This window comes from Sprattus sprattus (genome assembly GCF_963457725.1).
Source record: "Sprattus sprattus genome assembly, chromosome: 8".
Taxonomy (NCBI): Eukaryota; Metazoa; Chordata; class Actinopteri; order Clupeiformes; family Clupeidae; genus Sprattus; species Sprattus sprattus.
This window is the reverse complement of record NC_137927.1, coordinates 22,256,627-22,311,020: the sequence shown is the minus strand read 5'-3', so window position 1 is coordinate 22,311,020 and position 54,394 is coordinate 22,256,627. Positions and strand designations below refer to the sequence as shown.

Sequence of the window (54,394 nt, the reverse complement as noted above, 5' to 3'; positions counted from 1 at the left end):
AGGCAAGAGGGACTGACACAAGAGGTTAAACTGAGTGCATCACAGTAGTATTTGTCACTGACACGGTTGTGTAATACAGGGTCTTTCACGCTTGGCTCGCCTTGATCAGGTGATGGGGAGAGCCTTGCAACACCCTGTCTGAGAACAGTGTGGTAAATTCAGAGCATTTACAAAGGGAGGGTATTCATGATCAGATGAGCAGTGATCTTAATCTAGTTTTTGGTTGTCATGAAGTTTAAAACACATAATAAAAGGTCAACAGCCAAGCACTACTCTTTTCATGGAAAAAGGCAATATGATACAGTTCTATAATATCATACCGTGAAAGTAGAAAGAAGAAACTGTTCCTAGGAAACTGAGTCCTTAGACTCGTGTAAATAAGGAAACCTCACATTTCTGAGTCCATAAAAGACAACTATCTTGTACTGATTTGCACCAGGTGAAAACCAAATAGATGTTTTGAGATAACACACGTACAAATCTTTTTCCTTTCCTGGTTTTCTTTCTTAGTTAAGTTTGGGGTAATCCATACATTTGTATTCTAGTTGGCACTGATATTGAAGGTTTTCTGCATTTTGTGTGAGTGCTTCTTCTTGTACTTTTCCTTCTCCTCCTCAACACAGCATGTTCCTGTGTGGGAGACAGAATGATTGATCAGACAGGAGAGAGGGGCCTGTTCCCATAGAGACCGCAGGCTTCGCTAAGAAGACGGCCCTGGTCTCTGAGCAGGCACACAGCCTGTCCACTGCCTCAGAATTGAGCCTATCTGTAGGCTTGGGCTGCATCATTAGGGCAGAATGGCCTCAATTGTTTGAGATTTAGAGCAAAAACCTGTTCATGCCTTTTATATGTGATTCAATGTAACTATGAATGCCATATATGGAAAGAACGATTAGTTATGTGCATTGCTGTATTTACTGTAAATAGTGTTTTATTTGCCCATTGAGTAGTCTGCAATCCTCCCTGAACTACAGTTTTTTTTTCTCATTTAAGATTGCCTCAAATATCAAGTGAAAAAAAAACATGAAGACAGCATTTATAGTTTTCAGAATTGATCAGCGCTCACATCAAATTTTTCATTATGTGGGTCAAATTGGCTGTCAACATAACACTGAATTGCCACTTTTCCAGTCCAAAACAACAATCAAGAAAGGTCAAAGATGCAGAGAAATCAGTTAGAGAAATGTCATTGCCTTGGAAAATGAGCAGACACTTATCTCTTTGGTGTCTTTTATTTTCTTTTAGCTTCCACAGTGTGGTACCAAGTACTGCTGATCCCAGGCATACAGGATGTACTGTGCCCGTCCAAACACCGCAGAAGAACTGCGGCCTGTTGGTTCCGGGGCAGAAAAAGGTGTCGTATGAGTATGAGGAATTTATCCACCTGCTGCCAAACAAGAGTGGAGAGGCATCGTGGCACCAAGCCTCAGGAGAGGAGCGAAAACAGCTCGGGTGTCAGAAGAGACAACTTAGGAAACTAGGTCAGGCATTTTCAACCATCATCTCTTTGGACAGCAGATTAGTAGAGGAATTGATATATTGTATGGCAAAAATATGCACTGTCATGTCTGTCTAATGCCAATAATGTGTTTTCATTGATTCATCAGCCTAAGTTGATGTATATTAAGTTTCAGACCTTACTGCAGCACATTTTAAGAAAATATTTAGTTAGCTTAGCTTCATTAGTTGTGGCATGAGCTTGACAACACATCTTTTAAGATGTTATTTAAATACGTTAAACAAAGTTAACCTGTCTTCATTAAAACCTGTAACAGAATGAGGACAAATGTGAAAGTGTTGCCTCTGCTCCAGGATGAACCTTCATCAGTTGACTTCCACTTCCTGTGATAACATCATACCCACTCATGCACAACAAACATGCTCAATGCAGGATCCTCAGGGACTCATTTACCTCCATGAGAACTCTCCTCTTCCTAACAAGCTTTCGCCTCTGCTGGGATTCGAGTCTGGTCCCGAGCATAGAGATGTGGAGGAGTGAGAGGGAGTCTGGGGATTAGGCTGCTGCTGAGAGATGCCTGAAGAGCAGGAGGCCCAGAAGAGGCCGGCACCACCCTCTGCTGTGAAAGGGTTTCAGACTCCATGGACACTGGCATCTGAGAGCTGAGAGCTGAGGATGGATATCAGTATCACCTGGAGAAAATGGTGAGGGAAAGAGACTGTGGACGGAGAAGGTCAAAGAACCTTAGACAGCATGGGAGGGAGGATGGGAGGGAGGGAGGGAGGATGGGGGGTGTGCTGATGCAGAGGACTCCACAGAGACCTGGGCAGAACAGCAGTGATGTTGTTTATCCCGTGGAAGCATGTGTCTGTGTGCATGAAGAGAAGTCTGCAGAGACTGCCAATCCTCTCTCTCTCTCTCTCTCTCTCTCTCTCTCTCCCTCTATCTCTCTCTCTATCTCTCTCTCTCTAGACAAACATCCATGTCCCAGAACTGCTGTGTGTGTGTGTGTGTGTGTGTGTGTGTGTGTGTGTGTGTGTGTGTGTGTGTGTGTGTGTGTGTGTGTGTGTGTGTGTGTGTGTGTGTGTCTGGAAGTAGTTAGGCCTGGTGCTGTGGTGCTGTGGGACAGTGGTCTATGCCATGAGCACGCTACTGCTGTTTCAGAGCCTTGAGCCTGATGCTGCTGACGTGGGCAGTGGAGCAGATCCATGTGCCCCCCCCCCCCACACAAGCGCCTCACATAACCTAACTCTCACTACGTAACACATATGAACCTGCAGCAATGTTTTGACTGCTTGCGTGCTTAAGAAGTGGATGGTGAAAAATTCAGATTTATTTATAACCCTCAGCAACACAAATGTCAAGTTTGAATTCAGACAGTTTGCAAGTGCACAGTGTTCTGAGACTGGCGGATTATCCTCTCCTCATATCAAAGGTGAATTGACAGTCACAGGGATAAGCCTGTTTTTGTCTCTTCTCCAAGCCTGCCTGCCTGTCCGAAAGGTTAAGGATTAATGTCACAATACTGGACACTCTTGACAGCATCTCTGTAATATGTCTCTACTTAGATATCCCCTCATCAAGTGATGCCTGCAGTGCAAGTCAAATTTAAAAAATGGACTTGGTCCTCCTGGCTTTAACTGAATCTATTGATTGTAACTGTATTGTAAATGCTTCATTTGCTAACATTCTTATGGACAACATACCCAAACTTAAGTCTGAAACATTTCTGTGCTCCTTGTGTGTTTACAATAAGACAAGACCAACACACAGACAGACATGTACAGACAGACAGAGAGGCAGCTCTACGCACATTGACATCTTCAACTTTTTTTTAATCCTTTGTAATAATGTAGATTCATGAATGTACGTTTGAAAGCAAGTCAGGACTCAGCAGACTGGAGGCCTTTGAGCTCTACTGCCTCTCAGTGAGTGGACATTCTGGAGCCCTTCTCCACCCACCACCACACAAGCCCACCATCTCCATCCCTTCTGAGAGGAGGTTTCCCATGTGGGCCTGGACACAGGGGACTTTTAGCCTGCATACCAGTCTGAGTAAGAGGGGCACTCCACATAGAGTGTCAGAACACTGAAGTTGGAGTGGGAGACTTTCACACTTTACTTTAAAAAATGTAGAGGCACTGTTTTATACATAACTTCATCACTGTGTTAATGTGTTGAAAGTGGATAGATTATTCTCACCAGTGCATTATGTAGTTAATACACTGATAGATGTAGCTACGTATACAAATGTATCTGAGATTTTGATTCATAGTTGCTCAAGCAGGCTGTTTCAGGAGAACCGGTCTGAATAGGTATGGGTCTGAATAGGTATCAGGTCTGAATAGAGACTGCAGTAAAGTGGGGGCTGATAATCCGCTGCTCCGGGCTAAATCAGCAGTAAAATGGCAAGTCAACAGAACGGTTGAATACAGTGTTTCAGACCTCAACAGGCCAAGCTTTGCCTCCAGTGAGAGAATGGTCAGACGCTATTGTCCCGCCACAGGGTTGCAAGAGCCGTCTGTGACACCATGAACCCTCTTGCCCCTGGGGAGAACAGACCACTCTGTGGGCTCAGTTTCAACTGCACTCTGACCGCTCACGCAGTCGCCATGACGCCAGGCAGTGCTCCAACTTTAAAGGACAAAACTGTTAAAGTTCACAGGTTACCGTAGTTTACGAAATAATTAAGAGAGCATGGATTGGCGTGGAAAGGGGAGACAGCAAAAGGGGGTGGGGTGCTTGTAGTTTATTTCCGTCAGTGGCTTCCACGAAGTGAAGAAGGAAAAGGAAGACTAAATGTGGCATGGCCTATTTATATACCAGGAAGGTTGCCTTTGGCTAGGGCACTGGCCCTTGAGCAGAGAAGCACAGGAACGCTGAAGGTGGTGGTGTTGGGGGGGGGGTCATACTTCAGAGAACCAGACAAACAGGCCTTAGTCTAATTAGGAATCCATTGTATCCCTTGGTTCTTTTCCTATGAGAAAGTTCTATGCTCAAGTTTCTTCTGCATATGGTTTCATTGCATGATTTCCTGTTCAAACAATACAGAACAATGGTGTAGCATTTCTCCATTTCAGTAAGTGTAGCCCTGAGCTATATTTTCTTTGTTTTTCTTAAATGTTAAAGTATTTTCAAATGTTTCAAAAATGTTTTCAATTTGTATGCTTTAATGTTTTTCGGTTTTTGGAAAGCCTGTATTTTATTTTCATTTGAATATGTCATTCTTGTAATGTAATTGGTTGTGTGAGAAGGTGACCCTTGAACTGAGGCTGTGGTAACGGAAGCTGGGGGGGACACGAGGAGAACGAGAGAGAGCAGCAAAGATAGCAGCCAGCTAGTTTTGAGCTCTGGATTTTGGAGATTGACACTGTACAATAACGTACACTTTACACACTGGTAACGTCTACACCTAGGCTATAGGGTGAGACGCATGGTGAATAAGTTCCTCGGCCAGACGACACGCCGGTTTTCCACACCGGGTTTTCCACACTGAGTTTTCCACACCGGACGTTCCACACCGGACTTTCCATCGTCCTTCAACCACGTTTTCCCAACGCCTTGAGGGAAAGGTTAAATCATCTGCTAGCACCTTTTTGTTTGCTCCTAAGCGAAGCGGCCGTTCGTTTGTGGTCCCACCGCTCACAAGCTACAGTCAGATCTGCAACGTTTGGGGGGTAATGAAAAGGTTATGCCGGCATAGCATAGGACTGTATATATAGGATTGTGTGCTGTTTTTGTTTGATGTGATTAGAAGTGACTGTTGCTACTAAAGTATATATGTGTGACGTGCGTTTACAATATTTTATCGTGCCATTGGTACTAGTGTATATAGTTGTGTATACCACGTTGGGCTAACGGTAGCCGCATTGTAACCTTAGCTTTTATAGTTCAAAGCTACCTAGCTTTGGAATAGCGTGACCTACGGTTAAGCGGAGTACGTTAAATAAGTAAACATTTCTGATTTTACTTACAAAGAGGATATTGTGTGTTTCATTATTGATTGCTATACCGAAGGATTAGTGTATTTAGGATTTGGAAATAATATGTATATTAATAGGGAAATTACGATTGCTTAATGGTGGTGAAAAGAGTTTATGCAAGGAACACTATAAGATTAAAACAAACACTGTAAGGGTTTATCACTCATATAGTGTACGTAATTGTTTTAGAGAACTTGGGGAGCGCCCACTGTAAAAGGTTAGTTTAATTACAAGGTCATGCCATAGTCAAGGGCATGAGGGGCGCTACATAAAATGGAGGCATCGCTGGGATTTTTTTTATAGTGTTTAGAGCTCTTTTTGTCGACGTTGTCTTGTGAAAATAGTCTTTAGTAGTTTAACTTTAAATAATTTGAGGAGTTGTACTTTTATCATGCAGAGTCAGTCTGATTTTAAAGTTAGGCTGCAATTAGAGCTGCTGCAATGGTGCAGAGGAGAGGGCATTCAGCCTAAGCATGCCATACTAGTCGTTGGTGTGAGTGAAGAGCTTGCAGTTGGCCAAATTGAAGAGGCTCTACATACTGTGCGATGTTGGGGACGTGTGAGAGTAAGGGGTAGGAGATTTAGCAGTTCTACTGATGGCTTGTGGGTTCTTTGTGAATGCAAGGAAGAGCTTGACCCACAGATGGTTCCCCCTGAAGTGAGGCATGAGGAAGCCGTGTGGGATATAGTGATTGCTAATGAAACTCCCATTCTTGAAATTCCCATTTCGGATGATTTTTCAGAAAAGTTGAAAATCTTTTTAGCAACTGAAGGCAAAACAGTAGCTGATTTAAAGGGTTTTTGCACTCCAGTTTCCTCTGGAGGGAATGATTCAGTTATGCAGTCTTTAGCTGATGCTATTAGCAGAGCAAACCGAGGCCAGACTGAAAATCATAGTTATCGCCGTCTCAGAATTTTCTCCGGTATCATTCCAACCCCGGCTGGGGAAGAGTCTATGGACTATTGGTCAGTGACGTGCGGTGAAGTCAGTACGAGGGTAGGCACTGAGTTATGAAAGCCAGATTACCTTATTTATTGTTTAGGCTAATAGGCTACGTGACAACAGTAGGTACAAGTGCGGCACACAGGCACGATCGATCGATATATATAAAAAAAATACAATCACGATAACATATCGTACTCTCAGTCTCGCACACGCACGCACACACCAGTTAATGTCCATCATCAGAATGCAACCATCTTTATCCGCACAGCGGCCAATTATGTATGTCAGTCAGCAGCAATGAGAACACACACTGCTCAATTGAATATGAAAGCAAATGGCTTGCAGTCGGCATTAATTCAACCCCACACTTATCATTTCAAAATTAAGCTCAAAATAGTTTCTAACTCACCTGACTAGCACAGCCACAATGCCAATCTTTTTTGTCATACCAGTCCGTTTGAAAACGAAAATTTTTGGTCCCTTTTTCTGCAGAAGTTCATTTAGTGTTGGAATAGGCCTCCCTCTTGCTAGTTACTCCTTTTTTTCTATTAAAGTCGAGTTTAGAGAAATGTCTAAGTTCCACAATATCGGTAGATACCAGATACCGCTGTTGTCATTTTTACTTTGATTTTCGCGGGGATTACGCTTAGCTGGTGTAATGACGTCAGCTGCGCAAATGTCCAGTAATATCTCAATTTTAATTGGTCCATGTTTGATACGTAACGTAGATGATTACTGGCATAACATATTTACGTGCAAAGGCACAGTAGAGTTGTGCCTTTCGACGTACATATTAAATAATACAGAATCTAAGTGCGCATGCGCGATATGACTTTTTGGTTGCCGTTCAAAATGAATGGACAGTAAAGGCACTGCTTATTCTACCGGTTTTTTGTATTTGTTTATGCGTAACTGATACAATTGTCATCGTAACGTCTATACAATTGGAATAACGTATGTATTGCATATATAAATCACAAGAATACTCGGTACAAATACAAATACAAGTTTATTAAATAAAATGATTTAATAAACATTTTTACGTTTGAATTTTGGCAGGGTAGGCAGTGCCTACCTTGCCTACCCTGACTGCACGTCACTGCTATTGGTTGGAGCAGGCAACAATAATGGTCCAAGAGAGTGAATTGACTGAGCAAGAAAAGAGACGCAGAATTCTTGAGTGTTTGAGAGGACCTGCTTTACAGGTTGTGAAGTCATTGCGTATTAGTGAGCCTAATGCCAGATCTGAGGAGTATTTGAATGCACTGGATAATGGGTTTGGTTCTGCAGAGTCTGGCGAGGACCTCTATTTCTCTTTCCGCCTCATACAGCAGAAGGCTGGTGAGAAGTTGTCTGACTATGTCCGGAGGCTTGAACCTTTTCTGGCTAAAGTGGTTAAGAAAGGTGGGATTTTAGCACGAGACACAAATAGAGTGAGAATTGAACAGTTACTTCGTGGAGCAATTGGCTCTGATTGGATGCTGTTGCAACTGCGGTTGAAGGAGCGAAAGATGTTTCCTCCTAACTTTCTGAATTTACTTACTGAGATCAGAGCGGAAGAAGAGCAGGAGCGGACACGGCAAAGGGTAACTACTCGTGTTCGGAGTGTTGCTGCGCGAGATGAGTCAGGAGAGACTGACATTGTGGTGGGGCTGAAGGCTGACTTCAAAGCTCTTAAAGCTCACGTGTCTGAGATGAATAGGAGGCCGTCTTGGGCCAGAGAGGAAGCTGAAGTTAACACGTCAGCATCCCGGTCATTCCAGTCAGGCAATGACCATTCTGAAGCGGTTGCTTTACGCAAGGAAATCAACAGATTAGAGAATAAATTAAAGGCTAAGGACAATGTAGCTGAACATCAGGTTGCAGCTGCTGCTGTTGCGATGAAGACCACTGATCGTGGCTCTTCTGCACACAAGCAGAGTTTTAGAGGTGATAGTGACTGCTTCTGCTACAGGTGTGGAGAAGACGGCCATATTGCTTCTAAGTGCTCGTCTCCCGAGAATGAGAAAAAAGTGATTAGGAAACTGATAGCTTCACTTAACAAAGCTAAAGACAGACGTGATCCTGACAGTGACTCAAAAGGTGAAACCACTCACTGCTCAACCAAAAAACAAGCTGTGCATGTCAAGACGACTACCTCGTTTCCTGAGGGTCTGATTGGTCCACCGTCTACTGTGCATGTGAAAGTAAATGGTCAGCCCTGTACTGCGATTTTGGATAGTGGGTCACAAGTGACCATAATCTTTGAGAAATGGTACAAGAAACACTTGTCGGATGTAGACATCCAACCTGTGTCTGGCTTGGCCATTTGGGGTCTTAGTGATACAAGCTACCCATACTTAGGATATGTTGTTGTTGACATGCAGTTCCCTAAAGAGCTTGTTGGTAAACCAGAGACGTTGTCAGTGTTGGCTTTGATTTGTCCTGGGCCTAACACGCCAGATCAGGTCCCAGTGATTTTAGGCACCAACGCAAGTTTGTTCCATAGGCTTGCTGCTCTGTGTGGCCATCCAAAGAGTGAAACTCTGGCCCGTGCCTTAAATGTCAACAGTTTTGAGTTGAAAAAAGAGACTGTTCCACATAGCATCAGTGAAGTGGATTTGGATGAGACAGTGGGTTTTGTGAAATGGATGGGCCCTGGACAGTTGACCATCCTGCCACAGGAAAGCCGGTGTGTGCCTTGTCATTTGGATTTTTACCAGCCACAGCTTAAGGGCATAGTTGTTGTGGAACCGAGTGATGCCATGCCATTGCCTCAAGGTGTGATGTTTCAGCCTGTGGTAGCCCCTGTCAAGGCTCTTGATACAAAGTGTTTCTCTCTGCTACTGCAGAATGAGACAAAGAAAGAGGTTAAGATACCTCACGGTACAACGCTAGGTAAAGTGCAGACAGCTGACTTGGCGAGTCCGCGAGTGACTGGTGAGATGTCAGGGGAGATGGACCCGAGTTTGATTGATTTTGGTGATTCCCCTATTCCTATGGAATGGAAAGAGAGACTTACTAGGAAGCTGTGCCGCAGGCGCAATGTGTTTTCACTCCATGAATGGGAAGTTGGCCTAGCCAAAGAGGTGGAGCACCGCATTCGTCTGTCTGACCCCCGACCGTTTCGAGAGAGGTCCAGACGTTTGACGCCTGCTGACATAGAGGATGTACGTAAGCACCTTCAGGACCTGCTAGCTGCAGGAGTGATTAAAGAGTCGCGGAGTCCATACGCATCACCTATAGTGATTGCGAGAAAGAAAAATGGTAGCGTACGTATGTGCATTGACTACCGGACTCTGAATACTAAGACCATTCCTGATCAATACACCACACCACGCATCGATGATGCATTAGACTGCCTAGCTGGGAGCCGTTGGTTCTCAGTTTTAGATCTTCGTAGCGGCTACTATCAAATAGCCATGGCTGAGGAAGATAAGGAGAAAACAGCGTTTATATGTCCTCTAGGTTTCTACCAGTTTGAGAGAATGCCGCAGGGTATAATGGGAGCCCCTGCGACATTTCAACGTTTAATGGAGAAGGCCGTAGGGGACATGCATTTACTACAAGTTCTTGTTTACCTTGATGATTTAATTGTGTTTGGGGCAACTCTGGAGGAGCATGAGGAGAGATTGATGAAAGTGTTAGACCGTCTCGAGGAGGTGGGTCTTAAAGTTTCTGTGGACAAATGCCAGTTCTGCCAGCCTAGAGTAAAATATGTGGGACATATTGTGTCAGCTGATGGGATTGCCACAGACCCCGCTAAGGTGGAGGCAGTGACTAAATGGCCACAGCCTACTGGATTGAAGACATTGAGATCCTTTCTTGGTTTCTGCGGTTATTATCGCAGATTTGTAGCCAACTACTCCTCCATTGTGAAGCCGTTGACAGAACTCACAAAAGGTTATCCTCCAGTGAGGAAGGGAATGAAAATAAGTGTGACAGACCAACAGCAGTACTACAAAGAGTCCGAACCGTTTGGCTCGCGATGGACTGATTCGTGTTCCAAGGCTTTCCGTGAGATCATTGGGTGTCTCACTAATGCGCCTGTGTTAGCCTTTGCAGACCCGAACAAGCCCTATGTGTTGCACATTGATGCTAGCCTTAAAGGGTTAGGGGCTGTTTTGAATCAGGTGCATCCCGAAGGTCTTAGGCCTGTAGCGTTTGCCAGCAGAGGCTTAAGTGCTCCAGAACAGCGCTATCACATCCATCAGCTTGAGTTCTTAGCACTTAAGTGGGCCGTAGTGGATAAGTTCCATGATTACTTATATGGGGTAAGATTCACTGTGATGACAGACAACAATCCCCTCACCTATGTATTGACAACTGGGAAACTCAATGCTACAGGGCATAGATGGCTGGCAGGTCTCGCCACGTATGATTTTGAGATTAAATACCGCCCTGGTAAGGTCAATGTTGATGCTGATCTGCTTTCCAGGAACTGGATTGATGAAGACACTGAGCCCTGGAAAAAGTTGTCACAGGGTGATGTGAGGGCAATTTGTGGTCATGCACGCGTGCTTGAGTCTAATGACAATGATGTGCGTGTGGCAGACATTCTAGGAGTCCCTGCAGAAGGTGTTCCTGAGCTGTATGCTTGTGCAACTCGCCTCACTTTAGGCCATCTAGAACAGTTTACCCGTGAGGACTTTGGGGATCCGTAAGTCCAGGACGACTCCCTACCATCCCCAAGGGGACCCACAGCCTGAGCGTTTTAACAGAACGTTGCTCTCAATGCTGGGGACTTTGAGGGACACTAATAAGAGACAGTGGAGCCGTCATGTCAGTCAACTGGTGCACGCATACAATAGCACTAAGAGCGATGCCACAGGGTTTTCACCCTATTTAATTATGTTTGGCAGAGAGGCTAGATTGCCTATTGATGTGTGTTTCGGAACGGATGAACATGAAGCAGTCAGTCATTCACGCTATGTGGAAGAACTGAAAAAGGACCTACAGAGTGCTTATGAACTTGCTACTAAGTCAGCCACTCAAGTTCATCTGAGAAACAAAAGAAACTATGAGAAAGTGTTGCGAAACCAGGTTTTAGCAAAGGGTGATCGGGTACTTTTGAAGAATTTGGGTTTGAAAGGAAAGCATAAGTTACAGAGTCGCTGGAACTCCCTACCTTATGTGGTGGAAGAAAAGCTCCCTGACTTGCCGGTGTACAAGGTTAAGCCTGAAAGTGGGATGGGGAAGCTCAGAACGATACACAGAGACAACATCTTGCCTATTGGTAGCCTGGTCAGGATAGCTGATGATGAGCAAGATGCTCCATTGCCTGTACACAGACCTGTGACACGATCTCTAAGAGACCCTGTGCCACATAAGAGATGTAGCTTAAGACACACTGACAGTCACTTACTTGATGAAGAGACCAGTGAATCTGAATGTGAGACAAGACCAGTGTTCAGGTGGGAGCCTGAGCATGACGATTCGGGAGCTCATGTTGCTCAGAGAAACCGTGACAATGTTTTGCCAGTAGTGGACACTGCTGATGAGCTTGAGGTTGTTTTTGATCCAGTTGAGAGTGATGGTGAACCTGGTGGTACATCAGAGACTGAAAATGTCAATGATGAGAGTGATTGTGTGGAGAATACTGTTGATGATGCAGAAACACCTGTTGGACAAAGAGGTGCAGAGTCTGCTAGAGATTCACAAGTATCAGTTGATGAGGAAGTTGCACCTCATAGTAATTCACCTCAACGAGAGAAGAGGTCAATTAAGCCTGTTATAAGATTAACGTATGATAGGGTAGGAAGACCTAAAGATCAACCTTTGACTATAATTCATAGGGGTGTTATCATAAAAATATGTTAAGCTTATTATTCATATCTAAGTTAGGTCTCATGAGGTCATGAGGACCGTTTAAGGGGGGGAGAATGTAGCCCTGAGCTATATTTTCTTTGTTTTTCTTAAATGTTAAAGTATTTTCAAATGTTTCAAAAATGTTTTCAATTTGTATGCTTTAATGTTTTTCGGTTTTTGGAAAGCCTGTATTTTATTTTCATTTGAATATGTCATTCTTGTAATGTAATTGGTTGTGTGAGAAGGTGACCCTTGAACTGAGGCTGTGGTAACGGAAGCTGGGGGGGACACGAGGAGAACGAGAGAGAGCAGCAAAGATAGCAGCCAGCTAGTTTTGAGCTCTGGATTTTGGAGATTGACACTGTACAATAACGTACACTTTACACACTGGTAACGTCTACACCTAGGCTATAGGGTGAGACGCATGGTGAATAAGTTCCTCGGCCAGACGACACGCCGGTTTTCCACACCGGGTTTTCCACACTGAGTTTTCCACACCGGACGTTCCACACCGGACTTTCCATCGTCCTTCAACCACGTTTTCCCAACGCCTTGAGGGAAAGGTTAAATCATCTGCTAGCACCTTTTTGTTTGCTCCTAAGCGAAGCGGCCGTTCGTTTGTGGTCCCACCGCTCACAAGCTACAGTCAGATCTGCAACGTTTGGGGGGTAATGAAAAGGTTATGCCGGCATAGCATAGGACTGTATATATAGGATTGTGTGCTGTTTTTGTTTGATGTGATTAGAAGTGACTGTTGCTACTAAAGTATATATGTGTGACGTGCGTTTACAATATTTTATCGTGCCATTGGTACTAGTGTATATAGTTGTGTATACCACGTTGGGCTAACGGTAGCCGCATTGTAACCTTAGCTTTTATAGTTCAAAGCTACCTAGCTTTGGAATAGCGTGACCTACGGTTAAGCGGAGTACGTTAAATAAGTAAACATTTCTGATTTTACTTACAAAGAGGATATTGTGTGTTTCATTATTGATTGCTATACCGAAGGATTAGTGTATTTAGGATTTGGAAATAATATGTATATTAATAGGGAAATTACGATTGCTTAATGGTGGTGAAAAGAGTTTATGCAAGGAACACTATAAGATTAAAACAAACACTGTAAGGGTTTATCACTCATATAGTGTACGTAATTGTTTTAGAGAACTTGGGGAGCGCCCACTGTAAAAGGTTAGTTTAATTACAAGGTCATGCCATAGTCAAGGGCATGAGGGGCGCTACATAAGCAAAAGGAGACATGTTGCTCAAGGATTACTCTAACTGTACTCATGTACACTTCTGGACACGAGCCCCTGCTATTGCAGTGTTCAAGCAGGATTTACAGTATTCACACACACAGCCCTGGTGTGGAAAGAGCAAATCCCTGAGAAAAAAGACACGGAAGTAAATGTAAACCCAACTAATGACTCTAGTAAACTGATTAAGACTGCACTGAAGGTTATTGTCAGTGTGGAGGTCACTTCACATTCTTACGAAACATACTGTAAGTGCAAGATTATTTCAATAAAGGCCTCCTGTGTTCCTCGGAGAAAGGGATTGTCAAGGGCAGGTTGTGTAAAACTCATTCCAGTTCTCGTTTGGTGTTTTCGTTTTTAGTTACGTGACAAAGGAATGCTGTGTGCATTTACTGTCCATCATTTTCCTATTTCTCCAAAGTATGTATGCAAATATTTCCGTGTAGTGTGCTGTAGGCACTTAAGGTAGAGTGGTGGCTGTTACAGCTAGCAGTCATAGCCGCTAAAGCTATTTGGCCTAGTTTGGCCATAGACTAGTCCAGCACCAATGAATGAGCCATAGTCAAACTTCAAAGTAGGTCAAGTCCTCATTCTCCTTATAGAACAACCTGGGTTCAATTTTCTGAAAGTAAACTGGCCCAAAGGTAATGGTCTTTTTGGAAAAAGGTACTTCCTCAGATGGATGCATGTTGTACCATGTGTCATGGTACACAATACATGGTTTTAATACACATACTACTAGCATCCAAATGTTTAGATACGCATACTACTAGCATCCCAATGTTTTGACAAATAACGCTTGATATTATGGTATTGAAGGGTGTTGATTATAGGACATGATTTGCTTTGTGATGGTGCTTTGTTAGCAGGCCTCACCATAGGGATAATGAGCTGGTGCAGTGTCCCCGCTAAAGAGAAAAAAAGAGGAAGACTGGGACATAAACCCACAACTAGGTACAACATTGGGCCTTCTCACATAAACCTCTGGCTTCCACAGCCTGTGTGACGTTATCTGAGTTTGGGGTGTGTGGGGGTTGGTTGAGGCCGGACCACGAAGGTTCCTGTGAGATTTCACAGCCACACATTAGGAGGGCAGAACATTCCCACAATATTTTGACAGAGTTCAGTTGGACTTCAGACTGTAGATAGACACACTGTAGTCTTATATAACAGAAGCCCTTAAAGCCCTTATTTGTCGCGCTAGCTTTAAGCCAATCACAATGTGTGCACCAACATAACCAGTGTTTTGGTTAAAAGACCATTTCTCAAGAAGTTTTTTAGACGTGTCAAATGTCAGACATTCTGACTTTTCATAAACATTACAAAGTCTTTAGACAAAATGAGTATTTTAAATGCTTCATTGATTTCTTCACTAAAAATAGGCAATATAATTTTATCAGTGAATTTTCTGCTTGAGAGATCCTATTCTGACAACAACTCACCTATAGTACTGCAGAGAACAGAAACTAGTACATGATACATGACACACAATTCTTCACTTTGAAATGCCTTAGCTCCCCTTGCCCCATAGTTGTGGTGAAATCCAGTCAGTGGTATGGGGAACTCAGTCACACCAGCCAGGAAATGCTGATATTCCCGTAGCACTGACACAGTGAACACAAAGTGCTACCTTAAGCTTTTTTTCTGACAGACCTGCAATACGGGTCCCTGATGTGTCCATTCATTTCATTCATATGGATCTGCTCTGAAAGCTCTCTGTTAGAATGAACTCATTGGTGAGTGAATGCTGTATGAACAAATGGCACAGAAATTACATAGTCTTTTTTTATTATTTAAGTACTTAATAAGAAAAAAAAATTACACATTAAAGTACACTTATGGTAATGGTCCGAAATCACTGTACCCTTAAGCAAACTATGGAATGAATACAATATATGGACATCTGTAGAACTGAACATCTACCTGTCTTTAGATAAGCATCCCATGATGGGCCGGCCATCCCTGTCCTGTCCAGTCAGTGGACCTTATGACTAGTTGTCCCCATTCTCTCACTGTGTGATACAAATGCAACAGTGCTGTGGGGAAAAATGTCACAGAGAGTTATTAGAAACTTTTTGGAAACCAAAATCATTGTAGTATTCATATTCTGGTCTTTGTGTAACTGCTTACTGGGTTACTCATTCTCCCTGTGTGTTACTTAACTGGGGCCAGCCTGAGTCGGTGGCGTGGGGAGGCAAGCACTGAGCTCCACTGTTTTGCTTGGCTGCAGATTGAGAGTTAGATAATTGAAGGGCAAAGGCGAACGTTCCATCTTTCGGGATTCACAAAGAGGTCCGAAATACTGCAGGTCTTCGGGGGCCTGTGTGTATCAAGCATGTGGACCGCTGGGAGTTGAGGCCATTGTCCTCTGCTGAAATCCTGACAGTGTTGGTGGGGTAACAAGCTTATCAGTCCTGTGTGCCCAGAGAGGGATGGATCATGACACCAGGGAGGAATGCTGCTGTCACCAGCTGACTGGGCAGAGGATAGTTCCTGGACTGGGTCCTTGCCTAGAAAGTCACTGCCTTGCTGTTTTGCATACATGCACACCTAATTTTGTGTTGATAATTAGCTTGTATTTCTTACTTTCTTACACTATGAGTCTATTTTGAAAAAAATAAGTCAGAAATTCAAGGGTTGAACTGTATTATTAAAATGCTGACTTTTCCGGAAAATTCATCTCCTGATCTCAAGATTACTCATTTACACAAGAGGTCAATGGTTTCCAACTGTCCCACTGAGTTTTCTTGAGATTCCCTTACATAGGATTTTTCTTTTCACGCAGCGAATGAGAAAAAACATTGCTTGATATCTTGTTAAGAAAGTAGGTATTTTGAATGTCCCTGTCATAGATTCTCATCGACAGTCATTTTCCCGGTCTCTCTGACCCCTGACTAGACTTGTTTTGGTTGCGTATTATGTGTCTTAAGATTTCTTTGTTTTGATTGCATACACTCAAATCTTATCTTGGAATGTGGAGGGTTTTTACCTGCTTATAGAGTATACTAGCAGATCCCTCTCAAAGAACAGCCTGACCCAAATAGAAAAGTATAGTTGTGAACTAGTACAAAGAATTTGCAGCGCTGTTGATCAAGACAAGGTATTAAATGCTGACAAGTTTCTAGCACCTTCCTGCCCCTCGCATGGTGGAGCCGAGGGTCTTGATCACCTCTGTCTATGAATAATCACAATGCCATCTGACAGTCGCACAGTTGGCATCAGGGGATTAAGTCTCTCCTATATTTATTAGTCTGGTCTCTTATGTAACCTCTGTCAGGAACACAGGGGAAACTAAAGGGCATCCACCTTGTGAAACACAGTTGCACTGCGCTCAAGAGCTGGCGTCATTACTGCCAGGGACTGAGTGACGCAGGGCCTTGGGTAAAGTGGGCAAGAGACCTGTTGGACAATGCCACTGGTACTTTGTGTGTGTGTGTGTTTGTGCCTCTGTGTGATTGTGTGTGTGTGTTTGTGCCTCTGTGTGATTGCTCTCACAATCCATTGTGTGGGCTGCCCCTGTACTCTTCACTTTCACTGCTTAAAGTCCCTTCGTCTGGGTTTTAAACATGTCACTCTTAAACACCACAACCACAGAAAAGTTAAAAAGTGTGGTTTAGAGTTACTGTACATCTATGGCAATCCGTTCCACTTTTTCAGTACATTATGGTTGAGATTTATGTTTTTATGTCGCCGTGTTCCCCAGACATGCTCAGACAGGTTTAAGCTGCCTAAAACCTCGACCCAGCCACTGTCTCTCCTTTCTCATTTGTCTGTAGGGCGGTCACTAAAGGCAGGGCATGGCTCATGGATGTCAGGGAATAAGCCCCCGTGATCTACTGTTACTCTGGTCATCCACCCATAGACACCACCCTCCATGGACCAACATAAGGACCAAGTGACTCAGGATTTGCTATTATGAACAGACTATATACACACAAGGACAGACAATATACAGAGGAACAATTCCCTTGCATGTATAGAGGTCAGTGATCTTGATATAGAGCCAACAGAAGATGAGGTTTGTTGGGTTTGAGTTTGAATGACATGACACGTTATTAAAGGTAGGGTACTTCTGAGGCATTCTTGTCTTAACATCATATCACTTTGGCTTTTTGTATTTCTCTTCTAAACATTCAAGATGAGTAATTCATATATTTCATGACAGTACAAATCATGTCATAGGCACACACACAAGTGAATTGAATGTCTGTGCCATAATACCTGAGGTAGCCATTGTGTTGCCAAATCCAGAGATCAACTCAGGCTAATCTAGCCATTTGAAACTGTGACAGCAAAGTACAAATTTGGAAAATGTGGCTGCTGTATAAAGAGTACAGCTTTTAGTATCACCTGCCAGTAGACAACTGTATTATTCATGTTCCTGAGCACGCTTATACGTTCCTGGTGTTGGTTTCACCCTGGAAGCTCTCTTATACTTTCACTGTTCTCTTGTGTTTGGGATTATTCATGATGCTTTCCCGGAAGAGCCTGGCAAAGGGGTGAATGTACAAAGTGAAATGCTTTAATAAGCCGTACATTCTGGTATTCATATCTTTTACTAAGAGATTACTTCTGCAACATAAGTACGACAGGCCTTCATACAAACTGGAGGTACAATACAGACTATGAATTATCTAAAGTGGTGTCACAGATTTTATAGTCAGTGTAGGCTCACAAAACATTGTTTAAAAAAAAAGAGGGGGGAAATCTGGTTCAGTAGTGTTTATAAAGATATGGCATAGATTGTCTTTTGGCTTTAGGACTCTATACATGTGACATTATATCCCATTGGAAAGAGAAGGCTGGCTTGGTTCAGCATTATATGGTTTAAGGACCTGACTGCTCTGCTCCTCTGAATGAGAGCCTAATCAGTGCAGGCCTTCTTCAAACATCTATTCAGTGACTGATTGGAGGCAAACAAATATTATTTCTAAGAGCGATGTATCTGACTCAGTCCTTAGCAACCAACCAAACAGGGGACGGATACTCCTGTTTATTATCCTGAAAGCTTGCATTTGTAACATTTGACTACTTCAAGGTCTCACGACTTCAAATGACCACGATGTGCTGACCTGTCAGGCATGTCACCTGATCTAGATCTTGAAAAGCTTTTTTTTTTTTTTTTTTAAGGGAAATTTTAAGGCTAAAACAAATGATTTCCAGTAAAGTGCTTCCATCTTGTCTTGGACGTCAGTCAAGCATGAAGGCCCAGGTGCTATGTATTGACAGGTTCTGTGTGTTCTAATGGGCCATAGACATGGAGGGCACTGCCCTGCTTTGAAGTGGTCCTTGCTTGAGGCTGTCAGCTGGAGGAGAGGAGGCTGAAACTGCAGTGGTGGGGGTGATGAAATGCTGCAGAGCTGTTGCACCCCCTAACCCCCCCCCCCCTCCCTCCCCCCCCGTGTTCCTCCAGCACATGTCCACTGCCCTGCCGGAGCAGCCCTTCTCTGCAGCAGCGTTATGTAACACACTGGGGCTGGAGCAGTCAAGCGTGGTCCGCCGACGCTCACGACATCCTGAGCGGAGCGAGGGAGAGACAAACCATGGCATCCTACTCACACACACAGAACACAAAGCAATGTACTCAAATCAACCATCTGAATAATGCAGACGTACCAGCATCGTTCAAACACTGCTCAGCATGAAAGAAGATCAAACACCTCATTTAGACATTTTCACACGCAGACACATGCAGCATCCCTGCCCATCCAGAGGTCACAGCTTTAAACACTGAGCACAAGCTATATTTAACTCGGAGTGAGCCAAGAAACGCGATTCATGACAACCGTCTCTCTCTTACCCCGAGCAGGAGGATCCCCTGAGGTTTCCCACTAAACAGCATCCTCCTCCTGGCCCAACAGGCGGGGACACGTCCTCCCACTGCTTGTGCTGACTCAGACACAATGACACGAGGACGGCGGCATAGCTGTCTGGTTTAGGAACTCTAGGCTCCCGAGTCAGAGGGATTTCAAGGTGGCAACTCTCAAAGATGGCATCAACCTTTGGTCTGCCTTCAGTCTGAGGCAGGGGGGAACGAGTGAAAGCCCAGGGGGTATCCTACTAGCACACTTTCGCTGACTGCATAACACACAGCCCCAGCAAAGGGGCATTGGTCAATATGGCTGATGAAAGGAGCCTTGTTTCTCTCCTCCGGACCGCTTTAATGCAAAGCCTATGCCTACTAAAGCTGCTCTGAGGAGCAGGGAGGGGGCGGGGACGGTCAGATGGAGACTGCTGCAGACTGTGCAGCAAGTGACTTTACGTAACTCGCTTTAATTACATGCTCACCTCTGCCCACTGCTCCAGCGCTCTGGGGCCGGTTCTGTCTGGCTGGGGCTCGCCTACGTGGTATCCCAGGGTCAAGCACCAGAGACAGACACCTTCCCAAATAAAAAAGGGTAAATGTGTGAAGAGCAAAGCCCAGCTGTTATCTCCTGAGTGCACATTGGGGACCATTAGCCAGAGTGACGCACAATCACTAACCGGGATCTGCATTCTCCTAGGCTGCGGGTGGATTTAGCAGGCTCTAGGATGACTTCACTCACCCTTCCACACTGGCCAAGAGCAGGTCAAGCCAAGGTCAGGTTGCATACGTCTTGGTCAATATGAAACTGCACCTGTGGACCAGTGAAACGGCCTCGACTGCCATCATAAATTATGAGCTACAGTTATAAATGGGTCTATCCGTTAACAACACAGGGGGCAGTTAGTAGTTGGTCAAATGCTGCCTCAGAGGTATACTGTGTGTGGTTGCTGAAGTAACATCAATATGTCAACATGCCTCCATAAAAAGACCACAGAAAGAAACCTTAGCCTGTGCTCGTGTTTTTATTTGTTCTGTACAGCTTAGCAGTTCCTTTATAAAATGTACAGATGGACACCCATGGTACTAAGTCAAACACACAGACATGAAATAATAATAAAAAAAGTGTGCTACAAAAAAAAAAAAAAAATCACTCATCGTCGTCGTCATCCTCCTCCTCCTCTTCATCCTCTTCATCACTGATGACATATTTCTTTGCCTTCTTGGCAGAGGAGGAGCCGTCATCATCATCGTCGTCGTTGTTGTCGTCGTCGTCGTTTTCTGCCTTCCTTTTGCCAGCTGAGTTCTCTCCCTCCTGAAAAAGTGCAGTGAGACAGTAAACATGAGGCCGTTCCCCCGTCCCTTACCCTCTACACCACAGTGAGACCACTGGCATGCACGGCAACAAAAGGTTCCTGTTCCTGCTCAACACTTCAGAACACAAAACTAGGGGAGTACAGCAAAAATGGGAAACTTTGCCACCTGCTGCTCCCCTATGGAACTGCACCCAGTGATGGACTGGAGGATGGTCTATTAAGTTTTTCAAACATCAAAGCCTCTCTGGATTATAACTGGAGATTAGTGGATGGAAGCGGAGGCAGAGGCTTTGGAGGGAGATTTCAGTTAAGGGGCCATTAAACTTCTTAAGCATCCCTCAAAGCCACAGCAAAAGTGGAAGAGGAATAAAGTTAAAAGAGGACCATTCCAGCAGCTCCACACTAATAGAGGGTGTATTTAACACACACTTTGCACTGCAGATAAGCTCATCTAGAGAGCATATGCTAGGGAAGAGAGTAAAGGCGATCATCTGGGGGGGATTTAAACTAACTGATAAGAATGTCTTCTCTCTCTGGGACATGGTTGAAGCCGACACAGTAGTGGAGCTGACAGAGACCTGTCCTTGTCTGTGGTCATCACTCACGTCATCACTGTCCAGTTTCTTGGCCTTCATCAGTCTCTGCGCCTTGTCCTCGTCTGAGCCCTCATCGCTGTCGGAGGAGTAGATTCTGGCCCGCTCCTCTGTGGCAGGGCAGGACAACACACACACACACACACACACACACACACACACACACACACACACACACACACAAAGAGACATGCTCACAAATGCTGCACATTTCATAATAAACACTAAAAAGATCTCTGACACTAACAACCTGCTGCTTCAATGAGGGCGAACTGATCATACTGGGCCCATTTTTCTAAGCTGATTCTTGCACACAACATATTAAAGCATTTTATGAAAATGTTTGAATCTGGAATTAAAATGATCCATTTTAATATCTACATTTCTAAGAGACTTATCCAGGACATTCTCAGTGCTAATACCAACAGCAATCAACAAACACTGAGCAATACACCAGGGCCCCAGTCTTTGCTGAGGAACAAATGCAATTATTGTGCTTAAGTAAGCCTGCAAGTAATCCCAACTGCTATTGTGGTGGCGTTTGGTGTTGTTGTTGTTGTTGTTGTTGTTCAGCTATTGTTCTTGGCTGTAAGCAGTGCCCAAGCTGAGGTGGAATAGCAGCAGCATGTTCCCATACTGGATGGCAGCTCTGAAGGGAATGTGGCGAGCCGCCACCTCCTCCCACTCCTCCTCCTCCTCCTCCTCCTCCTCCTCCTCCTCCTCCTCCTCCTCCTCCTCCTCCTCCTCCTCCTCCTCCTTCTCACCTCTCAGTCCTCCTCCGCCCTTGTACTTGCTCTTGATAGCAGAAAGGCTGACGGACTCCTCTCCTTCATCATCCTCGTCGTAGCGGTCGGGCTCCAGGTAGCCGGCGCTCAGGCCGCGCTGGTGCTGCTTCTCCCGCATGCGCCGCTGCTGGCCCTCCCGACGGATGGAGGCGCGCAGGCGCTCCTCTTCTTTCTGCAGCAGCAACAGGGCAAGAGGAGTCAATCAAGGATCAATGGCCACAAAGCACACCCCATGTAGTCTCCACTCCCAGAGAAAGGAACATGCTGGTTTATGTCACTGAGGACTTTCAATGGCTTAAAGTACTGTGTTAGACGCTAGAACCACAAAACAGCTATACAATGGGGCAAGCATCCGTGTCAAAGTAAACCACTTGTCAGGCTCATGATCTTATTAAAAATGTCTACTACATGGAAACGATCCCTACAGACATAAATCTGCAAGTTTCCCTTTAAAGGCAGGGTCTGCGATTCGGTTTCAGTTTCGCAAAAAGTTGTTGATAATCAAGCTCAACAACCAATCAAATTACGTCTCTCTTCCGTGCTACTGAAACACTGTGTTGATTGGCTGGGCTGTTTATGGCTTGGTATGAGCCACTACGTTTATTTTCCAGAGCCAGACCTGTGTACGAACAATATAGTTTTTAAAGTGCAGACACCAAACAGACAGCTAGATGAGGAGTGGCAAAAAGTTGACAAAAAGTGTATTGGATTAGAATCGTGGACTGAACCTTTAAGTCCTTCTCGAGAGAGGACAGGGTGGGCCAGTCAGCTGGGCCAGTTCCAATCAAACCTGGACATTCTATCAGCCCGTTACCTTAATCATCTCGTTCCTCTGGGACTCTGGGTCACGTCCGGCCATGGGTAGGATACGGATCTTCTGAGTCTTGGAACAGCGGTCGGCCAGAGACAGCGTCATCTTCCTGTGAGTGGCACTGTCTGTGGAATGAGGCCTACGGGGGACGACGACAACACAAAAGAGTTTTACTACAAGGGAAACGGTAATTTCCCTCACAAATAAAAGGACAGTGTGACTTTGGCAGAGAAGCCTAAACAAACGTAACACGCTGGAGCTTTTATGGGACAAACAGGAAGCACTCTAGGGCTATAACCTGAAAGAGCAGAAATACCCCTATGAGGCAGGACAGCCATGTGAATTCAGAATGGATCTTGTTGACACAAGTAGTGGAAACCCAAGCCCAAACGTGATGGGGCCCAATTTGAACCTGTAGGTGCCCTCACATTCAGTGGGGTCATGTGCTTACTACCTCAAACCTGTTTGTGCCTCATTACACTACATTTAACCTGACAAACCTTATACCAGATAACTCCTTCCAAAAGTAGTACAAAACTAGCTTAGCTTCAGCATCAAACTAAGGAGCTTTTACTTTCAACGGTTTCAAACTGTCATTTAGCAGGGCTGTAGGCTGTTCAAATACAGAAAACCAAGAGGGCCTTTCTTTTTAAAGTGCCCCTTAGGCTGGCTCAGTAATGGGCTCACCTGAAGGTCAGTTTGGTCTTGAACACAGCCTGCCCTTGTAGACCCGTCCCCTGCCTGATGAACAGATGGTTATGGTCTCCCTGGAGTGGGGCCTTGTAGACATCAAACACCTCATTACCCAGATGGAGGGACATGCTGGAGGGGAAGGGAAAATCAAATGATCCATTTATTATGATGTATACGAATCGCCACAGATTTACAGGTTGTTCCTATGTGCTCTTCAAACGTGAGGGTCTAGTCGAGGGTTGTATTTGGGCCACAGAGATGATGAACACCAACCTGCCATCAGACCATTTCACAATGCGAGCATTGCTATCTCGAACCTCATTGCCTTCTTCATCTTTGCGGGTTCTCCACCTGATTGTGTTTTCCACCTGAACCACAACAAGATACAAATATACGGTAAATATACAATATAGTCCAACTAACAGCGGAGTGAAATACATACTGCAGCTTTAAGCCTGTAGACCAAATCTTCTGTGGGGGCGAATGTAGACAATACCTTTAGTTTGAGCCTCGTCCGACCCTCCTCATCCAGCATCTCCTCATCCTCAAACTCATCTTCATAGTACTGGGGATCAAATGGCCTAAACACAAATCATGCAATAAAAGATCACAAAGTGAGCTCCACATATACAGCACTTCCATCCCTTGAGACGATGACACTTTTCTATTTGTGACCATGCATGACTCGGATCTTAAAGTCACTTTGCAGTGTGACCCCAATGACCAAAACACAGGCATTGTTCAGCAATGAAGGACCATTCTGATCACCTGGGCTCCACACTGAGGAAGTTGGGCAGCTTGACGAAGTAGAGGTCACTGCCCAAGTCTGTGCTGACTTTAGGGATCTCCACCTCGATCCTGGTCTCGGGGACGTGCTCCTCCTCTGGGCGACCACCCTCCATCCCCTCCTCATTGTCCTACAGTGAACACCACCAGTGAGACCCACGTCACTTATCAGTCTACAGGACAACTGTCCTTCAAACAATACAAAGACAGCTGGAGTCCTTACCCAAGCCCCATGTCTTGTTAAAACTTAAGAGGGCAGTCTTGACTCACCAGTGGTTGTCCAGGGGTGGGGGGTTTCTCCGCATCACTGTCCGAAGAAATGTCATCAGCCTCACCAAACAGATCGTCTGCAGCTGGTTTTGGACCTGTGGGAGAGAAAGAAGTGTAGTAGTGTGTATAGTGCCCTAAGGAGGATGGCAACACTTCACTTCTAAATGTTTACAGGCAAACTACCTCTGAATTCACTGAATTTGAATGACAGAGCTGAAGTACTGTACTTGTATTGTACTTGATGTATTGCATAAACTTATACGAGCACATCTAAGATCAGTACTGTGTCATAATCTGGGCAGTGCATTTACCTTTGGAACCGCCAACCTCACTATCGGAGTCAGAGTCTGACGCCACTTTCTTCTTCTTTTTCTTTTGAATAAAATCATCCTCACTGTCGCTGCCCTTAGCAGACTCTGTGGAGCACAACAAAACACAAACAGATCATGAGTATGACAACTTACCATTTAGGGTACCGGTACTTTTAATATTGTCTCACGTGTAGTACATGACCACTTCTACTGCACAGTCAAGACTAGAGTACTTTTCTCCCTAGTCGCTCCCAAGGGAAAATCTATGAAAAGGCACCTCCTGACCTTACATAATTCTTAATAAACATTGAAACTTTCAGCAGCTAAATCCATGAACAAATGACTCTGATATTCTGTAATGATTCAACAAAAATATAGAAAAGACTTGTAAATGCTACTGATGAATAGTCGAGAGTCGAGACACAGATTAATAATCAAATTCAGATCACAATCATCAATATTTACCTTTCTTGTGTCTCCTCCCTGGGCCCTCATCATCTGAGTGCTCTCTCTCTTCATCGGAGGGCTGGGCCTTCTCCTCATCATCTGATTGGTCACTCTTATGCCCTCTGGCCCACTTCTCATCATCAGAGTGGCCCTCTACTTCTGAGTGTGGGGTGCCCGGTCCAGTCTGAGGTGTTCCTGGGTCAGAGTGGGCGCTGCCAGCATCAGAACGTGGGCTCCCACCCTCTGATCTGGGGCTTGCACTGCCTCGGTCTGAGTGGCGACTGCCTCTGTCGGAGTGGCGACTGCCTCTGTCGGAGTGGCGACTGCCTCTGTCGGAGTGGCGACTGCCTCCGTCTGAATGGTGACTGCCTCCGTCTGAATGGTGACTGCCTCCGTCTGAATGGTGACTGCCTCCGTCTGAATGGCGACTGCCTCCGTCTGAGTGAGGGCTGCCTCTGTCTGAGTGAGGGCTGCCTCCGTCTGAGCGGGGACTGCCTCTGTCTGAGTGGGCACTGCCTGCCCCTGATGCCGGGCTGCCTACATCCGACCCACGATGATGACCCTCTGAGCCACTGTGTTGCTCAGCATCTGACTGCTCGTTGTCTTCTTGTTCAGAGTGCATGCTTGCATCTGATTGATTTCCAGACCTGTTGGATTGGTTATCACTGCCACTGTGTTGACTCCCATGGTCATCCTCACTGTCATCCCCAAACAGCTCTTTGTTGCTAGGCTTCCCACCATCTTCATCTCGTTCACTCTCACTTCCTGAGCCATTGCTGACAGACCTAGGACGTTCGGGCTCGGAATCTGATCCTGACCCCGACCCAGACTCTACTAAACACAGTGAAGAGAACACAGACGGTCAGCATAAACTCCGGACAAATTATGATAATATGATTATAACTGCATTATATTGATGCCTAATAGTACTTAAAACCTATTTCGACATGCAGCTCCCTAAACACGTTGTTTAATAATTTAACAATAAAGTTCCGGTCATGTTGTGGTGTAACGTAAATTAGGTGGCTAGCAAACAAGCAAGACTACCTTACATGCTGTAACAGTTGAACATACAGTTACCGGAATGATGTAACTTTGACTAGATGGCTATGTTAACAAGGGAGGGTGCTGAGGCTGAATGACACATTTATCGATTTTAAAGAAAGATATTTCTCCCTTTCCATACCATTCTAGCGCTTAGCGTTAGTTGTTACTTGGCTAGCTACTGAGCTAGCTGGAACGCTAACTCAACAGGTAAGCACAACACCATGGACCGTCGTTAGAAACAGAATATGAAACGCAACTAAAAGTGACACATTCATATGTAATCAGAGTACAAAAATAAAAAAGACATTTACCTCGTTGTTCATTGTCACTATCTCCATCGCTCCCGAACAATTCATCCATATCCGCCATTTTTCGAGGAAGCGTGGACTACAAGTATTTTGCAATTAAAAGCCTTTGCTTCCGGTATGCCTCAACTATGGCAAGGTTAACGTTAATCCTTTTGTGTCGATGTTTTATAAGACTTATTTGTAATTTACCCTTAAATAATCTAAGAAAACGCTATTAAACACAACCCATGATTATTCGTAATTGATGGAAAAAACTCGCCTATTTTATAAACATAAGCAGTCAGCGAAAAGTCCCTTGAATTAAGGGAAGTCAGACAACCTAATGCTTTTATATTGGACTGCTATTATATTATTAAAAATCCATTTAAAACCCAGTTTAAAAATTAGAAAAAAATAACAAATTGAAATGTATCAATTTATCGTATCATCGTTCAGTTCCCTATTACACACTTGGACGTTCCACATACATTGCAGCAGTTCAGCAAAATAACCACAGGGTGGCATGAAAGATATTTGTATGGCGAACTTGAGGCCGCTGTAATCCAGTTTTCAATTTCAGAGATCTGTGTATAGTCTACATGAAGTTTCTTGGAAGAATTGCACATGAACACATAAACTACCCACTATATGAAAAATAAATTCTGCATATGGAGGCAATATGTATTTTTTTATAGACTTCATTTAAGTTTCAGGATATTAAATCATATGTACACATAGGATTTAGGTTGAAGAATTAAGCATATGAAAACAACAACACAAACAGCAATAATAATAATAATAATAGCATTCATATATTTCTTGACACTTTAGTTGGGGTCAATTATGTGGCATGTTGAATGCTAATGTTGGATATCGGGATTGTGCAAGAGCTCTGTCTTCATAATCCTACATCCAAACGGAAATCAAATATGGAGTCATGTGGGGGGAATGGTAAATATAATTGAGTATCATACACATTAGAGAGATAGATAATCTAATAAAGTGGATACTCTAATAAAGTAGCGTAAACTGAAAAGAGGAGGATCAAATCTGCAACTTTATTCTTTCATATGAAACATGTACTTATGAACATGACCATGGAAACACTAAGTTTTTCTCCAGGATAATAAGCAAACCTTTCTCTGTCTGAAATCAACTTGTCTGATACTTTTTTCGTGTGTGTGTGTGGGGAGGGGGGGGGGGGGGGGGGGGGGGTAAAGCTTTTTGTTTTAAGAACAGAAGAACTGGAAAACCTCACACATGTGAAACATTTATCAAATAACCCATCATTATTGTCTCTTAAGATAATATTAGTGTAATGATTTTTAATAGAAATTGCCCATGTATGAACTACGTATCCCAGTGTCCTTGGCGTACCAACAGTCCAATCGTATCCGCTTTTGATTGGTGGAATTACACTACTGCTACCCTGTTCCTGGGTTGTTCAACACACTTCGTTCAACTTGATAGCTTCCTGTGGTACCGCCCTTCGGGTGAGTGGATCTCGCCCTGGGAAGATTTCTTGGATTTAGCCAAGTGTCAGCAAAGTCGTGCTAGGTTGTGCTCGCAGACGAGAAGTATTCAAGGTAAGAAAAATGCAAATAACGCAATTGTTGTACTGTGTATTACTCGTCTACTTTAAACAGCCTCTTTTAGTATTATAGAAAACACATCGTATACTATCTTGATAGCCATGCTAAATAGCTAGCTAACGGGCTAGGCTGTCGTTGTCAGTGCTTACTTGACGTTCATGCGACGGCATAGCTAACTAGTATACACTTTCGCTAGGAAGGTGTGTTCCCTGAAACATTGATTGAGATCCACTTTTTCACTTGTAGACATCAACACATTACTTACCCAGGTCTTTATTACATAGTCCATAATTTACAATTAGCTCTTAAATGATGTATCGTCCTCAACAACGCCAATTTACCAACGCTCATTGGCTATTACCATGGATGTAATGGAAATAATCGCCTTTTGATGACAATGTGAGAACCACGGGCGTTAAAAACAGTTTGCAGTCATGGTAAAGCCAACAAGCCTCCGATAACGTTATGTGTAATGTTATACGTTGATTACCTACATGTATTGGACGTTTACTAACGCTCCAGCTTGACTTTGCTACCCTAGCTAGGAAATCAAGATGCAATACGATTCCATGTAATGATGATGACTATAAAACGGCCCACTCGGCTAGCTAGCTAGATTTAAGGAGAAACGGTCTAGTCATTCAGCGCTCAGTTATCAAGGCGTTCGCTCATTGAGTGAACTGAGATGCATGGGTAGTAAGTCAATGCGCATGGTGAATAGTTCCGAAGTGTTTTCGTGCAATATTTTCTGTTATCGCAGATTTAGACTACGCCTGCCGTTACAAGTTAGCTAGGTATCATCCGGTTGATAGCTTATAAACGGTTGTCGCATCTTGTTGGTTTCTCCGTAAGTACTATTCTTTCAGTCAACTTTTCGTTTCATTCAGTGGTTTTGTTGTAGTGGGCAATTCCCCCTGTCATTCCCCACTTCTTGCGAGAAGAACGATCTGTCTGGTAAGCCAGGCGAAAACGCACGAGCTCTTGGTGAATGAAATTCCATAACACCCCTGCAGCTGCTGAGCGGGCGCGTCCACGTTAGCTGTAGTAAAATTGCGAATATATGCAGCCACTGTTATTTTGTCGACAGACTGTATAACATTTGACACTTCCTTCAATGCTACGGGCTTTTACCCTTTGTATGAAGTCTTTCTGTATGCATAGTGCCTGTGTGCCCCCGTTCCAGAGATACCAATTACAACTTAGTTACAGTTAATGTTACATTGCTAATATCTGCCTTGAGATGTATTGTTGTAATCGAGAAAACTACTACGGTTCATGATTTATGTGCGCTCTCCCTTCATCACCACCCTCTGTGTCGTGTTAATATCAGAATCTGCACTAGCCTAGGGTGTGGTCCAGCAAAACGAACAAGGACGGGGAGATGTATTTAAGACGCACCCAAGAAATCTGATCGCCTCGCGCTCATGTAGTCTTGCAGCCCTGCAACAGCAAAGTATTAGATTGATTTTCCAAATGTATGTGTTATTCGCATTGCGTGTGTCATTTTGTGGTTGTGTGGTTCTCCCGGTCCTTAAGCAATGTTTGATTTGCCATAACCATGTAAACGATGGACCATGCAGCTAAACAGTTCACATTGTATTTCTTCAGAATTGTTGTGAAATAGCAGTCTTACGATGTAAACCCCAGCACACCCAAACAGGATGTGTAACGTCATTGCATCAGTGGAGTAGCCTTAACAGTCGTTTATCTGTTAATCATTATTTGACATACGCTGGTGCCATCATGTTGACAAGCAGTTTTTAACGTTTTGATGCAGTGCTATTTGAGTATACCAGGCAGACCATTAATGTCTAACTCTGTGTAGGTGTAGCCTTGATTCCCACTCGCGTGCTCCCTGTTGGAATGAAGCTCTGCATGCATGTGAGGCTATCATCTGTCTCCTCCGTGTCTACCTTCTCCATCCCCCTGGTGTTATTCAGAAAAGGGAGGCTGGAAGCCACTCCAGAGCGCTGAAGCAGGAGGACAGCTAAATTTAGCCCGATCTCTCCATCTGTTCTGTGTCATAATGGGAAAAAAGTTAGTTTCCTCCCTAGTTTTCCTAGTTTCCTCCCACTTTTGGGATGAAGTGCTAGTTTGCTGCACAAAAAGTAGGGAAGGCCCCATGGGGGACAAATCTTTTTTGTATAAATGGGCAAATTCGACACATTTGCCAATTTAACCCAGGCATAATCCTGAAGCTGAAACCCAGTGGTAGGTTATGTGCAAGGTCTGCCTGGGAGAAGGTTTTAAGGGTGCAAGGTCTTTTATATCAACATTGAGAATGGAAACAAAAAAACTAAAATGTGCTTCCGGTTGTACTTTGCAGTTTTTGTTGCCAAAAATGTAATCGATTAAAGTAGCATTCCGGATCAATTGCTAATTGTTTCGATATGCTAGCGGCTAAAACTAACGAAATCTCTTGAAATGTGCTGACTTTGACATTATGACAAACTAGTTAGTCAACAACTGTCCTAACACAGTCAAACATCAAGCAAGTGCAACACAAGACAAAGCAAGACGGCAAATAAGCTACTTACTAGGTCGGCAGACAGTAGAAAGCCGGGCGGCTTCAGGCAAACCTACATTTAGCAGTAATATGCCTACGTACCCTGGTATGGCAATGGCACAGAGGCGATTCTCCATATTAAAAGTCATTGTAACGCCCCAATTTTTTTCAAGCTGTTATTTTAAGGTAAAACTGCTTATCCTAACCCTAATTCTGAAGTGCAATTGTTGCATAATGTTACTTTAAAAGTGAGACTGAAGATAAGTGATAAGATCAAGCTCCCTGACCTGTGTAGTGAAACTGGGCTCCAAAACCAACTGGTGGCTCACTCAACACTATACTAATCCACACTATACTACTCAGTCACAGTTGGGAAGCATTGTACACAGCTACACCACGAGTTGAGCACATTAACCTGCCAATGATTACATTACACATGATCAGCATGCTATTGATTACATCACAGACAGCATCAGTATGTTGATTACTAGGATGAAGTGGTATGGGTGTATGGTATCGGAGAATGGTTATGAGCATGGATATATGAGCACAGTATCAGCCCAAGCCCATCATCAGTGTGTGTTTGTCAGCATTGCAGACTCCTTATGAGGTGTGCAGCTCCTGGCCACATTGTGGGGGAAAACATTTACACGAATACACCAACACAAAAATCTCACAATGCCTTTTTAAAATTAATTGAGTCTAATTCTTGGCCTCTGTGGCAGTTGGGAGTGGAGTCCCAGAATTTTAAATACTGACAATACCTGCATTCGTCACGATGGGCTAAAAGAAGGATGGGCGTTTCCCTGTATTTGCCCTGTCCTGTAGTAAACATGTCCCCCTGTGTTATTGACAGTAAACAAACGTAAGAGCATTATGGATTTTCTGCTAGATTAGACTGGTTTAGCCTCTGCTGGTGGGATGCAGCCCCAGGCCAGCCCACACCCACTGACCTGACAGCCTTCAGTTTTTGCAGGTCTTAGGCCACATTTACACAGAGCCTGGATCGCCTGAATCCGGAAACGTTTTTGGATCCGGTACCTTTTTTGATCGCGTTCACACGGAGCCTTGTCAAGAAAAAATTGCGTTCACATGGAAGCACTGGAGGGGAGTGGTTGAATATGCTGTAAAGTCGTCATAGAGCATGCACATGAAGTGATAGAGGACAGAAGTCGGGATCCAACTAGCAATCTTCCGGGTTCCAATCTACCCACTCTGGAGGTTGCAGATTCAGTGGCCCAATGGATTCAGGCAATCCAGGCTCTGTGTAAACGGCCCCTTAGTAATTGAAGTAATATTTGATTGTATCATAAATTGTGGTTAGCCGTACAACTGTAAATGTGGTATATGTGACTGGTGCAGTGTTGGCTGAAACGAGTGGAAAATGATTAATTTTTTATTAAAAAAAAATAGTAGAACTCAGAAAACTGGCTTATGCTTTCAGACCCAGATAGACTAGTTTGAAAATTTTACAGGCATAGGGACAAGATGATTTCCTGATTTTCTGTCTTTAAGGTTTGGTTTCTTCATAGTCAATCTTAACTGTTACAGGTTTGAGGGAAAAGAAAAGAGTAAGCCTACCTGGTGTAGTGTAGCTATGTGTGTGTTCTGTTTGGAGACTGGAGCCAGGCGGTGACCTAACCTTGGGGTTGGCATTGCTGTAACCACAGCAGCTCACAGGCAGTGCGGGCACATGATGGCAGCACTCCGATCCCATCCAATTATCTCCATGGGGTCTCCATGGGGGGTTAACTGCTCTATCTCAAAGCACATGGCAGTGACCAATCTAGATCTTGGCCAGTTCAAATCAAATGCGGAATGTTTACATCTGCTACCGTTGATTATACAGTAAATACGTTGTGAAATGAAACAAAAACACACCACAGTTAAAGTTGTATTAGTATTGATTGATTCACATCGATATGAATGGATTACATGACTAACAACTGGTGGAAAGTAATATGAAAATATTTGTTCACTGAATTAGCGTTCTGCCCCAAACAGTTGCATTCCAGTTTCAAAGTTTCAGTTTCGCTTTCAGTATTTCAACGTGAATGAGAGGGAGCACGAGAACTGAGCGTCTAGCAGCGTTTATCATATCACATACATTATATATGATGCATGTATATGTCTGTGGGCACGATCTCAAGCACGTGCAAAAGTTGTTGTTGTCCAATTTGAATCAGATACGAGAGACACATGCGCGCCCAGTCCAATTACCAGCGGAATCGAATCGTGTGTCCAGGGGTTTACATCGGAGTCCAGTCGGACTCAAGTCGGACACAATGAATCTAGTTCTGGGGAGACACATGTGTCCAATGTCCAATTTAAATCGGACTGAAATCGGAAATTGGACACATGTGTCCACACTGAGGTAGACCTGCTTTAAGTGAGTCACAGTGTGCCGGATCTCCTCATATTTACCATCACAACAACCATTCGCCTACCTCTGAGTGCCACACAACCGAGTGTCAGTGGTTTGCTCAGCATGACCCCGGCTCACCAGTGACCTTCCCAGGTCCCTTAAAGTGTCTAGCATAGGATCAAGGGCTCCACAGTGACATGCAGTATATTGTCACGAGATAGTGTTTTTGAGATTGAGTTTCCTGGTAGGAAAGGCAGTTGGGTTGTGTTTTGTTAATAAGAGAGAGCCCTGTTGTGTGGTGCTGTGACCAATGAATGATGTGGCGTTATGCAAGAGCATTGGTTGCATGTTTCATGTCCTCTGTCATCGCATTCTTAAGTTAAGGGCCATTGATCCTTCCCCAGTTCCCAGTGGAGACCTGCACATTTAAAATGAAATTCTTCATGTAGGCTACAAAGTTGCTGTACTAGCACGTAGGCTAGTTGTTTTTAAAGGCAGCGTGTCACCTTGATGGAATGACTTTCAGTGCCCTTTGTGTATTAGGGCAGACATAAAACCAGTTCTCAGTGCAGCAATGTGAAAGGAGCTTTAAACTAATGAGATAAGTAGGGTAGTTTCTGTGTTCACGTCCTGGAGCTAATGAGTAACACATGCGTGGACAGTGTCCTGGTGCTCAGGAGCCCCCACCCCCACTACTATTGTTGTGTTCTTCATGTGAGATGAGCTGCAGGAAGAGTTGGGGGTCAGGATTGGGTCACCAAGTGATGGGAATGAGATGTTGTAATAGGGAGTGTTCCAGCGCAGGGTCAGGGTGTGTATGAGAGACAGGCCGCTTGTGGCCGGAGAATGGCAAACATCTGTTGGAAAAGTTTGGAATAACAGTGACCATGGGAGAGTTTTCTAGCTAGTTTCTTCTCTCTTCTGCCTCGTCCACTCGTCATCTTCTCTCCACCACTCACTCTTAACCTGCCAGGTCTGTTCTGCATTATCGTCCTTTTGTCAGCTGGTACTGTTCAGGCTTATCAGTAAAGTATACTTATCAGTATCCCCTATAGTGTCCCCTATATTACACATTTTGCACAATATATTACATAGTTAAAATCATTCATTTTGAAGGGGCATATCATTGTAATTGCATTATAATTGCATTATAATTGCTAACTGACACAAACCCAAAATTGGAGACCTTGCAGTGTTCAGTTGTAGTTCCTATTGGACATGGGATGAGTCTGACTGTCCAGAGAATCTGGGACTTTTTTTATTTCCGTATGAATGCAGCCATTGTGCCTCAGACAACTGTAAAAGAGACCGGCTTCGCAAGTGACCTTTCAGTCTGCCTTGGTTTCACGCAGCTGATGACCGAGAGCACTGCATAAATATGAACTTCATGCCTCTCCGATGGAGTGCTAGCAAAAAGAGATTCTTCTATATTCTGACCTCCTCTTTGTATTTATTTTTCTGTTCATCAGAAGGAATACCCCATCTCTGGCGTTGACCCTGAAGAGGAGTTGAGAGGCTGAGCTACCAGACGACAAACATTCCTGCAAATATGGCGTTGCCATTCAAGAAAGACCTGGAAAAGTACAAGGACATAGATGAGAATGAGATCCTCGACAAGCTCTCAGAAGAGGAGCTCAAACAACTGGAAAATGCTCTGGAGGAAATGGACCCAGAGGTAAGGCAGGAGTGTTGAGGGAGGAGAGCGGAAAGATGAGACGTCTTTTTGTTTCAGTCCTGCTTCTGGGTTGGTGGAAGTATTTCTTCCCTGTCTGCAGCCTTGCTGGGCGACTTTCCGAGGTCGATGAACGAGTGCTTGTCTGTAGTCTCATGCAAATGTCCCCCGGGCACAGCCCAGGATTTGTTTGTTTATTTCCTTATGCAGAGCCTGTGAGGAATGGAAATGCCTCTCAGACTTCTAGAAATGTTTGTTATTTAGGGTAAATAGATTTGCCAAATCAAAATCAGCTAAAATAATGACTGCGATTTGAGTGCCTTTGCCTTTTTCTTCCAGAATGCGCTGTTGCCAGCTGGCATGCGACAGAAGGACCAGACAGGGAAGGAAGCCACAGGACCCTATAATAGAGAGCGGCTGCTCAACTATCTGGAGAAGGAGGCCCTGGAATATAAAGATAGGGACGACGTTCTGCCCTTCACAGGAGAAAGGAAAGGTGAGCCACCTTGCACAACTGCCTGAATGAAACGTTCAGGTTCAGGTTTGTTTGATCCGTGAGATGCTGGTTTCCATAGCGCATCGGTTCCCAAACTGGGGTACACGTACCCCCAGGCGTACGCAAAGTGGTTCAGGAGGTACGCGGGGAGAAAATGTAATTTGTGTTTTCAAAGTGAAAAAGCCCATTTTCAAACTGAGCTATAAATAGACATGAAATCTAAAATAGTCTGAATAGCCAAGATGCATTGCCAAAAATACTCATGTATACCCATATTCAGCTAAATGATTACACTGCCAAAAATAGCTACAGGTAGGTTAGTGACCTACTCTGACAATTCCACGGCTGAATATGTGCGCGGGGGGAGGGGCGTGGCGGCGGTTACAAACCGTACGTAGCTGGAGATTGAATGTCGGAAGGGGTACGGGACTGTAAAAAGTTTGGGAACCACTGCCATAGCGCATGATCAGAAGCATCACACATGGCTGCTCATGTCTGTTACCTCCATTTCGTGCAGGTCCCACAGAATATAGTGTGCCTTTAACACAGCTGGGTGTAATGTTATAGGAATATAGTGTGTCTGTTATTTTGTGCTTTTAATGGTTGTCCCAAGTTAGGCATGTATGTCTGTGTGAGTGTAGTTAGGCATGTTGGTCTGTGTGAGTGTAGTTAGGCATGTAGGTCTGTGTGAGTGTAGTTAGGCATGTTGGTCTGTGTGAGTGTAGTTAGGCATGTTGGTCTGTGTTAGTGTAGTTCTGCATTTGTGGCGGTTGGCAGCTCTGTGTTTGCGAGGATGTGTGGGCTGCTTCAGCTTCTGTTGTCATTCCCACTCTGCTGCCACTGCAGGTATTACCAATGCACCCTCCACCTCCTGTTATGTAACCTGCTGCAGTGCCACACACACACACGAACACGAACACACACACACACACACACACACTTACTTAGAGAGGGGAACGAACGTACACTGTCTGTTGCACAATGAAATTATGGAGGAGGTGGGTAACTTGAGATTCATGAATGGCCTCCATTAAAGCAGAGCATACACACCCTAATAGAATTACAGCTTTTACCTACTTTACCGGTCCTGCACTCTGCACTAGTCTGCCATGCCATGCTTCTTTGACATGCACTCCCACAGACATGCAGAGCTCTGGAGATTCTCAGCCCCAGAAGCCCTGAGTGGGAAGGCTGTGGATGTGTGCATGTGGACACAGATGTGTGTGTGTGTGTGTGTGTGTGTGTGTGTCACAAAAGTGCAAGAGGGGCGGATGCACACATGTGAATTACACTCAGAAATCTTGGTGTAATGGAACGCTCTGTTCTGGAACATGTCCAGAGGAATTCCACAGTGGTGAGTATTGGTCCCTGGCGATGCGAGAGGGCAGTTGAATTAAATAAACGTCAGCTGTCAGAAATAGACCTTTGACACATTCCTGCCCTCTGGCCGGGACGCTGAAGCAGAGGGGGTTCCTCTCTGGCCCAGGGTGGAAAGGAGAAGCTGTGACGCCTGGTTCCAGTCTCAGTCCTTTTCCTGTCCCGCTCCAAAAACACAGAGAAGGATCCCTTCTCATCAAGCCCTGTGGCAGATAAGCGGCTGATGTGAGATGACTAGTGGAACAAGAGCACAGTGAGTGCTGGTGCTTAGGCTCTGGCTTTGTAGTTCTGAGAACCGGACAGGAAGTGAGTAATTCTCTCCTAATGTTGGCTTCCTGTACAGAGTCAGGGCAGAGACGTCATAGCCCAGTGCTGCAGGGGTTGTGGCATTGGCCTGGTGAATCCTGCAGAGGGAAGGTTTGAAGACTCTCTGGTAAAGCCTGTCTGGTTCCTTGTTTTGGTGACTCATGCTTGGTAAGCAGTTCAGGATTTTTTCCTGTTGTGTGTGTGTGTGTGTGTGTGTGTGAGTGCGTGCCCAACACTGAGTGGCTGTGCTTGTGTGCCAGGCTCATTCATCAGGCTGCTGGAGTGTTAGCCTGGTCTTGGCCATGCCAAAGACTGCGGTGAGACTGATTTATGAACACTATGTCACTGCACTCCTCCTCTGACAAGGGGGGGGGGGGGGTAAGTTCGGTGCCCCCAATTTGATCTATGCAGCAGAGCTACCTCTAATGCAGAGCTTTTTTTTGTTAAGTTGGTTGTGTTTAAAAGTAAACAACAAAGGATTAAAGCGTCAAGTAGCGTTGTTTGACTGCTAGTGGAGTCCCGTGCGACAGCAGGGCATTTTCCTCTCTGGAATTGATCTGGCTTGTCTGCCTGCCTGCCTGCCTGCCTGCCAGTACCAGTCCAGTGCCGTTGATTGCTGTCTAATTGTTGTGTGTGAGAGGAAACAGGAAGTGCCGGTCTCCCATGGCGTAGTCCCCGCTCCCCTGCTCTGCAGTGTAGAAGCAGGACTCTGGGCATTTCAAAGATGTTTAAAAGTCAACTCAAGTTTTGCCTGCACTGATGCAGTGGCAGCCTCTGGTCGCCTGGCATTGCTTTTGTTTTTGTGCCACAGTGCCATGGCAACGCCCTCAAACTCTTGTGTGCTTGTGTGACAGACTTCCCTTATTTGATTCATTTTTAAAAGACTTTTAAAAAAGCTTCAGTCAATGTGTACTTGGCCATTCCCTGATCATATCAGCAGGGTTTCCTTACTGTATTGTTGACTATGCAGTGATGTTGACCAGAGTATGAAGCAGAGTGTGCAGCAGAGGTCGAGGCAGTCTCTCCCATCGCGCTCCACCTCCCTGGGCCTCTCTGGCCGCACTGCAGCAGCCATGAATAAAGCTTAACGATGACAAGGCTCTTCAGCGGAGTCTAATCTCCACTCATGAATCTCCCCAGCCGCAGGCCCCTAGCACGGCTCCCTGAGCCTCGCCAATACCCTCTCACCATGCTGGCCGTTGGAGCTGTGCGACTTCCTTCTCCTGGAGAGCCAGAGAATAAGGGAACGGGTGAGCCGAGAGAGAGAGAGAGGGAGAGGGAGAGAGAGGGTGATTGAAAAAGGACAGAGTGAAAGAATGGGCCATCTGTCCATCACTGCAGGGGAGAGAAGGAAGAGGCAGCATGGGTAAACTCAAAGGGTCAGTTGTGGCTGAGCCGCCCACTGCAGGTCACCATGGAAACACGCCAAGCTCCGCTCCAAACTGTGTCCAGTCCGTCCTTACCAGCAGCTACTGAGAGGAACAGAGCAGGACTGTCTCCCTTTGAACTCTGTTTTCAAAACACCAGACTACTAACATGCCTTAACACAGGCATGTCACATCTAGCAATCTGGACAGCGAAAGAACGTAGGCCTGTGCTCAAACAAAGAGGTGCTTTCCAGAGGAGTGAGTTATTGAATCGAAGGGCGCATGAAAGTGCCCTCTCTTTGAAAAGCCTGAATCTGCCCTTGTTCGCCATGTTCCCTTGTGGCATCTCAGGCAACAGCTCCTCCCTCTTCTCTGCCATCTTGCCTGCACATCTTTCGGCAGATTCAGGGAGCTCCCGCTTGACTCTTGTGTGAAAGGCTCTACTTTCTGTCCGCCTTTATGTCTTGACAAGGACTTTGCAAACAGGGTCTCCAGTTGGGTTGCCTCTTTCTCACGCTTCGGAGAAATGGCACGAGGAAACCAAAGCAGTGTTCACTCTCCCAAGATTAATGGTGGATTATGTCAGGGTGCGTCAGGAACAGCACTGTTTTATAAACATGATTTCAGTCATGCAGTCAGTGTAATTACTCTAAATACAGTTTTCTCTCCACTTGGCAGGGGTCAACATGGGGGTGTACATGTAAGAGAACCTTCCCCCACTGAGTTGAAGAATTACTCATATTGGGTTTTTTTTCCCCAACTGAAATAGTTTTCCACTTACCTCATCCTTTGTGGGCTTGTGCTCAACTTGATTGGGCCCAGGCGTAGTCTTCTGGTATTGGTTGCGTCGCGTGTTTGTTGATTTGTGGCATTCCTTCTCGTGGGCCATTGGACTTTTCCATCTGCTCCTAGGGGACCTCTTGCGTGTTTCCTGAAAGCTTCAGATATTGTGTCCCAGCCTTGAAAGAGACTGTGCTAAGATGCGGAGACTCAGCCTCTGGCTTCTAATGCCAAGCACAGATAGGGAAGAAAGGTTACAGACACTCACAGGAATGTACACCCAGTCCTTGATAAGACGTCTGCATCCTGATCCCTGTGTCTTTTGGTGAGGTCGGCCAGGATTCTGTGGATGTTGTGCCACATGAACAGGTCCTTGGACTTGCGTAGGGAAAACATCCTCCTGTTCTTTCAATACGGGAGTTTTTTCTTCAAGATAGAGGCAGCACCTATGTGTGAAACCCCTGGTGTGCTTTTGGTCTCTTTTAGTGCAGGGTACTCCCTGTGAGTGTGAACATGCTCTCAACCACCTTCAACCCCCCCCCCCCCCACACACACACACACACACATGCTCCTGGTTTCACACAGTGGTGTAGGGTAGTCATGCCCTCTGGACATTACTGGCTCAGAGTGCGGTAGACCCCTATCTTTATCTGCGAGGAGGTGAAAGACTACCCCCACGGATCGCGTTTCTCCAAATGAAATCGACTCACAGACTTATAATGATCATGGCGTATAGAAGCAGGATATATCCATCTTCCTGCTGGCCCCTGCGTTGTACACATGATGCATCGCCCCAGTCCACAGCCAAACAGATCCCAGCATCAGCCAAGTGAACACCGCATCCTTTAATGTGGTGCTCATCTTAAAAGCAGATGTGTGTTTCCATTTGGAAATTATTTGAAAAGTGCTTTGCGTGCAGTAAGCAACTATGAGGGCTGCTGTTGGTCTGAATTTAGACTCTCTACCCCACCCCCTCCCCCAGGGCACTAATAAAGGGATCTGGAGCAGCACCATGCCACTGAACTACAAAGCCATTTGCAGAGAGCCATGCCTGAGAGTAAGTGAGAGGGGTTTTGGGTTCCACCATCGTCAGCATGTTCTGGGGACTGTGGGAGAGCACAGCGCACCCGAGGCGTGGAGGTAGAGCCAGTCACGCTGGAGAGCCGAGGCTGATGGGAAATGTGATCGCATGTTGTGGCTTCTGCTGGCTTGGCTGTTAGGGTTTGTGTCAAAAGTTATTGGAAAGTGTGTGCACACTCTTCAGTACACACACACACACACTTTACCTCAACTTGATCTTTACTCTTAGCTAGAACGAGATGAGGTGGAATAGAGTAAAATCTGCCCTCTATTTACGTTCATCTCTGATGTTTCCCTTCTATCCCTATTCCCTACCCTTTCAAAAATCAGATCCAATGAGCTCACTTCCTGTCCTGCACACTGATTTTCCTTTTGTTCTTAACTTTCACGAGTAGTGTCTGTTCAGCATTAACGCAAAACCCCAGCTGACTGACATCTTGGTCAGATTAATACCTTGTCCGTTGCCTCATTTGGCACAACTCCCGAGTAGCTTTGGTTCTTCTTGAGATGGTGTGAGCCCGCTCCCCATATCGTCTCACAGCTGACTCTGACTCATGAAGACTCCTGAAGCACAACACAGACACTGTGTGTGACGGCAGCCCTTGCAGAACCGAGTCTTTGTGCTTAAACATGACCATGTGCTTACAGCCTGATGCTGCCTATGTGCTGGTAGTGAAACCGCAGAAGAAAAATATGATCTAATATATGTGTAGGAGTGCCTGTGACCGTAGACTCATATTTGTTCTTCTACCCTTTAGGAAAGGCGTATGTACCCAAGCAGAAGCCCATGGAAGCCCGACAGGAGGAAGTGACGACCCTTGACCCGGAACTAGAAGAAGCTCTCTCCAGTGCCACAGACACAGAGCTCTGTGACCTAGCAGGTAGGAGGAGTGGGAGAACCAAGAGTGTGTCTCCCTGTTTTTGCAGTCTACAGTTACTGTACTGTTAGTAGTAGTTGCCAGGACAACAGTAAGACATTGTATGTTCTGCAAGTTCACCATTTTAGTTTAAGAAAGAAACATCACTCACTGACGCACAGACAGGCAGAGACAGTGTGGGAAAGAGGGCAGCTCTAACAAAGGAGCCTCAGTTGCCAGCCTGCAGTCATCCCTCTTCACTGGCTGAGTGGCTCTGAAGTCAAAGCTTTTAGGGATTCTAATTCAAGGGACCTGGATGAAGGGAGGAGTAGACGCCTCTTTCCTGGCCCTTTGGTTCTTGGCTGTACTGTCTGTAATGTCAGTTGTGCTTGTAACCGTACAGTCTTCTCACCGGAGCTTTACTGGCGCTGTGAAGAGGAACAGAAAGACCCTTTTAAAAAGCCAGATAGAGATCCCTAGGGCAGCCCATTTCTAATGCAGTGTTCACATCCGCAGGCCCAGCCCACGGCTCCTGTGCTTTTGGGTCTGTTTCGCCCCCTCATGCATAAAAATATATTTCCACATGTCTGTATTTGAAAACAATGGAACATCACCGCACCCTTTTATTCCCTTTGGGAAATGCACTTGTGTGCTGCGGCATGATATTTAGCTGCTCATCCGGTTTGCATACCAGCTTGCTTGTCCACCAGCCCAATTTATAGCCAAAATGTCAGCACTTATCAAGACCCATGGTTTGTGTTTGTTTGTTTGTGACAGCTATCCTTGGTGTTCACACACTCGTGACAAGTACACAGAGCTACGATGGGACCAGCAGTAAAGACGGTTACAACAGTGAGTAGACTCTACTGCCAAACCCTCCCCCACCATCTGCTTTGAAAGTAATGTCTCCTACCATGGTGTAGGGATTGCTATGGAAACTTCTATAATGTGCTCTTTTATGGTAGACATCATCAAGGGAGAAAAAGTCAAGCCTGTGTTTGATGAGCCGCCCAACCCTACCAACGTGGAAGAGACGCTGCAGCGGATAAAGTCCGATGACTCATCTCTGACAGAGGTCAACCTCAACAATATCAAGGTACATCGCTGCGTATATGCTCTGGGTTCCTAACCAGAAGTCTTGCCCTGCAGAAGCTCTAAAGTCTCCATGTCTTTACCCTTCCAGAACATTCCTATCCCCACACTGAAGGACTTTGCCAAGGCCATGGAGAAGAACACGCATGTGAAGAAGTTCAGCCTGGCTGCCACACGGAGCAACGACCCCATCGCTGTGGTGAGCCTCGCCCGGGGGGGAGAGCTCCCTGCATGGGGCTCTGGCAGGGGAAAATCAGAAGAAATCAACCAGCTCAAGATTAAAGAACAGGCTTAGCTTTGTGTTTTGGTTTCACTGGTTACACTACAGCTGAACTCTGCTGAGTTTCTGTACGAGGTCAGAACTCGACTCACTTAATTCATACTGATTGTCTCCTCGAAACACACAGGGAACTGTACCGCATAAAATGCTTTCAAAGACCCACTAAAACTGATTTGTTCTTACAAAACCTGTCTTCGCTCATGAGCCTATTGGGATTTATGCCTGAATGAACACATTTACTGGCCCCCGTGGGTACACATCCTGTTCCCTTGGGCTGTGTGTACTTTCACACTCACCGGTAGTGTAACAGCGAGACGTCATGAAGTGTCTCACGTTTCCCCTCTCTGGACAGGCCTTCGGTGAGATGCTGCGAGAGAACAAAGGCCTGAAGAGCCTCAACCTGGAGACAAACTTCATCACCAGTGTCGGTGTTCTGGCTTTAGTTGAAGCCATGAGGGACAACGACACACTCTCAGAGATCAAAATTGACAACCAGGTAATGACTGCATTAAAGCCGTTTACACAAAGATCCATCCAGGTTTCCCTGAATAAACTCATCAGTGACTCAGAATTAGATTAACGCCCTTGATTTAGCTAATCAAGAGTATTTTTAATGATACCGACTGCAATTAGATGTGCTGGGAGCAAGGCTATATAGGCTTTCTGTGTAGGGGGCCCCAAAGCTGGAATTGAGAACCCCTTGGTTATTTATGACTCCACTAAAAGGTGCCATGGAAATCACTTAAAGGTGCTGTGTGTAGGTTATAGTGGCATCTAGCGTGTATACTCTTCCCTCACCCCTCCCTTTCTATGCAAGTAGGTGAATGTACAGTGTCTGTCAGTTGCCAGTGGGTACCTCGTATTAATGCCTTTGTCTACGACCGCATTTATTAGCCATACTATGTGAAGTGATGAGGTTACTTTAGATAGATATTTAGAGATTGATTTTAACAAAGAAATTCTAGTTTTGCTGCATAAATGTAAAATTACAATCCTGGTACTAATTAGATTTCAACGTTAACAATGGGAAAATGTTAGTTGTGTCAGTACATATGCTTTATGTTTATTTTCTAGCTTAAACGATCAAACAGCAGATTGCATTTTAGATTGTTTGGCTTAATGACCTGTTCAGCAGCAAACAAGCGTCTTCAGCGTCACTGTGATTCCATTTCTCCCTCATCAGCGATTTCCATCTGGGAAATGCCACACCCATGTTTATCCTTGTTTTCTGCCGTAGCCTGTCCCCATTTAGTTTTGCTTTTATGTTTTTTTTGACAGTGAAGACATTTTTTACATGCTCCCTGGCTTTTCCCTGTGCCAAATAATAAGTATGATCCTCCATTTGTCAAAATATGGGTTCTCAAATTTCTCCCATCATAGAATGGTTAGCCAGCAGCCACTGATTCACCTTTCTTCTTGTACATCAAAAATGTTATACCCGCAAACAATGAAAACATAGTTATGAATACTGTATTCCATTTCTGCCAATAGATCCCCTTAAATCCTAGACATTGCTCCTTTAAAGTTTAGCCCTGTGAAGTCACTATCCTATCCTACAGTCCAGTTGGGTGCTTTAGCAGTCCAGCACTCTTCAGGCTGGTCGACTGACACTCTTCTGTCCCTCCCTCTCTCTCTTCCTCAGCGGCAGCAGCTGGGAGCCACCGCTGAGATGGAGATCGCCAAGATGCTGGAGCAGAGCACGAGCATCATTAAGTTCGGCTACCACTTCACCCAACAAGGCCCCAGGGCCAGGGCAGGGGCAGCCATCACCAAGAACAACGACCTGGGTAAGAGCACCTCTCTGAGAGCCTCACAGGTGTGCGCTGCAGAGCAAGATGTTTCTGTGCTAGATGCATCCTTGCTCACTAAGCGGCCACTAGTAGATGCCTACTAGTCTCATCATGTAATTTACCTTTGTGTATTTTTCATTCTTTCAAATCCAGCTGAAAATTATAGTGGGGTTTTACTGTTGCTACCCTAGATTACTATTTACACAATTGTATAAATAGATAGGGAATGCAAAGCACAGTGCCGTATGCCCCAAATGGACATTTATTTGATTATTGAGTATGAAACTTCATCTAGAAAAAAGCTAGCATGTAATTTATTTCCTTGGCAGGGAAGTACAGGTAGTGTTATGTGCACACCCTGTTTCAGCAGTTGTGGTTGTCTTCTGATTCTTAAGGACTGTTTGAACCATTATGAACAGGCACAGGCTTTGGATGTAATTGTGCTACTACCCTTCACCTTTGCCAGAGATCAGGGAGGTGTAGTGTTTATTTACTAGAAGGATGCAAATGCAAATAACTCCAATGGGAGAGTGGGTTATTATGTTGAGAGGAGGATGGCTGCAAAAAAATAGCATGTTCACAATCACTTTCTAACTGTTCCACATCATGCATTGCTTGACTGCTGTTGGATCAGACACGTAATTGGATGTGTGGGAAAGTGAGAAGGGGATTTGTAACGCAAGTCCCTGGTGTTCAGTCATTTCCTCTCTGCTGCGTTCCTCCCTCTGGGCTTCTTCCGAGCCATTCCAGGGCCCGGCCCACTTCTGGTCCCACATAGATCAACATCACTCAGGGGTCTGAGAAGGACTTTTTGTCCTGTCCGCTGTTTGGAAGGCAGCCTAACCTCTTAAGTGCATTAGCTTCTCTTGTGAATACATGATTGTTGGATGTCAGCGCCGCGGTGAAGACTGAAGCTCTTGTTCTGTGAAACTGCTGTGTTTGTTTATTGTTTGTTGTTTATTCTTTTGCTTGTTTTCCCTCTGTTGAAGCCCTGCAGCTGCCCTGCTGTGGCTGGGGTCATGACCTCAAAGCCCCCTCTGCCGCCTAGGTGTCCTGCTACGATGAAACGGCTACAAACACCACGGCGCCCTCTAGTGGTGGCCCCTCTCACGCGGGTATCCGGTGTCCGCATGGTTGTGACCATTTGGCCCTGTAACCGGAGCATGTCCTCTTAACCGTGTTCCCTAACAGTACAGGCTTGCAGTGTGTGGGAGTAGACATTAACCTGGCTCACACAGGAAAGGCCACTGTTTGAATGCAAGAGAGTTTTGGCTAACAGTTTTAAGGTGCACTTTATGACTTCGGACATAGTCTTTGATGATCTCCAGACTGGGCAGATTCTGTCTAAGGATGAGTTGGGTTCATTTTCAGGACTGCTTGCTACCTGCTCACCGAAGAGTTAAACTGATTTTCAGGTGTTGGGGTACTAAAGGTTCTTAAGAACACAGATGCACCCAGTCTAGATGAAACTGAGGACCTTTTTAAGTACAAGCATCATGTATTGATTCCATTATTTAGTACTCAATCATGAAGAACACATGAAATTGATTAAAGTGCTGGATGTGTGGGGCTGCCGTAAAATCCTAAATTAGGTTCAGAACTGCAGAAGTTAATTTAGTTCCCTATGTCATTATCCCAGACACGAGTTTACAACAGAACTATATTCTTTTTGTTCATTGCCGGTCACAATTCACAGTGCATGCTTCAGTTTGAATAGTTGAGTTGATTAGTTTAGTCTGGAGTGACCCCTGTGGATCTAACCCAGCAGCATGCGCTGGACACCGCTGACCCTCACAGCCACAGGCAGCTGAGCCACACGCCCACAAATCTCTGAGGCAGCATGCTTGGGTGCTGATAAATGACCCCCCCCTCCTCTCTCTCTTTCTCTCTGTGTCCCCCTTTCTCAGTGCGGAGGAAACGAATGGAGAGGGAGTAGATCTGCTGTGTGCCCACACCGTCCCCCGTCCGCCCGCCTGCCTGCCAAACCCCACTCCTGCCCCCGCTCCTCTGACCCGTCTCAACTGCACCTCCCCAGTCTTGTGCCAAACCCTCGGAGCAACAAGGCGTCCTCAACAACCAGAGCACCCACCGGGAAGAAGGGAATTAACTGGAACAGCCCTCTTCTTTTCTTCGCATTGAAGTCTTTTCTTTGGTTTTTGCTGTTATTATTATGTGTTATATATTATTCCAGCTGTGATCTTATTTTTTTTTCTCCTCTTTCTGAAGAGTTATCATTCCATTTGTTTTTCATCATTTTGTTGTCTTGCTTGTGTAAGACTTTTGGATTGTTAATATGTCTTGTTTATTTGTTTTTTTTTGTACTTTGCTGAAAGCTAGGATGAGATGAGTACACCTTGCAGGACTGTAGAAATCCCTTCATAGCCATCAGTGCATGTGTCTAGCTTCATAGAGCCAACACTTGAAACTGGTTTTAACAAAGTGTAGAGAGAATATGCATTGACCCACCCAGGCCAGGTTATGACTGAACCACTGAGGTCTTCACTGAGGTCCACTTCTAAAAGCTGATCTCTGACAACCCTCTCAGGCTTCACTGCAAGAGCTGGGAAATTGGAAGCACCTTCTTAAAAGGCGCTTTGAAAGGTTGTTGACTGTTTGGATGAGAGCTGGCAGGGCTCTGTTGCTGATTGGGTGGTGAGATCGAAGTCTGAGGTCTTCTGAGTGTCTGTGCTGGTCTTGTTGTCAGGAGGAGAAGACGGTTATCCAAAGTCTGGCACATGAGCTTGGACTGCTTAATCTTCTGTGCAGATCTGGGTGATGGAGGACTGTCAGTCAAAAACCTAAGCTTGACTGAACATCTGTCCTGAAGTCTGATGGTTCAATACCCCCAAGACCACTATACTGGTGTCAGTACTGAACATACCATCACTACTCGCTGCCTCACCTGATGCGTTTATGTGAGGTGGCACGTGTGGATAAGAGCACAATAGCTTTCTCTCTGTGCGTGCGTGCGTGTGAGACATTGTGCGTGCGTGAGAGACATTGTGCGTGCGTGAGAGACATTGTGTCTGTGAGTGTATGTGATAGGAGAGACAGATAGATAGGGACTGTCAGTGAACATACACCTCCAGACCAGGTTTGACTGTTTAACTAGTCTCCGCTTTACTGAAGTGCCCTCGCTGTGAAACGGTTCTGTTTAATCTCTTACGGTTTCCCCTCGCTGTGAAACGGTTCTTTTTTAATCTCTTACGGTTTGTTTTCCCCTGACAAGGGACAAGGGAACTAGACATTTAGACATCTTGTTTAAATTGAACTATTTTTAAGGACTGGGTTTAGACCACAAGGTATTTTTAAAAAGGAAAAAAAGAAACGGATCAGGTTAATGTGTGTTAAATGAGTAACCAGAAGAAAGCTGGTCTTCCAATGCCAAAGACTGATGCAGCTCATGAACACTGATGAAGGTCTCCTTTTTAGTTTTGGATTTGGATCTTACGATTTCTATTTTTGCTGAAATGTCTAGCCTCTCTAAAAGAAGGAGGGATTTGCAGTCAGCGACAACTGTTGTTATTATTTTAGAGCTAAATGCTGGAACAACCTTGTGAACAAGGCCTCTGGCCTCCCAGGCAGTCACACCACTAAAGCGGAAACAATTCGCCCACACAGATACACACATACACTCTCACGCACACACACACACACACACACACACACATGTGTTGTTTTTATAAAGGATGCTAGTTCATTATGTAAGAGGTCAACAGAGTCAGTTGGATCTTTTCTCACAGGGGAACACATGAGCATGCTTTAGTTGTGAACGCTCAGACCAAGTTAGCATTCCATTTTATTGTTTTGTTTAATTGGTTTCCACCTCTTTTTTTAAAAGAGATGTGTTAACATAGCCTTGTGGACCAATCAGCACATTTGTGATCATGCTTGTCTATTTTTCTGTCTGTGAACATGAGCGTGTATTACAGTCGGTTTTTAAGTTTTTGTACATCTGTGCTTTGGGCCATGATGTCAGGTAACTCAAGTGTTTTTGCGGTTCTTTTCTTCACTTTTTGGGTAGCTGGATCATGCTTATATAAAACACACGTAAGTGAAACGGCCCTTGCCCTGTGAAATGTATGATCTTTTGATGTATAATATAGATGTCCATCTCAAGACCTCTTCTTCACAGAAACTCCTTACACCCCTTCGTATATACCAATATCTATGTAGAAATATCAATATCAATGGTTAGGCACTCTCCACAATTTTTTTTTTGTACCTTAATACTTCAACTATGGACTCAAGAAGAGGAAATATTATGTACTGTTATTAACTCCATGGCTCTTTGTGGCACTGTAAAAAGAACGACAACATCCGGAACAATAAATGTTTTTACGTATCGCTGGCGTCTCCCATTACTTTCTCTTGTTCTGTGAGCACGCAGTTAACAACATTCAAACACAGTGCCATCACTCTAAACTCATGCACCCATTGTGAAGATTTTTCAATTGTATGTGGATCATAAACAGTGCTAAAACAAGTCTGCTCCTGCAGTGAAGGGGTAGTTTCCATGGTGATTCCTATAAAGTCAGATCCAGTTGGGGAGTGCCTGCAGGTGGTGGCCCACTAATTGAATCCAGTCTTTTAAGATTGTTTGCTCATGCCTTAAAGATGATGTAATGTAGCTATGTCACCCTCTGCACTTATGCCAGATCAGAGAGCCCTGATTTATCTCAACGCTGAGTATGCTTGGGACCATATACACCATTAGACCCTAACCTGAGCTGACTGCCTCAACAGAGTCTGTTCACACTGCCTGTTAGAGGAGACAAGAACAGCGTGATTGTTAGAAAGGGCTTTCATTTCATCACATGTAATGTTGTTTAAAAAGGCCTCTGAAAGACTTTATTCTAAAACATTTTGTCAGTATGAGAAACCAATCCAGTCGTGACATTGAAATTGAATGTAAACTCATGGATCCCCAGTCCTTTTATTATACACCATTTGGAACGTTCTAGATGTTCCAGAACGGTGTGCCATGTGTTGATCCATATGGATGGAAGTATTCCATGACGCTATCAGTGCAGATAAACTCTTGGCAAGGCTAAAGTCCTGGCACCTGGTTGAAAATTAGTGACGTAATGTTTTACGGCAGCTGTAAGCGTGCTGATGTGTGTGCCTCATGGGGCTCACTGCAGTGCAGACACACCCATTGTTGTGTGTGTAAGGGTGAATACACAGTCTTGAACAGAAGCCAAGAGGGAACATGTCTGAACAATTCACAGTCATTTCTTCAAATGCAGGGGCCTGTGTCAATGCCACGACAGTGTTTTGGCCTTTCAGTTCTGAGTGTATGACATCATCTCAGGTAGATATGGAGGCCACTCCTGTGACTCAAACAAAAGGCTCGTTCACCTCTACCTGTTTCTCCGGCCCAGCTCTCACCACACACTGAACAGCCTTATATGGTAATGATGGTCAAAACTCAATTGTTTGTTTGTTTAGATGATTATTTGAGGTATGCAACCTGGGGGGGGGGGGTATTCGTCGTACGTGGTTAAGTGACAAACCTGGATAAATGAACTTAGAGTTACTGGTAAACCTAATAGACCCCTGGTCTATGTTATCATGGAAGCGCCGCATCTGTATTATGGCATTATGAAGGAGCTGTGCGAGTCAGTCGTATTGGGGCTGTAAGAAATTATAATACATCCTGCAAGAGAACATGATATTCATGATCAAGCAACTTCTGTGACCACCAAAGGATGGCCAGCATAATCTCATAAATGATAATCTTATCATGGTAACAAAGGAAAGGTGCCCACACTGGTATTGCTCAGACACCTGGGGTCAGGAAGCAAACTGAGATGTGATTAGTATGGGACTAACCATACTAATGGTTATGTGGACATGTGATTAGTATGGGAATGGGGGTAGGCCATTAACAACCATCTCAGGCAGTAGGTCAGAGAAACCTGATTATCATACAGAACAACGAAAGGTTGCCAGACCTGTTTGCATCTGAAGCCTAGCTCATTTACATTAAAAGCGTAGGAGGTGTCTTAAACAGTATACAAGCTACAGTTGGAGATGCTTGTTGTTCCGACTTGCACTACTGAATTCGTATGTTCCACGTGCCCTGTTACTGCGCTTTACTTGAAAGACAGATTGCTGCATCAACTACCCGACAAACATCCCTTTTTCTTTCAGGGCCGTTGCTGTTTGTGTGAGAAAAGGCACAGCTGTTTTGGGTGTGGCTCTGCTATGCATGTGTGGGTTTGGTGTGGTTCATTAACACTTACCAGAACTTTAAGATGGGGAAGAAAACAGAAGCTAGTATCCAATAGGGGAACAAACAGTATGGGTGAGAGCCTAAGAGCGATGAAGGCTAGGTCAGTGTAGAACTGTAGAGGCTCTTGGGGTCCTAGGGATTGGCTGTAGATTAGATGGGTTGGTCAATAGACCCAATAGTTGGGCCTTTTTAAGTAGAAATCAGACACGCCCTGTGATCATTCATAAGATTCTCGCTCCCTCTACCTCTCCCTCCTGCCCTCTCCCTATAAATGCTGTGCAAAAGATGAATTCATTCATACAAAAAAAAAATCAGACAATGTTCAGCTTGGGAATGAAGTTAAAGCTCTAGTATAACATTTCAGATTTTTTTTGCATGGGCCAAACTTTACACACTCCTTTTTGTTATGGTCTTCATAAAACTGACAGGAAAATGTATATAGACTAACCTGTGTAGAAAAGGAACTGGCCTTTTCTGGAATGTCCTGTTATGCTGTCTGTTTAATATCAGATATCTGTGCCAGAAAAAGTCTGAGAAGTTAGTTTAACAAATGACTGCTTTCCTTACTTACTTAGTGTCAGAGCAAAATACTTCCCTACACTTGTCTGGGGACACTTCTGATGTTTGACTTTGTATTAAACACAGGTAAGTCCGGGCAGCTTCGCATGTGGTAAAGCTAATGCAACACTGCCATCTGTCTGTAAGTGGAATTAACTACAAGAGTATCACTGTACCTACTGTCAACCAGCAGAGGGCGCACTGAGTCAAGCACCACCTATCTCTGCAGTTAGTAACACTACCGAAAAAGAACGTGATGGCCTATGCAGTTGCATTATACCCTGCTCTGTCTCATAAGACATTGTAGTGGGAGTTGTAATTATGGGATTTTTAAATAACAATATCTTTTATTTTATTATTTTAGTATGCTTTGTGTTATTGCTCTCTGTGTTGTCTACAGGGAAATTAGGCATAAAGTCTGTGGGTGATTTTTTTTTTTAGCCCAGATTTTACGGAGTAACCATAGAAACAAGCATACATGGAAAAGGTGTTGTTTTTCACAGCAGGTTTCTCCAGAAGGCTCCTCTCTTTAGGTCTCTGGCCTTCATCAGGGTCAGAGGAGCTGAGGGGGGCACAGACTCCCTCCAAGAGATGGACACATGCGGAAGAGTTTGACCTGCTGCCTCAATAGGGCCATCTGGTGCAGAGGGAATGGGCCTTGTCTAATATACTCAGGAATCAGGTGAAAGCGATGGAGGACAGATGGTCCAAACAAACTGGTAATTTCCCATTCCAGCATTGCCACAACAAGCATACCTGTTGTGTTCATGATCAGGGATTAGACTAGAGGGACACGGCCTTAGGAAAGTTACTGGGGGCTAGGGTTAGGGCTTGTTTCAGTGTGGTGTTTTTCCACTGTCCTGGTGTGGCAAAGGAAAAGGATGAGCTTGAATTCTCAGCATAGAGATCAAAATGCATCACTGGTCCATTGTATGTTACATGTTATCCTTTCATGGTCAATATTCTGCTGATTAAACTAATTCCAGTCAACTGCATTCATTATGATATTCCTAATTTCTCTTTAGAAGGAAGTCTGCTGCCGCAAGGACTGTGAACAATAGTGATAGTATTAGTAGCACTATCCATTTTATTAGTGGTAATATTATAAGAGTGCAAAACAGGCCCCTGTGTTTAGGTAAAGCAGTTTTCATAAAGTGTTTGTGTTACATATAGCACTGTTGGAAATAGGGTTATGGAAATGATTATGTTATAATATTATATTTTTGTTTTGTGACATCTATTAAAATTAGATACGTTGAATCCATTGTCTCTTAATATAACACAAAATAACCTCCTGAATGGTGATAGAATTGATCAGGTCGCTATCTCCGAAACACGTTTTATTGTTAAACGTACATTTGTTGGGGTACATACACATACTGTTAAGGGCGACGGATCCACATTCACTTTGAATGGGGTGACATCATCCTTTGCCGAACTGAACGGAGCCACATTCAGCTCGGCAAAGACGGAACCGTGTGAGTGCTGTGTTAACATGGGCGCCGAAATGACAATCAACAGGTAACGCAGCTGCTAGAATAGGCTCCGGCCTAACAACGCAGGAGAAAGGAGGCTCTGTGCTTATCAGCTCATTTGGAATACCTATTTACTGTCTTTCGGTGTGATTACTTTCCCTTCCCCCAACCACACACACACAGAAGGATAATGGTTAAAAGGACATCTTTAACTTACAATACAAGAATAATGGTTAAAAGGACAAGTTTAACTACAAGGATAATGGTTAAAAGGACAAGTTTAACTTACAATACAAGGATAATGGTCAAAAGGACAAGTTTAACTTACAATACAAGGATAATGTTAAAAAGTACAAGGGTTATTGTTTTACAATCAGTGATGGCCTGTCTTTTCGTTTTGTTGTCGTATTCTACATCTTTACCCTTGGTGACACCAGGTGACACTCACCATATTCAGAGCTGGCATTTTAGCCTGAGGACAGAAGCTGAATCACCTGCTCCTAACAAGGCCCAGCTGGCCAGCATAGCCGCACTAATGAATATCATTCCCAGTAATTACACTGTGCTTTTTGTGTTTTGGGTAGCAGATGATGACTATTCATCGATTGTGTGTATGCTTCCAGGTAATGATTCAATTTCCATACGGAATTAACATTAAATGACATGACTCAAGAATGAGTTCCCAGGACTGAATAATACAACTTGAAGGTCATGGCAATCTCCAGAGGTCTGTAACTGGGTTTCTATCCAACTCATGCGCATATTTTCTGTGAGCATTTCCATCCTTCCAAAATGGACAATCTTCTAATCACATAAACAACTCTGGGTTCAAAACTTAAGGAGAGGGAGGCTATGGTCGAATGGTGACCATAGCCTCCCCTTTCCTTGACCTCGATGAAAAATGTCATGAAGTCAAGGAAAGATCTTAAAGCAGCAATAAGGAGTTATCTTCCAAAACTACCAAGCTAACTATCTAAAATGCATGCAAACACCACCAACAGCCCAGTTGACACTGATAAAAGCTTGCCAACACACTCACTGGTGTCTTTTGGCAGTATAGGTGGCAATGTCATGCTGTGAAAGCTTTCTTCCATTTTTGCAGGGTTTTCCAGGGTTAGACGCAGAACTACATGGTGCATATCCTGGATGGCTAGTGGGAAAGACACAGGTGTTTATATGTCCTTCGCCTGACCATATGCTATCAAAAAGAATTTGAGGATGGTACCAGAACTAGTTGCCTAAAGAACCATACCTCATAAAGTCTCAGATTGTTGCATAGTGTTACTTGAAGGAGAACTCATGAGGACTTAGGAAAAGACAACTTAAGGTGCTAAGAGAATGTGACTGCACTTACACTAGGCTATGTAATTATGTGACGGTGGGTGTTATTGACGTGGGTCATGTTCATTGTTTGTTGTTGCTGGCTATAAAACAAATACATGACAAAGGAGGGAGCAGTTTGTGCACCACCCCAAGTAGTTCTATAATAGAATCCTGTGGAATATTTCCAAAGACATGTGAATGAATCCTAATGATTCATTCTCTGTCTCTCATGTTAGTGTCACTAAGAGACCCATATTAACAGCAGGAAGTCAGAAAGTGCATGCCACTGGCTTGAGGAGGGACATGTCAATAGAGGGTGCAAGCAAGCAATTGTTTTTAATTTTTCATGTAGCAGATTAACATTTTTGCAAGTTTCAGTTTGTTAAAAAATATCCCTAAGAGAAAATGAAAGCCGCTCATATTCTGCTGTTGCCTGGTTTTGAATTTCTCTCACTTGCACATAGAAGCTTCCGTCAATTGAATAAATGTGAATAAATAATTAAATATGAGCACAACATAAGTATGGTTATCTTCAATTTGCAATATTGCTACCGTCAAATAACTTGATTGATTTAACAATAAAATGATACAGAGAGTATGATTAGGCATTCAGGATTATATTGTGGGATTATCCCAGTGATTATGTGTGACTCACTTTAC

The 54,394-nt window shown here is 44.5% G+C and overlaps 2 protein-coding genes across 3 annotated transcripts; one reads left to right on the top strand and one right to left on the bottom strand.

The window, feature by feature from the left end:
• Positions 1–20,245: 20,245 nt before the first annotated feature.
• Positions 20,246–26,662, bottom strand: leo1 (LEO1 homolog, Paf1/RNA polymerase II complex component; the record flags this gene model as incomplete). The annotated part of the gene is made up of 12 exons (XM_080844064.1): positions 20,246–20,549; positions 21,156–21,253; positions 21,908–22,100; positions 22,743–22,878; positions 23,427–23,561; positions 23,706–23,800; positions 23,929–24,013; positions 24,201–24,349; positions 24,489–24,583; positions 24,800–24,904; positions 25,265–26,080; positions 26,605–26,662. 12 exons carry the CDS (start codon positions 26,660–26,662, stop codon positions 20,385–20,387), a joined length of 2,130 nt encoding a protein of 709 aa, XP_080700190.1. The 3' UTR covers positions 20,246–20,384.
• A 1,377-nt stretch (positions 26,663–28,039) lies between these two features.
• On the top strand, positions 28,040–48,487 carry tmod2 (tropomodulin 2). Of its 2 annotated transcripts, XR_013968740.1 has the most exons (11): positions 28,040–28,166; positions 34,513–34,718; positions 35,055–35,211; positions 40,880–41,002; positions 41,756–41,830; positions 41,944–42,074; positions 42,162–42,269; positions 42,703–42,846; positions 43,993–44,137; positions 45,130–45,255; positions 46,048–48,487. XR_013968740.1 is itself a non-coding variant. In XM_080843210.1 (10 exons), exons 2-10 carry the CDS (start codon positions 34,593–34,595, stop codon positions 46,074–46,076), a joined length of 1,038 nt encoding a protein of 345 aa, XP_080699336.1. In that variant the 5' UTR covers positions 28,040–28,166; positions 34,513–34,592; the 3' UTR covers positions 46,077–48,487. The 2 variants fall into 2 exon arrangements, 1 of the variants encoding a protein (XP_080699336.1); XM_080843210.1 differs by lacking the exon at positions 45,130–45,255.
• Positions 48,488–54,394: the final 5,907 nt, after the last annotated feature.

What these genes read in the sequence shown, in the direction of transcription:
- tmod2 (XM_080843210.1), top strand. Translation starts at nt 34,593, where the DNA reads ATGGCGTTGCCATTCAAGAAAGACCTGGAAAAGTACAAGGACATAGAT. An exon ending in TGGAGGAAATGGACCCAGAG is followed by an intron (nt 34,719 to 35,054) that starts GTAAGGCAGGAG and finishes TTTTTCTTCCAG; the next exon opens with AATGCGCTGTTGCCAGCTGG. An exon ending in AGATCAAAATTGACAACCAG is followed by an intron (nt 42,847 to 43,992) that starts GTAATGACTGCA and finishes TCTCTTCCTCAG; the next exon opens with CGGCAGCAGCTGGGAGCCAC.